Source organism: Anser anser, assembly GCF_964211835.1.
Source record: "Anser anser genome assembly, chromosome: 1".
NCBI classification, from domain to species: domain Eukaryota; kingdom Metazoa; phylum Chordata; class Aves; order Anseriformes; family Anatidae; genus Anser; species Anser anser.
In genome coordinates this window covers 81,281,611-81,343,573 of record NC_139720.1, presented here as the reverse complement: position 1 = coordinate 81,343,573, position 61,963 = coordinate 81,281,611, and the positions used below count along the sequence as shown (strand labels likewise).

At 39.3% G+C, this 61,963-nt stretch overlaps 1 protein-coding gene across 1 annotated transcript; it reads right to left on the bottom strand.

Annotated features, from left to right (window-relative positions):
• Positions 1–25,060: 25,060 nt before the first annotated feature.
• Positions 25,061–61,286, bottom strand: LOC310899719 (SAM domain-containing protein SAMSN-1-like). Its single transcript, XM_083836508.1, has 8 exons — positions 60,750–61,286; positions 42,849–42,920; positions 42,091–42,246; positions 39,884–40,004; positions 38,299–38,450; positions 35,779–35,985; positions 34,616–34,766; positions 25,061–26,312 (listed from the first exon to the last, which is right to left on the bottom strand). Exons 1-8 carry the CDS (start codon positions 60,804–60,806, stop codon positions 26,107–26,109), a joined length of 1,122 nt encoding a protein of 373 aa, XP_083692634.1. The 5' UTR covers positions 60,807–61,286; the 3' UTR covers positions 25,061–26,106.
• Positions 61,287–61,963: the final 677 nt, after the last annotated feature.

Genomic DNA, 61,963 nt, shown 5'->3' with positions numbered 1-61,963 from the left:
CCCTTTTATTTAAGGGACAAGAAAGGTTTGGCTGGCTAACTACGAGCTTCTCTTTTTGCTTCACCACAGTGCTGTTCAGGGCCGACATTGCAAGGCCACCAGCTGAATGACTGCCGTGAGATCGGCTGTGCAGTCCCCAGCCATCAGCAGCCTGGTTTAGGGGGCCTGAATCTTGGCGTGGATTCATATTGAGGTCTGGAGCACATCATTCAGCTTCTGCTCAGCTCAGGTATCCTGTGCAGAAGCAGGGATGGCCATACCGTAGCGAATCCCAGGGTGACAGGAAAATGGATCGCTTGTACAACAGTTTGGTGGAAGCGAAGTGCTGCAAAGTACAACCTGGAGCAGAAGAAGGAGGATGTGACCAGGAGTCTCATAATCTGCATGAATCATGGTGGTGATAATGATAATGAACAAGAGTCTCAGCAGTCTCCCAGGAGGCCGTTTTCTCATTCACATTGTTGCTGTGTATATGAAATCCATACAGATGTCAGTCAGACTTGTCAATTTTTTCTATTAGGAATGACAACAAAAGGATAAGCAGAGGAATGCACTCAAATACAGACACTTTAACTGAGCTCCCCAGGCCAAGGAAAAGAGCTTTTGCAATATGTTTGGAGAAAGAAAGTCTGTTGTTCTTTTTGTGGGGTACTGATGCTAAGGATGCAAAATACTAATTTTATGGTGATTCTGTTCTTTGCTTGAAGGCATCACCTGGAGTAATTCAGTGGGCTTGTACACTGGCTAAGAACTTTTGAGCCTTCCTGGTGAATCAGTGACACAGATGATCACTTTCAATTATCTCTTACAAATAGTGTTATGGTACTCTAGGAGCAACCATGTCATGCCATGCCTATTTTCATGGAAGAGTTAGTCCCTGGCCTAAATTATTTCTAATCCAAGTATACAAGAGAAATAACAGTTAAAAGAATAGATTGTTCTTCTTTGCACAGTGTGAAGTGGAGGAACACAGCAATTAAATGACTCAATGACTCAGCAACAGACAACGAGCCTGGAGGCCAAGTACAGTTTGGAGCAAGATGTATCAAGCACCACTCCAGAGAGCCCACTACAAAAATCATCCTTCTTCCATTCTCTTAAGAAAAGGGATTCGTATCAAGGATGGCCAGCAAAGTCCTAATGGGAAAGAAATGTCCTCGTTTATACATTGCTCTTTGAGCAAAGTGGTAATGGCATTTCCTAATTGCCTTTATAGTACGTCTGTCCTGCAGAAACCAGAGTTGGCATTATTGTATGAATGTCCAGCATACTTCAGTGTAATCGATACGTAGTTCAAATAGGACTAAGATGTGAGCAAGCTCATCTAGCATTATACAAACTCAGCTTGGTTTTATTTCCAAGTGCAATGTGTGAAACCAATAGCACTTGACAGCATATCCCACAATGCCTCTTATCTACTCTAGCCCATCTGAAATGGGGAAAGAAATTCTGAGAACACAGAGAAAGAAAACTCAGGCTCATCAGCCTAAGTCAAGGTCCTTGGTGTTGCTTCATACCTTCCCAGCACCTCTGGTCAATTGGCGTCTGCTTTGCATGAGTCTTTGCCTGTGCCAAGGCTTGCAACATACCTGCAGGGTTCCTAAACCTATTTCTGACAATGCTGATAGAATCATTCCGACATTAGTCAGATTACTCTTACAAGACAAGCAAAGATGTTAGCCACAGCATGTCTTCTTTTCTCAGTGTCATTCCCACCACACTGTCATGTGAGTAGCAAGTGTCTGTTTCGCCTGGAGAAAAGTTTGTTGAAAGCAGATACTGTAAAGTTAGAGCCATTCTGGAAAAAGACTGCTTTGCTGCTGAAAATGATCCATCCACCAAAGCAGAAATGAGCCTTTCTGTGCAATCACAATAAAATAAAAGCCCTATGCCAGCTCTCTCTCTCTTTCTTGAATGATTGTGCTGTGTATAGGTCTGCTGGACTGCATCAATACCTTCGTACAGCCAATAATTCATCCCCATGCTTTTGGCTCTGTCCTGCTGCTCAGATATGCGAGTGCATGCTTTTGCCCATTTGAAAAATCAGCTACTGCATATGCAGACACCATCACAGTAGTAGACTTTAAAAGATATGTGAAATCTGCATGCCAGCATATTTGTGGGCACTGAGCCCTTAAGCTTCAGAATATTTTTGCAGAATACAAAATACTGTTAAAAATGCAGCAGTATGTTTATGTTGTGGTACTAAGAAATGTTTTTGACTATGTGCAAACAGTCTGATTGGGCAGGGGCTGCCTTATTTTTATTTTTGCTCTTTTAGCACAGCACAAAAGGGACTGTGGCTGTCAGTATGCCTAGGTGCTCCCACAGTACCAACAATAAGAATTAAACAGTAGAGTGAGGGAAGGGAGGGATTTTGCAGTCTCAGAAGGATATAATAGAACTATATTAATTTCCACTGAACTGTTGGGCCAGAGAACGTATCTCTTCGTATGTTTTGGACAAGCCCCAGATATATCTGGTCTCAGTATAACAGCTCTTTTCTTGCTGTCAGTCAGTCCCAAAGTAAACAGAGCTGACAGATGTCGATTCTTTCAGATTTTCCCTTTCCTAAGGACCTTGACAGTTTCAGATGCAGGAACAACAAACTTATTTCATTTTTTGCCTTACCTGTTTACTCCCACTACAGCTCTCTCCTCTCTCTCACGAGGAGATGTAGATTCAGTTTGTATCAAGCAACACCAATGCTTTATCCTCACTTCACTGAGAAAGATCCAAGGAACAATACAACGTGCTACCTGTCCTTATGTCTCTGCTGTTTGCTACAGCAACCAACTTCGGGCTTTCATTTCAGAAACACATTGGTATGACAGGAAAACTGTAGGGTAGATATAGATATAAAACAATACACTGCTCAAAAAGAATGTAGTTAGGTGGCAGATATGTGTCTATAATACCTGCAGCATGTATATCAGCAAAATAAAACAAAAGCAAATGGTGAAGAAAGGTTTTCTAATTTCAGTGGTAATAAATAATCTGAACTGAAAGATCTGTGCCTGAATCCTTATTGCTATTAAATTCATTGAAAGCAAAACGGGAGTTTTATATCATGCAGGGTATGCACACAGAACTTTTTGAAGCTGTATTACAAATTCTTGCTGAATCTAGGGGAAATATGGCATGTCCAGATAGTTCCAAAAGGAATGTGACTAGGAGCCAAATAGTAAAACCTCTTTGGTAATTTGATTTCCTACAGTAGATCTTCCATAAAATAACATTGAAGTGACTGTTACCTGCAGTCACTGACGGCTTGTAATTCACTGCCATTCCATTTCTTCCTTCTGACTTCTGTTTGTGAGTAGGGATATTATGGATTAGCCTGCTTCTCTGTGACTTGTGTATATATTTTAGTTTTGAATTGTGGAGCCCTAAAACCTAATCAAGACAAGCAAAGCACAATTATTATTATTTATTTTATTTTATTTATTTATTTTCTTCTGGAAAGTTATTTAGGCAAAAGCTTCACTAGCTTAAACCTTTCCCGGTTCTCAGAACTCTTTTTTTAGTTATTTTATTATTTTTTTTGTGTGTGTGTGTGTGTGTAGATTGATAGATTTTAGCTCAAATGTATGATAAACTGTTAGGAGCAGAGCTCTTCCTGTAGAAGGCTGTCCTGAGAAAAATGCTGTTTAGTTTACGGCCTATGATAATCTTAATGAGATAGTTCATGGAGGGTGTGTCAGGAAAATCAGCTTACCATCTCTAATGCCATTTTTAAACAACATATATATCATATACTATATATCTTCTTTTTATTCTCTTTTGACAGAATTATGATGCTTTCTTTGTCCTATACTGAAGGATAGCAGAGGCAACAGAGAAAAAAAAGGTTTTATTTTTATGCACAAACATTTTAAAAAACTTTGGAGAAGTGATTGCTGCTGGGAAACTGATCCACATCTCTGCTTCTCCTGTCCACCTTCTCCATCCATCTTGGCCCTCTACAGTCCCCCTTGCACCCAAGCTCTGTGCCACAGACAGCTTTGCAGATGAAATGCACTGACTCACCCACCTGCCCCTCTGAAGGATCACACAGTCCAGTAACAGCATCTTCCCGTCTCATTTGGGAGTCCATTATTACTCAGCAGTTAACCAGTCCTTTGCAAACCCATCTATGCAAGGATATTTAGAGCTAGATGAAATTCAAAAAAACAGTTTTAGGAAAAAAGCTGTTCACGGTGAAGGAAAAATGCTGTATTTGTTGGATAGTGCTTTAACCACTGGCTGTTCAGCCTGCTCTAACCACCGCCGTGCCTTTCCACATCTATTTTCCAACTCTTATTTTTTTAAATATAGAATAAATGGTCCCAGTCTGCCATTACATTTAAGTTACTCTACGTGACTAAAATATTCTGCTTTTCTATCTGAGCAGGCACTCTTCCATACGAAGAGCAAAATGGATAGAGGATCGCGGTCGTTAGAGAAGGAGAAGCCGTATTCGACTGGAGTCCATCATCCTGTAAGGGTATGCTATAATACCGTGACAGAGGCTGTATCAGGTATTAAATCAATATCAATACAGAATTACCTGAAACTATAACAAGAGACAGCAGCCCATGTGTGGATTTCCCACTGGCGTGATAGCTGGGGGCTGCCAGGAGCAAGAGGCCCTGCACAGGCGCCGGCGCCACTCAGGCCTCGCTGGTGTCAGCCCCTGAGCCTAGCCCCACCAGACCCAGTGCCATGCCCTGCTCCGACTAGGAATGGACAGATTTCATCCGTAGGGCTTGATCCAAAGTCCGTCAGAGGCGAGGGGAGTGTTACCTTTGATTTCTGTGGAAATGGCAGCCTGTCACCCTGCCCCTCGGCAGCTCAGCCTCTGGCCCTGCAGCCTTGTGGAAGGCACTGGGTGCCTGGAGGTGGCAGATCCTGCGTAGGCTCTAAAGGCAACTCTGATGTCTTGCTGGGAGAATGAAAAATCACACGGCACGTTTGCAGAGAAAGGGATATAAACCTTTTGGCACCCTGACTGGATCCAAAATGACATGGATGTTTACTACTTAATTCAAATTTCTCCTGCATTTTAATCGATGCAGCTTTAACTGATGTCATGCTTCCCCCAGACTGAAGAAGGCTTTGACACAGCCCTTCAACTGTCTGTTCCCTTACTTCCTCCTCCCCCCAAGTGTCAGGTGAAACATAGCATTTAACAGTGTGTGTTAAATTTGTACTGCACATTCTACAGTAGTGGAAACTGGCACTGTAGAAATATCCTCTTTCATAACTATTTTCTGTAGATGTTTTTCATCAGAATATGAAACCATGGAAAAGAAATGCTTTTACACTCTACTGATGGAGATATAATTATGAGACAAGGAATATCTTTAGTGAAGTGCTTCAAACTCTCACAACATTTTTTTCTGTCAAAACGCTTGCAACAAAAATACATTATGCCAGGTGCCCTGGTTTCATTTCTGCATGCGCTCTTCTCAGAGGTTTCACGTAGCTCAGAAATGGAAAGTCAAGCTACAAAGCATACATTTGCTGCTGATGGGCACAAATTCAGGGGTAGACTAATAAAAATACCACATTTCTTCTCAATACAGTATACATTTCCAGTGCTGAGTAAATACTAAACACAATGGCTGAGATACCCTGTTACTAAGGCAACCAACTCCCATGTTATCTTTAAATATATATATATATGCTCCCTATGCTATTCAATAAAAATAAATGAATAAATAAATAAATAAAAGTTCCTGTCAAGATCTAGTGAACTGAATTCTTGATGAGATCTGTCTTATAAAAGACTAAATGTTGTGGATGCCTCAGACTGGACTTTCAGGTTTAGAATAAGAGTAAGCACAGAAGCAAGTACAAGGACTAAGGACTTCTGAGTTGCAGAGTATTGCCCCAGTTGTACAGAGTAGGTGTCAGGACTAAACTTTTCTAGGGTTTATGCATGCCGTTACTGCTTTCACAGAATTTGTGTTATAACATTTCATAGCATCTCCTTCTGAGACAGCTCTTTTTGCTCACTATATTCGAGAGACCAGCGTATGTCTCAACTGTGGTAATTCTTGTTACTAATAAGCCAAAGCAAGGAAATTTCCAGCTGCATGGAGTATAATATGTAGTCTCTTAAATCTTGCTGTTATTTTCTGTTTCCATATACATATTTTCAATAGTTGAATACAACATATAATAAGCAAGTGTGTACTCTGAGAGTAATTAAGGCACTACTTGTATAGTAGTTCTTGTGCTCACTCTTGCTCCCTCTCTTTAACCCCAACAGAAAAGTCTGTCTCTTCTCTCACATCATGCAGCAATGCCAGAAGGTCCTTATCCGTGTCCCTCAGTAGCTTGCTCTCTCTCCGTGGCTTGAGTCCAAGTAGTTTCATCTTTTTTCTAACATCTTAGAGGTGACACCATTCTGTCCCCATTTTTAGAAAACACCAGTGATACATCAAGACTGAGAAGAATCCTTGCTCCTAAAGAAGCTGTTCCAGAAGAATCTCTTCTTGAAACCTCATTTCTTTCCCAGCCTTTTGAGATGTTTCCTGTGTCGTTGTAATGTCAGTGCTTTGAATTAGGGAAACCCTAAATTCCAAGCACAATTGATGCATTTCTTTGGCCAGTTAGCCCCCAACAGGGATAATAGTATTTTATCAGCCTTAAATCCAAAAGTTAAATGCGATGCCATCCTGCACAACATGTTCTAGGTGATCCTGCTTGGCAGGGGGGTTGGATCTTCAGGGGTCCCTTCCAACCTCAGCCATTCTGTGATTCTGTGATTTAACCAAAGTGCTCAAACCCAATACATAACAGCAATGTAAATGAGGTCTGTCCCATACAGTCCTTTCCTTGCTCACCAGCAGATGCTGGAGGAGTGTGCCCTCCCCTTTGAGGCCTCTGTCCATCCAGAGTTTCTAAACAGCCCTTAGGCTGCACTTCTTCCTTTCAACAACAATAGTCTTCTTGCTCTCAAAACCTTCAGGGAATGTGGATTACACTTGCATGGAAATGGGATTTTTAGTAACAAGTGGCCAAATCCTGAGACGTCTCCTCTAAAGATATTTGTGCTTCTAGTGAGGAGGAAAAAAAAAAAAAGCCTGATTCCAGTAAGGAATCTATTTCTAAATTAATAATAATTTTAAAAGCCCCTCAAGTCTGACATACTTTAAAATACAAGGTGATATTTGAATGCATACTTTGGGTCAGACTCTGGTGCTCTAAGGCACGTTGAGTACTGTTTTACTTGCAAGCAGTTCCATTAATTTCAGTGACCCAGTTATGGAGTAAGACACCACTCAGCAAGAGAAAAGAAGTTAAAAATCTGCCCGCAGTATTTGATGGTAATTTGATTTCTGTACTGTCTCCCAGACCCAGTCACCCCATTCCGCTTTCACCACAGTGCAGCGTCTCTTTCATAGATGCTGACATCTCTAGACGGCTGTCAGCCAGTGTGATTAAGAATATTAGAATAACACTGTATCTGTGTCAATAAAGCCCATACGCATCCATTCGTGAGGAGGGTATTCTTACAGCTATTCTCCCAAAATTCCTTGGCTTTTTTCAGTTTGATATTCAGGTTTCTGTGACTATGGTAACTTCCGTACATTTGCATATTGTAGGCTGTGCAGCCACAAAACTGCATTGGAGATAATTGATTTTCTCCCCGAAGTAATTTGGTGCTCTTCACTTCAGAGATCATCCTTTGGATTATCGACTCCTTATTATCAGTCATTTGCAAAATTATTGCCATGGCTGTGAGGTTCATAGCCCTATTCCACTTTTGGCTTCTATTTCTCACAGTTTGCTTCTTGACCTGGAAGGTTTTAATCCTCTTATACTTGTTAAAAAAAAAAAAAAAGCTAGTTCTGCTGGCACTATCTCCTGTAAGGCTGATATTTCAAATCAGTTCTTTACCAACACATGCTTCTTGCTTGCCGTTATGAGAGCTTCAAAAAATGCTACAAAGAGCTTGGTCAGTGATGATAACCTCTGTACTCTGCGGAGTACTGACCCACTGCGAGGAGAGGAGTGTTTCCAAATGAGAACAGCGTATTAGCGAATAAGTTTGTGCTTGCACTTGACTACACTATCACTATTTTCGGTGTTTCACAGTTGGACTAACACTTTGTTTATAATAGCTCCACCCATTTTTTGTTGTTTCAAATTAATTTATAACATCAGCATAAAACCTCACTCTAGGCTAAATAGTACATACACTGCCTGCCTGCAACTAATTGAAATATTTAGTCCAAAATTTTCAAATAATCGGATTAACCTTCAAAGATCCAGTGGGATTTTTTTATTTTTTATTTTTTGGTGGGGGGAGGATTGGATGATCTTTTAATGACAAAAGGTGAAATTCTTTTTTTTTTTTTTTTAATATTTTACCCATCATCTTGATAGCTGTTTACCTCTTAAAGCACATTGGTTTTTTACGTTGATTTTCAAAGCATTTAGGTCTTCACAGAAGTGGTAGTGATAATGCAAATGTAAGAGAATATTTGAGTTTAAGGTACTGCTATTTCTCTGTGTTTTCATGCTATTTTCATAGCAAGAAAGTGCTGTTTATCAGTGCAGATGCTACAGTGTTCAAACACTGCAGGTAGCAGTAGTAGTGACTCAGTGCTTCCATTAGCATCTGTGGTTTCCCCTTTGGGGCCTTTGATGGTTTCTGGCTTACAGTTAAGGTAATCATTGAGTGGAAAGGATCTGGTTTAGTTGTGCTGTGGTATCTGACCTAGGCAGAGGGGTGAAAATGATGAAACTACTGCGATAGCTCCCATGGCAGTAGTCTGTTAACTTCCATGTTGCATGTTATTTTGTTTCCAAATCCAGCTCCATCAGCTCCCTGCTGAGCTCATCATCCTGTGGGAAAATGACAGCAGAACTGGGACCTAAAAATGTAGGTACAATTTTAATAATGTCCCTGTCATGGTTTCCATAGCACTGGGGAAAGAAAGACTGATATGGAAGCACGGTGTTTTGGGACAAAACAATAAGGGATGTGACTACCAAGAACTTTTCTTTCCCCATAAAGTGTTAATTTCAGCAATATTCATGCACATACTCACGCATATGTTTATACACAAGCCTCTCATTTTTCTCTGAATGGTTTTCTGTTTATGGTGCCTCTGCCCCATCTGTATATGAGGGACTCCAGAAGACCCCTATGTGCTGGAGAAGGATTCTGAACTTCATTGGTTTAAGCTAGCCCTGACAGATGAGTGTCTAGTTTCAGCCACATATTTCTCAGGTAGTGGCAATTCTGCAGTCTTCTCAGTAAACTTGTTCCGTTGCCTAACTTTTCAAATAGTTATAATGTTTTTCTAATATTAAATCTAAATTCCCCCTTGCTGCATCTTAAACCTATTACTTCTTGTTCTGTCCTTGTTCTCTAATGAGAATAATTGGTCTACGTCCTTTCTACAACAACCCTTTACATATTTGTAGACAGTAATGCTTCCCCTCAGTCCTTTTTCCTCTAGACTGAACAGGCCCTGTTCTCTCAACCTTTTCTCAGAGGTCTTATTTACTAACTCTTTAATCATTTTTGTTGCTCTCACATGAACTCTCTCCAATTTCTCTGTCTGTTTTAAAATGTGGTGCCCCAAAATGAATGCCGTTTTCCAAATGAGGCCTAGCAAATGCTAAGTAGAGCAGAATAATTATCTTGCTTGTTAAACATGAAGTATTCCTGAACATGGCTCTCACCTCTTCCCTGAGACCTTGGTGATCTTGACTCACGTCCCATTTATTATCCTTTATAACCCCACAGAAAACAGGAGCTCTTTAATAAAACATTTAGAGCAAAGAAAAACAAATTAACTTCCAGCTTCTGAATTATCCCCATTTCCAAAGGAGAGGCTTTACCCTGCCCACCAGCTTACACTGCCAACAAGCACGAAGAGGTCTCAGAGGCTTTGAGGTCCCCCACCCCACGGTGCCGGTGCTCCTCACCACAAGACATCATGTTACTGCCTTGCGCCCCTCCTTCCCACACTTGAGCGGGGCTATGGCCTCCCACTCCTTCCCCTCATGGTCCCCCGAGGCCTCTCTTTGCCACCACCGTGTGCTGCTGGTGGCAAGCCCCGTGGTGGGGACATGTTCCCCACATGCTGCTGATGGAGACCAACGTTCCCCTGAAATGCTGCAGCAGCCTGGGACAGTAACAGCTGCCAGCCCTCAGCAGGCTTTGCTTAGCATGGAGGTTTCAGCTTGGATTTTATTCTCATGCAGGTGCGCAGCTGGCAATTTCACCACTGTTTCCCCATATCACAGCACTGCTAACCATTACTGCTCAAGTGCAATCACATGTTGAGGCCAGGATGGCTGCTAAAAGCCCAGGTCACAGGGTGGTGCATAGGCAGTGCTGCTAAGGGCTCACCTGCAGCTTCAGCCACCCACCCAACAATTTTAGTGAGGATTCACCATTGCTGTTGGGCTGCTTTGTACCCCACTGGGCATGCACAGCTATCATAAATCCACGAAATACGAATGAATCGGGACTTGTGTGTTTGAAAGAAAAAACAAACAAACAACAACGACAAAAATCCCCAAACAGAACAAAAACAAAACCCAACACATTCATTAAAAAGTAAAAGAACGTAGCCACAATAATGCAGAGTTGCTTGCCTCTTTTTCAGATTGAAAAATGAGTTTGCACATTGTTGTATACTAAATTACACCTCCTCGTGCTCCTAATTCTGTCATGTTGTGATTACTACCGTGCTGCATATAGAGTGCAGGCTTTTAGCTGGGAAGCACAAGGCATGTGTCTCATGCCACTGCTGGCTTTATTTTTGTTTGTTTGTTTGTTTGCTTTCTTCTGGATCATCTTGAGGTTTGATTTTTAAGAGTTCCCGTTTAGCTGCTTGGGGCTGTGCAAGCCCTCCCTTCTGGCCTGCCAGAAGTCAAGCCTTGTGTCTTGCCCATCTGTCTTCCTAAGTCCGCTGCAGCTCTGGAAACCTACAATGAGCAGATGAGAAGTAGAGGCCTGGGGAGGGCTGGAGAGCTGCGACCAGCACGCTAGTGACAGAAATAGTAATTGGAGGATTGGAGGAGGAAGAAAATGCTAGTTTTTTGAGTCACACCCAGGATGCATTTATCTTAATTCAGAAACGGTTACTAAGGGCAAGGTTTTTATTTTTTTTTATCTGTGCCCTGTGTGCTTGAGCATCACTCCTGACGCTTGTTTGGGCACTTAGTAGAAAAGGATTTTCAGGAACTGCTCTGGACATTGTGGCACTGCAGTGGGTGGGTGCCTTGCGATGGTAGGCACCTTTTCCAGGCTCTCTTGCAGGCAGGAGCTAAAAAACCCAGATCCTGCCCCAGCTTTTCCCTGGTGAGGGCTGGCGTGCTGATGCCATCAGAAGGAAGCCTGGAGTCTCACTTTAATGCCAGCTGCCACCATTTAGCTTTGGAGCCTTTACCAAAACATTATCTCTTTCCCTTACAACGTACACATGATGCAGGGACAGCAATGCTTTCCAGGAGAGCCGTGTTACGTGCATACTGAAATGTCTAACAGATTTGGGGCTGGACCCAACCCTCACACCCCACCCTTCAGACATCCCCTTTGCTTTTGCTGAGCTTGGACTCAGCCCTTGAGATCCCCCGACTGACGGCACTGCTGAAGATCACTTTTTTCAGAGACCAAGACCCTATCTGCTGACACACCAATTTGCCCACAAAGAATTAAAAATGAGTGAATTCTGCAGAAATGTTCCACTTCCAGGCTTCGAGGGAGAGTGCAAGCAGCACAAATCCACCCACCTCCCCATCCCCACAGTCAGCAAGGGCACTGGGCCAGAGCCTCTGCTTTGCTGAGTCTGTGTTTGCCAAAGCAGGATGAGGCACTGCCTATGGCTTCCCCTCTCTTTGCCTGGCTCCCAGCCCAAATTGCAGACTCCAGGGACCCGCTCCAGCATGTAGCATTTAGCAGCAACTCCCAGGCCATGGCCGCAATGAACACAGGCCGACAGTGGTGTGAACCATGTTTCCCTGTGCCCTTCTTTCTCCTCCTTATCTCTGCCTCCCCTGCCCTTTAGAGCAAAAGGGGCAAAGGAGCAGTGGAGCACCTGGAGGCACGCGTTGGTGCTGGTGATCAATCATGCGTGCATGCAGGTAACACAGCTCTCTGTTACCTCAGCACCTCTTAAGTGATGCAGAGAATATGCCCACTATTTATGAGGCTCGTGCTGAGTGTAGCCGGCATCATTGACTGCTACATTTTTCCAGATCGGTGCACCAGTATGCTGTTTAATAGACCTCTAGCGTAATGTGCAGCAGTAGAGCTCCATACCTTGGAGCTAAAGCTGAGGAGACAGGAAGAGATGAACAACACAGTTGTTTTTCATACTGCACACAGTGAAATTACACAGGAAGTAAGTCACCTCCTGAAGAGACCAGATACCAGAGTTATCTTTCTCAGTTAAATTCAAATGAGTGATTAAATGCCAGATAGTTAGATCATGTACAGCAGATACTCCGCAAGTGCTTTTCTTGCTAGGGAACTGACCACATAAGTTATCTTTTGATTTGAAATATCTGAGAAAGTGGAGTTATAAAAATCGCTACTGCCAATTTATTTTCTGACAGGAGTAGAAGAAACCAGCTTTAGTTACTACATAATGTATTAAAATACCGTGGCTTGTAAATAGCGCATGAACACGTGAGGACATGGTGTCTGCATTGCTCCATGCTTGACTGATGAACTTGCATGGCCCTAACAAAAACCTCATGCACTGAGCAAGGAACCGCGACACACAAACCCAGCTGACCACAGTCTGCTCTGTCTTTTGGCTTTGCAATGAACTGCCATGATGTGGGACACTGGATGCACATAACCCGACTGAAGGCAGGAGCAAGGCATCCTCAAAATTCTGCTCAAATCCAGCATTTCTGTGGCATTTTTTGTTAGTGAGGGTCAATATAGCTGTCAGAGGAAATCCTTCTCCTGGGGCATTCTCTTGCCATCCAAACACTGACCCTGTTCTGTATCAATTTCAACAGCTAAGCTAGACAAGAGTGGTCCCTTATTGCTACATAACAAATATCTCTAAATCAGATCTTGTACACAATGCTTTTATTTTTTTTTTTTGCCTTTCTGATTTTGTCCCCCTCATTTGTCACCAGATAGGAAGTAGCATATTTCTCATATTTAAAGGATAAATTCAATTAATTTTAAAGGCCATCCCACTCTGTATCAAAACCTTTACATTAATCTGAGCAGATGTTGGCAACTTGCAATCCTAACTACCAAGGGCAGCCATATGGAGAGAAGGACTCATGCTATACATATTTGTCCCATTTCTAAACTCTGATTATGGAGTTCAGCAATTTCCTCTTTGCAAAGATTTGCCTCCTCCAAAAAGTACATGCCTGAATATTGCAATGGTATGGGGCTTAACTGGAACTGATCACCTGCACAAAGCCTCTCTCCACAACCCTAGTTTCTTCATAAACAGGAAAAAATGAGTGTATCATAGCAGAGTAAAGTTGTCTGCACAGAGACCTGGTGCAGTATTACTGCCCCACATGGACTACTTCATGAAGTCAAGCCTTATATAAGGCCCTGACACCTACAGGCTTCCCACTCAGTGGGAAGTTTGGGGGAATTTCTTCATGGGCTCCTGCTCTTTCAGACTCCCAGTATTAGCACAGTTCAAATTCTCTGACTCAGTGGAATAGAAGTTAAAAATAGAGGGGGCTGTGATTGCCTCTGCCTAGTGTTCTGGGCCAGGAGAGAAGCAGAAAAGCTGTGTTCAAATCAGCAGCATACTAATGTGGTTCTTCACTTTTCGTCCTTGGTTACTTCTCTGGTTGCTGTCTGAATGCAATAAAGGAATGAGAAACACCACTGCCTACTGTTTAGAGTTCACATCAAAAGTAAACCAAGCCAACCTGGCCTGTTTCTCCCCAACCTTATAAATGATAGAGATAACTTTTGTAGGATAGGAAGGGATCAAATAATTGTTTTGATACCATGTTCCTTTGAAATTCAGTTGGCCATGTCTACTTTGATACTCAGTTCTTAACAACTTGATAGGCTATCCATAACCTTTTCTAAAAAAATCTTTGAAGTATGAGTGGGACAGGAAGCCTCTTAATCGTTTAGAGACCAAACCCAAAAGCAAATTTCATCTAAATCCACCTATTCCTGTTAGTAGGACTTGGCACAGCCACTGTGTCTACTCTCCCAGACCTCAAAAGATAATTTATAACAGAACTTTGAATGTTTCCTGGCTCAATGCATTTTTTAATATACTGGATCATTTGCATCAGTGTCTCTGTTCACCCTATATTTCATGAGCAAGTAAATTGTGGAAGGTTAACCTTTTCTGTTAAAAAAAATAGGACTTTATGTGGAAGTCAATATTGGCACAGTCTGTGAAAGAACTGTGTCTCAGCTGTCTGGGTGAATGTTTTGTCTGGCCTTCCTTGCAATTCATTGGGTTGTATTCAGTATCTTTTTTCCTTTCTTTTTATTCTTAAAACTGAAAAAAAAAAAAAAAAGAAGTTTCACAAACTAATATTAGTATCAAATTTTCTAAATTGTCAAGTCATGCTCTGGCTAGGTTTTTCCCCTCAATAGTGCTTCATGCCATGGTGAACATTTATGCTTACAGCACCTCCCTCCTGGGTAATTTATAGTATTTAAAAGCTCAGATGATCTTGTGGACTTCTTGGTTCCTCAGTGCTTAAGTGGACTCTTGGCTCCATAACAGTGATTCCCGATCTAGCAGGCATTTGTGTGCTGCTGCTGTGCTTGATTGCTCCCATACTCATCCAAGGACATAACTAGCAGTATGAAAGATTTCTTCCAAGACCGATGCTCGCAATTAACTGAATTACCTCAACAGGGTGTAGATAGGATAGATTTAAAGTGGAACCTGTTACTGTGCCAGTGGCTGGATGACGATCCTGCTGTGCCAGTCGAAGGAGAAGAAAATCCTTCTCTGCCAGTTCTCAATGAAGGAATTCTTGCTGTGACAGCAGATCTAGCTCACATGCTTGATTTAATGCCCTCAATTACCATATCTTTGTAATTATCGTCCATGTCTGATAAGTCTTGTGGAAACTATCAGGTCTTGAGTAGAGGATTGAGGAGTATTGTAAGAATATAATGTCTTGAATTGATCCTTCTGTTTAATGTTTCATCACTCTGCTACCAATTGATCATTCTTTGAATAAAATGATAGCATAGCTGTATGCCAACACTTGTGATTCATTTTCACTTAGCTAATCAAAACGTTGTTTCACAAGACTCTGATGATGTTCAGGATGCCTTTTAGGAGGTATTACCTTACTCCAAGCTGGCTGATTCAGATTCTGTTTCTTATAAGTCTACCAGGCTAAACACCATGATTTACAAGGCAGATTTTCCTCTTGCAAAGAGTTCTGATGGAGATACAAAACTGTTTAACTGCAAAGTTTTTCAGCCAGTGAGAAATTGTAATAAATATATATATATATATTTCCTGTTGAAGGAACTGCAGCATCTCAGCATATCCTGGATCAATAACTGTACATTTTCTCTTTTTACAATAAATTTAAGGATGAGGAACAGATTTCTAGCCTGGTCCATACAGATCAACCATTCATCTTTAGCTAACCCTTACATGCATCTGTTTCTCTCTGTCATGCTGAAACCATAATGCTAAGATTCAAACACTGACTTTCATTGAGGAAGGCTTCTTTTAGCACTGTCAACAAAGTAAAAGTAAGTTTTTGACTCCTTTAGCAGTCATGAACAATGTTCATATTTGTAGCTGAACTTTGAAAGCACATACCCATCAGCCAAGTATGTGACTCTTTCTTGTGAAGATTAGTTGCTCTTTTGACTGATTTAGTGCTAGTAAGTCCGAGTAGTGTAATGGAGTTTGATGCTTGCTATATCAACAAAATGGCAACTAAAGATCACCTTTAGGAAGGTTTGAGCTCTGAAGCAGGAAGGGGCAGTGAGTCCGGATACTGTAATGTAGTTAAGAGACATTGTAGTTCTGAGTTTTGCAATAATAAGCAAGTGTTTCATAGGCCTTAGGGACACACTTGAATTTTACCCAGAAAAAAAAGCATTTTCCTACAGTTTTATGTCTGGTATAATTATGTTCTCAAGTTTTAGCATAGTTTTTGATATTTCATGAGCCTCAGCAGCAGTAGCATCAGGAAAATTGCACTGTAACACTGAATGCTGTCTGCCTACAGCAAAGACAGAGTTTATAAAGGACACAGAAGGCACAGAGCCCCTGCTAATCTTTTGTGAATATATATATATATATATATTTATTTTTTTTAGTACACTCCAAGAAAGTAATCTTTTTCCCCCTAGGTGTTTTTACAATCTTGGATGTTTTCTTTTCTAAAGAGAGAAGACACCACTGTAATTTTGTAAGTACCATCAGCATCAAAAAGACTCTAAAAGCATTTGTTAGGGCCAGAATTGTGATTCATGATGTCAGACACCTCCTTTCACATTAACAGCCTCTCAAACCCAGGCAGGTTGGATATCAGCCTGACTCAGTGGCTGGTGTGGACAGGCTGATTGTTGTGACTCAGTGGTTGTGGCTAGAATGGCCACCAGATGAGGTCATGTAAAATGATCAATAATCGATACTGGGTTTTGTTTTTGTTTTTGATGATCAGTGTAATTATTTACATCTGATAAAACAAGCATTCCTCTAAGTCTAATGTATTTTGGGCTGTATTTCCATGAGTGCAATTACAAATTGCACTCACTGGAAGTTGCACGTGTCTGCCTCTTTCAGAGACTGGTATGTTGGACTTCTCACCAATTGCCTTTGCTTTCTACAACATTAATGGTTCTTTGAATTAGTGATGCTTGAATAATTCCAGATGAGAGCTTCCAGTACCCACATGGTAACATTTCTTCCTGATTAAGCAGAACAAGTGAGCACCTGATTGACTTTTACCATAAATGCTGACATTCTGCAGCCAAAGGGGAGAGGGAAAAAAAGAAAAAGAAAAACACTGATAGTGTTTAAAGCATACAGGCCATTTTCAGCACGGATTTCCATTTCAAGGGATTTGTTAGTGTAGTCTTGGATTAGCGTATATATTGAAAGCTTTACTTAGGAAGATTTTCATCCTCTGAGGCACAGACATACCACAGCTCTTTGTTGTTCTGAATCCATATGATTATATGCTGAATAATGAATATTTTTAAAAGCTTTGTGCAGCCACTCTGTGACACCTTACCAATTTCATCCATTCTGACATTCTCGCTCTAATTTATGTTGTCATTTCCTAAAATAAAACTTTCAGCAAAGACTTGTAACTATTTAGAAGTTCTTCCATCCCAGGCAACTGAAGTGCTGAGATGCTGATTAAAAAAAAAAAAAAAAGGAAAAAGAAAAAGCAAACGGTATCATATGCTGATTTTGTTTTAGAACAAGCTGACTAGCTGCAACTGAGGTTAATTGACCTTTATAATGGATACACAGGACAGTACTAAAGCTATATACATAAACTGCAAGTTTATTTGAAAGCAAATTGTGTTAATTGACATTCATTGTGCTTTCTGTTGTTTATTGCTAGTTACTTATGTGAATAGTTTGTTGATATTATAGATAGGACAAACATTTGTTTCAGATAAATAGGATTTTCAGTTGAATAGGTTTTAATTAAATGATCTCCTGTACTCAATTTTGAAACTGTGAATTACTGTACAGTATGTAGTTAATCCTGTTATCTAGGATCTTAAATTGTTGAATCACATCTCACACAAATTTGTTTATTTTTGGCAAATAATGTCTAACATCTCTGACAGTTGTGCAAGACTTAGGTCCTTCTCCAGAGTAAAACATGAAATTATGGTGCTGTAGGAACTGAGTTTATGCAAGAATTATAGGTGGCTTGTCCATCTCACAGGACAAACCAGAGCTGTAGTAAACACGTACTCACTGTTATATTAAAAGCATAAGTCAGAGTATAAACATCTGCTCTCATACATGGGTCCTATTCTGTAGATGCTCAGCTGTTGTCCTTCCTCTCACAGACCTCACTAACCACCTGTAGGGCCTCATCAATATAATTGTAGACTTAGAGACTACTTATGTAGACTCCTAACATAGAGTATTTTATGATTCCTTAACTAAGTCCCACGTATGTATGTCCACAAATTCTATACAAACCAGTTGATTTTCCCATTTTAGTTCCTAATGAAGGGAAACCATAGCTGACAAACCACACAACCACTTCCATTAGCGATAGCTTTCCCTTCATTTTGAAAACAAAATGGAAAAGTACCCTCTCCGAAGCCCCAGATAGAACCCTTTTCTAGGGTAAAAAGTACGTTTTGCTTAACAGAGTGAGCAAAGATTGTTAATACATTTTATCTAAAAATAAAAAATAAAACCAAACTAAGAAGGAAAGTAGATGTCCTGCGGGAATGCTCATAGTATTCATTCACTGGTACCAAGCTATCAGTTACACTAAAAATCTTCAAGGTCCTTCTGATCCTACCTCACTGTCTTTAAATAGCCACATAGCTAGGCATAGTGAAGAAAATAAAATAAGTATTTGCTGTATATTTTTTCTCCACAAAAGTATTTAAAGGGAGATAACTGCTATTCTGGTAAGTTACATTTTATTTTAATATGCCAGTCTAAAAAGTGATGCTAGTCATTCACCTCGAATTAGAGATGAGACCAAACCTAGGAGGAGATAAAATATTTAGGTAATATATAGAGAGATTTCTCTAAAAGCATGCAAGTTCCTCAGTTTTGTTGTATTCATTTTTCTCTAAAGCATATTTTTCCCACACGAGTGGCTCTCTCTTACTGTTTCTTTTACATTTGTTCTCTGTAAAGTGTAAGGTTATTGCTGATAGTATTTTAAGAGGTGCTTTCCCTAGAGGATTTTTTTTTTTTGATAGCCGGCAAGGGACTGCTCTCAAATATGATGGTGAACATTTCAGAGAGATTTGTGATATAATGTATGTCACAGACACAACTTACAAGTACCTTGTTTCTTTTCATAGTGAAGTGGTAAAAGGCTGGGGCATCCAAGCAAAACAGGTCAGCAGCATCGAGCTGAAGGTGCCTAGAAAACTGAGACAGTAGAAGCAGCACAGGCTGGCTGTCATGACGACTGAATACATTTTGCTGTATTACTTGGGTCTCTAGTCCAAACGTGATCCTACCTCATCAGCTAACTCTTAATGCTTGTATGTTAGTTTGCATTTAGGGTAACTGTGGTTTGTACAGTTTGGCTCCTTCTGCAGAAAAGCTAAGAGCTGGGAATGATTCATGTCGAAGTCCTTCTGCTTTCTCCCTCAGCGATGTGGACATGACTGGTAGCCAAATAGTGCCAAACAGCTTGCCCACAGTCTGGCAAAACTGCCCCATGGCCTTGCATGTTCTTGACCTTGCACAGTGGTTCTACACCCTTGACGTTCCACCCAAAAGACATGCATGGCACATGACAAGAGAGCCATTTGTGAGAGCCATATGTGGAGATCTCCAGAAACCATTGACTGAGGAATGGGGACAGGTATTCTGGAAAATTTGTGTTCTCCAGCTTCTCCAAAGGGAAACTAATGGGATAGTAGTAAGGATACAACTAATCCTAACTCACTGCAAACACAGAGGACCCATGGAGAATCAAACTTTGAAATTTGAAATCTCTGAATGTGGATCATTTGAGGAAAAACAGGGTGTCCCACAGCCCTGGGTCAGAGCACCAGTGAGTGGGAGCATTAATGTAGTTGGTTGGCATGGGGCATGGGCCTGAGGAAGTGAGGACACATGGCTCTGCCCAGTGAACAGATGAACTGTGGGACACCAGCCAAGTTCAAATTGAGCAGCCAAGGTATGTGGACTGGTAAGGCACACCACTTCCTCTCCAGCCCTTTAGCCCCTCATTTATGCATGACTTCTGTCACAGGCAGATTTTCTGTGCTCTTGCTCTCACCAGACAGATCTCATGCCTACCATGAAATCAAACCAACATCAGACCAAACTCTGCCCAACCAAAGAAAATGAAATGACCTTCTAGCCTATCATGGACCTCCTCCCACCTACTTCCTTCTTCTAGAGAATACGTATTTCCCAAGAGATTCAGGTTCATTATAATGACTGCTGTTTCTTATGTGTAAATGATGTAACTGCATATTTACCAGTTGTATTTCCTTCAATATATTACTATCTCCCATTCCCCTTAGCTATGTGCTTGGAGAGGCACTTCTTGGCCTTTCCCAGACAGGAGGAAATAAAAGATTTTACACTGCTTTTTTTGGTGTTCCAATGAATAGAAAAGCCCTTTCTCTAGGGCCAGGTAAAATACAGAGGTTGACAGAATCACTGGCTGATTGTCAATCTGCAGCAAGGATGCTAGCTAGGGAATGATCTGCTCATTACCAACAAGGCACCAAAGATCAGGGATGCAAGTGAACATGTCATGCAGTAGAAACTCTTAGAACAAAAGAAGACGCTTATACCCATCATAAGTAACATTCCCGGAACTGACCAAAAACCATCATCGCACAAACCAGTTATACAACAACTACGTAGCCAGCAGGCATCAGAGAGTGATGCAAATAACCTCTTCAGTGGCTAATGTAACTCAAAACCTCAACTTTGAGCTGTGAAAAGGAGGCAGAGGTTTTGTCGTGCTGTCACTAGACATGATGGAACCACTTCCCTCTAATAGTAGAGAAGGTGCAGCCATTCATCATGATGTATGAATCAGTTGGGAAACTGCCATCGAGACTATTAGGTTTGCTTACAAGGCACCAAAAAGGTCTGTTTCTTCCATTATATGTTTATATCACAGATCTGGGAGGAGGAAGGGGCAGGGAGGAAAGGAGTGTGTGTGTGTCCGTGGACTGAAAGAGCTATACTGACCTTGACCTGATGGAACAACCAGTTCCCAGGGAAAGGGTCAGGTTGTACTCATCCCGTGAACCTAGTGACATCCAGAAACTAGCCTGCCTGGTCCACAGCAGCTGAGGTATCCTTTTTTTTTTTTTTTTCTTTTTTTCTTTCTTTCTTTCAGTATTGTCTTGGGCTCTCAGCAAAAACGAACAAACAAACAAAAAATCTGGCATGTGTTGCCTAGAAAGGCTGTGTGATTTCCAGTCCTTTAATAATTTGCGACTGCTGGACATGATTCTGAGCAAACAGATCCAGCTAGACTTGCTTTGAGCAGGGGGTTGGACTAGAAATTTCTAGAGGTAACTTCCTGCCCTCATTGTGCAATGATTCTGTGACCTGAGAAAAAGTATAGGCAACCTTTGTATAGAGAATCATTTGTGGCAATCTTTGATACCAGAGGTACATTGGAGATCAAAAGGTGACTTCAACCTCCCCTGCAAATAATTTTTTGTTGTTGTGGACCTTGTATAGCTCCATAATAGCAGGAACAAGCAATGTGCACTTGGATAGTGAGAAACTGTATGAAGGGCCACTTGCACAGGTAGCTCTGAAGGACCACAGGACAAGTGAAGTGTGGAGTTGAGTGCAAGTAAGTACACAATCCAGTTTGTTTGTAGCTTATTTTGTTTTGTGTGTTGCTAGTAGTACTTGAAAAAGTGTAAAGGAAAATAGTCTCCTTCAGAATTTCCACTAGTATACCCACATCCATGTATTCATTTACAACTTTGCAAAATTAATGCAAAACCCTCCTTGTTTCTAATGTCACACAGGTGCATTTATGGCTGCTCACCTTCAGAAGTTTGGTGGCAAAACCTGTAGAATCATAGAATGGCTTGGGTTGGAAGGGACCTTAAAGATCATCTAACTCCAACATCCCTGCCATAGGCAGGGATGCCACCCACTACATCAGGTTGGCCAAGGCCCTATCCAGCCTAGCTTTGACCACATCCAGGGAGGGGGCATCCACAATTTCTCTTGGCAACCTGTTCCAGTGCCTCACTACCCTTACAGTGAAGAATTTCCCCCTAGCGTCTAATTCTAAATCTATCCTCTTTCAGTTTAAGACCATTCCCCCTTGTCCTATCATTATTTACCTGAGTAAAAAGTCCTTCTCCATCTTTTTTATCTCCCCTTTAAGTACTGAATGGCTGCAATGAGGTCTCCCCAGAGCTTTCTCTTATTCAGGGTGAACAGCCCCAGTTCTCAGCCTTTCTTCACAGGAGAGGTGCTCCAGCCCTCTGATCATCTTTGTGGCCCTCCTCTGGACCCGCTCTAACAGCCCCACATCTTTCTTGTGCTGGGAGCCCCAGACCTGGATGCAGGATTCCAGGTGGGGCCTCACGAGGGCAGAGTAGAGGGGGACAGTCACCTCCCTCAACCTGCTGGTCACACCTCTTGATGCAGCCCAGGATGCAGTTGGCCTTCTGGGCTGCAAGCACACACTGCTGGCTCGTGTTGAGCCTTTCATCCACTAAAACCCCAAAGTCTCTCTGCAGAGCTGCTCTCAATGAGTTCTTCTCCCAGCCTGTCCTGTCTGGGATTGTCCCAACCCAGGTGCAGCACCTTGCACTTGGACTTGTAAAACCTCATGCAGTTCACATGGGCCCACTTCTCCAGCCTGTCCATGTCCCTTTGGATAGCATCTCTTCCTTCTGTTGTATCAACTGCAACACTCAGCTTGGTGTCATCTGCAAACTTGCTGAGGGTACACTCAATCCCATTGTCTGTGTCACTGATGAAGATATTGAAAAGCACCAGTCCCAAGACAGACCCCTGAGGGACACTGCTCATCACTGGTCTCCACCGGGACATAGAACAATTGACCACTACTCTCTGGGTCTGGCCATCGAGCCAATTCCTTATCCACCGGATGACCCACCCTTCAAAACCATATCTTTCTAATTTAGAGATTAGGATGTCATGTGGGACCGTGTCAAAAGTTTTAGATAGAATAGGATGTTGATTCCCTATCTTCAGGCTAGTCTGCCTGGGTTGCAGGATCATGGTCCAGTGTGCTGCTACCAATTCTGGCAACAGAGCAGGCCTCCTTTAAAGTTCTGCCAGCTGGGAACAGCAGTCAAATGGAGCTGAACATGAAGCAATGATGCAAAAAGCCACGCTAACCTTGACCAGAGGTGGTTTTTCCCTGGGGGCAAGGGGGCTTGTCACCACCTCAACTTTTCTGCAGCTCCCTTTGGCCTTTCTGAGTCACTGGCTGACTGAGGGTGAGTGGCAGCACACGTGCCAGCAGCAAGCCTGGCACAGCAACCCTATGGGGAAGTCCTCTGCACCTGCACCATGGCCCTCTGCAGCAGGGGAAATCCCCACCAGCTGAAGACTAGCAGGGCCACTTCTGGCTTCAGTGAGATTCACCTTGTTGGCTTGGTTTCTTCTGTTACTGGATGTTTTTGCATCTTTTTGTATGCTTTATAATCACTGGGAAGAGTGGACTCTCAGTTATTTCCAAATAAGAGGCTTAAAGACCTTATAGTCCTCCTTCATCACAGAGGAAAGTTAAAAAATGAACAGAGACTTGACAGCTGTGAGCAAGTGACAGAGAGGAACAAAACCCCTGCTTGCTTCTCGTCCCTGTCTCTGGTACATTTTAAAGACTCCTCAAAAGCATCTCAGTTCTCCATCAGACTAAAAGATCCTAGAATAGGTACAGCTTTAAAAAGAAACATATATTATGTATATATTATTATTAAGGTTAGCCAGCATAAAAGACAGCTAGAGGACTGTTTATGCTTAGATAGTTTAATCCACGATCACTGTGATTAACAAGACCACTGAGAGATGAAAGAAGGTTGGGTATGCTTCTTATAGGAAATACGCATTTTTTTCCTTTGTGGTATGATATTTCCTCATTCTTTTTCTCGGAATAGCTTGAGAGAACGGAAGTTTCTCAGCTTGCGATCTAATCTTCTCTGCCTTCACAGGAAGTTACAAATATGTTGAACAAGCTTTCAGTTGACACATTTTTTCTCAACGAGAAGCCCTTTGGACAGTCTTGCTGATTAGAGGCAGAAGTGGTTCAACCACAGCTCATGCTCATAGTTACCGACTAGTTAACCTTAGATGTTAGTTAACCTCTTGCCATCAGCCTAAATTTATGCAGGGTTTGATTATCGTAAAATAATAAGAATAGTTGGGTATTTTGCTCTGTTGATGAGTTGCTTGTCTCGCTGTAACTAATTAAGGAGACCTATTTTCATTTGCAAACTAATGCAAATAAACATTCCTCAGAGTATATCATGGCACATCTCTGGTCTCTCAGGTTGTTAGTCCTTGACCCAGCTAGCTTAGCTGTTTCTTGACAGTCATAATACCTGTCATAATCCATAAAGCTCCGGTTAGAAGAAGTCAAGCAGACTTCAGTCCTTCCCTAGAATGAGGAGATGGTAGAAGCTAATTCAACAATATTTTTTCAGAAAAAGTTATCAAAATCATATTAAGTACCACCCGTGATGACACACTAATGGTTAGAAATGCGTTAAGAAAAAAATATAGCTATTTGATACAAGCTGACATGTACTTCATCCCTTCATAGGCTTGTGCATCCCCAAGCACACCTGGAAATATGAGGTCATTGCTGCTAAATGATAACTATCATTGCCAGCCAAAGCATAAAAGGTAATTTAAAACCAGAAACAAGTCAAGCATCTCCCATGCTTCTTTACTTTACTAAACTAAGTTTATTTACTTCAAGTCTTGAAATGTAATATATGTAGTTTTCTAAAATTGCTGTTTTGATACTATAACCTTCAAAGCAGATCTGTGTATTAGGAATCTGACAGCAGGAGCCATATGAGGGAACTACAACTACAGGAAGCATTTCCATTAGGGAAGAAAAAGAAAGGGGGGGGGGGGGGGGGGGTAGGGGGGGAAGAGTTTTCCGTTTGTTTACAAATTCTTCAGAAATACTATTTTGAGGGTGGAACTTTCCGTGTTTCATCTCTTCTGAAAATGATTTAAGTTGTCATCAATCTGTGGAGACTATTTAACATGAATGCAAAATGCCTTAAATTATGAAAATTGTGTGACTAATTGGTGAGCATGAAGTTTCTGTATTGATTTGATACCCAGGTGATTACGCATGATAAAAATATTAAGTGGATTTGCCATTTACTGTGTTAGTGTTAGAATGGAGCCATCTTTGCAATGTAATGACTGCATTAAAAATCAAGTAGTTTATAAAGGGCTCAAACATATGATTTTTTTTTATTTTTTAAGGAAGTACTCTAAAAGAAGACAGGCAGATATAATGTGTATTCCAGTGCAAAATATACTGGGAAATGACAATTAAATCTCATATAAAAGACAATAATGCACAATAAGCATATTAGCTTCTGAGCTCTGTATGAACAAATAATTAACAAAATTTACACCACACACAAAAGGCAAGAGTTTCACAGAAGACATTCATAAAAGCATAGTATTGATACAATTTTTTGTTTGTTTGTTTCAAGCTTTCATTGTCTTTATAATGCTTGGAAGGAATGAGAACAGTTGTGAAATAACAATATACAAATTGCCAGTGCATAAAGAATTCAGATGGCTATGCTCTCTAAAAGATGATGAACACAAAAAGCTTGATTCAGATTCATACTACAGTTCTTCTGTACCTCCAGGATAAAGTGTAAGAAATAGTCTACTTTAGAGACCATTTTAGAGAAGAATGGCCTGAAATAGTTTTAATATTAATGAGAATTAGGTTGGTACTTTTTGAAGTAGAATGTGAATGTATCAATTTTTTATTGTGATATTATGTCAATGCAAACATTTTCTGTACAAATCTCAGCAAAACAATCTGAAAAAAAGAGACACTGTGATTAATCCATATCTTTTAAAAATAAATATATACAATATTTACATTTGGGACAGTTCCAGAAATTAACATCCAGGTTATGTACCACTACATGAAACAATTATCTATTATCATAAAAAAATGCATTTGCTGTACAAATATATATATAAATATGTATGTATAAACTTTTTCAGTGAAATGTCTGTGGATTCATTGAAAAGAAAAGCATGAGATATTCATATTATCAGCTAAGATTTAGCTCTCAGGTGTCCACACATGTAGCAGTCTAGAGCATTATACATCAGACAGAAGTAGATTTTCAGTGTTGAGAGTATTTTGTGTTCTGCTTCTGTGCCACCATACCAGCAAATCAACTTCACTTATCTGTTTGCCTTTTCTGAGCATCTGCAGAAATACAGCTTAACAGAATCAGTTTGACTCAGTGATTGTTATTGACTGCACCATGTCAGACAGGGTTTCTGGGTCTACTTCTTCTTTACCATTATCTGAATTTTCTGATGAGATGTAACAGCCGGAATCTCTTGGGCAGTCATTTAACTGTGATTTGTCAAAACTGGGCTGAGGGCTTAAGCTTCGCATCTCCTGACCACCCTCACTTGTCTGCTGTTGTTCAACTAGAGAGAACAAAATAAGAAAAAAATGTCAAAATAAGTACCCTGTGAAAGAGTTTGAGACAGCAGTGTAGCTGATCTTGAGAAACTGTAGAAAAAGAGTAGGTAATATAAACATGGCTTGATCAATATCTTCTGTCTATCAGAATCACAAACCTCAGCATCAAAGAACTAAAAATATGATGACATGAGCATCTAAGTTGCTGTTGAGGTTGGCATTGATCCCGTACTATGTTGCTCAGAGATGAATGCCTGAGACTTTGGCCTCATCCTTCAGACTGTACACAGGTGCACCAGTGACCATGCATGGTCACCATGCCCACAATAGAGTAAGCAGCCTTTCCCCTCCCACACACATGCATTCCCGATCCTGCTCATGCAACATCCTAGTTAACCATGCAGCATACTGTGCCTTGTTTATAATACATGAATGACAGGTGCTGTGTCTTTTGAATGTAATTCCCACCATTTCACCTACTCTGTGTATTGCATGGCAAGATATAATTGGCTGGTCTTTAGAAGTGCTCAGCCTAAAGATATGGCAATCAGATTTCCTAAAGCATTTGATTTTTCAGTGGGAGTTGCTGGCTGATGGAAACTTCCTAAACTCAGCTTGGTAGCCAGAAGGATATTTTCCAAAACACAAAGGCCTCAGAGAAAGCTTAGATGCTTAATTCTTGCTATGTTTTTTGAACACCGTTTCAAAACTAAGTAGAAACAGAAAATCTTGCAAATAATGTGTCCTTGTTTAGCTTGCTGCATGACTAATCTGTTCAAACTCAAAAATCTGCAGCCCAGGAAGAGTATCGGCAGACCTCTCAACAGAGCTCAACAAGCTGGTGTGTTGCAGACAAGATATACCTGTATATCATGAATCTAATGTATCCTGTGGTTAAAGTTCATGTTTGTATCTTCTGGCTGTATAATACATGATGTTTACTCACGGTAAATTTCTTCAGAAAACAAGGTTTAAATTTAAAATCTCTTTCTGTCATTCTCTTTCTTTTCCTATTGCTCTCCAGTAACTGTGTTTTTACTTTAAACTGTGGCTTACTTTCCAAAGTATGAGGAACAGATCTTACAGGAATAAAAGGTTTTACCTCAGATTTTAATCCACTGAAAAATGGTACCTTTTTGCTTTTGCAAAGAAAGTTCCCTTATTTCACCTGACTTGTTGCTCCATGGCTAAATAGTTCGCTTTGACTCTTTGGTCAGATTTAAGTTGTCTCAGTCCAAATACAGGCAGTATGGAAGTCCTAGTTCATGAAGGATTTCATCCTTCTTGGAAATCTAAATCTAATTTAGTTCCAGGGTAGCAGCATGGAATTATAAATTTTCCAGAAGGAAAATTTCTACAGACATTTGTTTCAGCTATTAGACATTATAAACTTTTCCAACATGAGAAAGATTTTTCACTTTTTTTATTTTCTTTTGCATGACAGAGGGCACCTTTCAGAGGATTTAATTGATACCTGTAACCATTTGATCTCCTCTCACCTTACAGAATGTAGTTTGCTATGTCAAATGTTATCTCTGTAGGGAAAATATTTGATCGGGTAGGGTCCAATTGATTTCTGATTTAAGTCAGTAAGGAATTACAAAAGGAATTACAGCAAAGAAGGTATTACTGCTGCTATTAGTAGCAACAGAAGTAGTTTAGCCCAAACAACGGCAGATGCCCCAGTAAAACCCTGTCTAAACTGTGTCATTAGCTCCTCGCACCCATCCCACCAGTGCCAAGAGGACCCAGGTGACCCTTGGTCGCTGTGGGCTGACAGAGCCCAGCTGGCGGCTGCATGCAGACCTCCTAGGCGGCTGCAGGCAGGGCTCCCCTTCCCTCTGCTGTAATCCCCGACCAGCCCTAATGCCACTCGCTGGGACTTTTATCAGCTTCTGGGGCATCAACTGCTGCCAGGGCAAGCAGTGACCTGAAAAGTGTTAATCCTGTTTACATTTTCAAGGTCAAAGAGGACTCTCTATCCACTTTGTTTGTTCTACAGTGGGAAAGAAGACCAAGTAACTAGTGGATTAAAAAAAAAGAAAAAAACTGCTTCAGTTAGTATTACAGTAGTGCTCTGTTAATGGTTGTGGTAGCTTAAGCAAGTTGTGAAAAACATCTCATACTATTTTGTAGCAGTGTCTTTCCTTTGTGTGTTCCAGGGACAGAGACACAAGCAAGCATGGAACTCTGAGATTTTTATTTTTTTTTTTAATCTGAATTTAGATCAGTTTTAGAAAAATAACAAATTTCTATTCAGGAAACAGAAATGTAAAACTTCTGTCTCCTCACTAGGAGATTTTGTTGTTGTTGTTGTTGTTGTTACATTGAAAACTGAAAAACAATAATGCTTAGGTGTTTGGGAAAGTGAACATATATTTTCTATTTTTTGTTCAAAACAGAAAAAGTTGAAGAAAAAAATCATATTTAAGAAGAAAATACTGAAATCAATCAAGTTATTTTTCTCTTTTTTATGAGCAACTTAAATATTATGCCGTATCTACTAAATCACTTAAACAGGATATTGAGTATTATAAATAAGCATAGCATACAGCTTTAGATGTTCTAAAAAAAACAACTACTTTTTTGTTTGTTTGTTTTTTAAAATTTCTTTTAGCTTTTGGTTTTCGCATTCAGTTCTACTTAGTTCCTTCTTCTAACAAATACATGTTCAATTTCCCCATTAGTAAAGGTAAGTTTACTGTGTTAATCTTTTGGACATCAGATGAAAGATACAATGCACAGGAAACATGAAATGATAAAAATTAAACTGCCATTAAATGTTGCAGAATCATCGGAAACTACTATCTTATCAACAAATGGAAGTTCTATTATTTTTCTACAGCAAAGCAGTTTCATATAAGATATATAGCTTTCAGTCACTGTTGTCTATGATATGGCCAGAGGGTCCAAAATATGGATCATTTTGACAGATATTCTAATACTACTTTAGACTGTAGTATTATATGCAGATGACTGAATAAAATGTTAGGCTTTTAGACTTGATAATGGATGTGTGATGCATATGTATCTTCCTCACAATTTAGATCTTGGAAGTGAACATTTTTTATTCAATGACATAAATGTTCATAACACAGGCAGAGATAGATCTTTGTTTCCTTTCACTAGCTTTCCCCCTCTTTTTAATCAAAGTCCTGATTAGGAAAGCACTTTAAGCTTAGGTTTAAGGCAATTCCACTCAAGAATGTATTGAGGTCACACTGACTCCAGTGTCATTATGTTCAGATGACTGGTTGAAGCTTAGATTTGTCTTATGAAAGAAAAAAAAAAAAAAAAAAAAGGTCAACCCAGCAGCAACCCGTACTTCATGAGCATGCCCTCAAGTCTGCCTTCATGAGATTTGCCCAGGAGGTGAAATGGGCTAGGAGCGTGATGCTTTAGGCTGAGTCACTTGTGTGCTTTCCTGGAAGGTGATGCAGTGCAGCACAACTGAACAAGTAACTAGAATGATGTGTATCTTCAAAACTGATGTTAGACCTCCTAGCCAGGTGTGAAGGAGGTCAACCTATCAACCTGGAGTGCCTGTACCCATTAGACCACTTAACTGTTAAGATGAAACAAAAACTCATAGTGCAACAAACCAGAAAGGATCATTGTAAAGCAGTAAATAGTGATACTTCTTGAAAAAGAAAGACCCGAAGTGGGTCTGTATACCTGCAATACTTCAGAGCATCAAAGGAGTAAATCTTTAGTGGATATTTACAGACACATAAGGTGAAAAATAGCACTTGCTGAGTCAATGACATAGCTTCTGCTTTCAATAGCAGAGGTTGCATTGACATCAATTGGGCCTTCTCTTCCCACTGGCAATGATTCTCCAGCACTCAGAGTAAAATACAAGTGGGAGAGATACTGAACAGGTATGAGAGAAGAGTTTATGCTGAAAACAGAAGTAAGCTTATTTTTCGCTAAAATCAGGAAGCAAACAGATGTGTCTGAAAAAAGTGAAAAATACGAATATTCATGCAAGGGAGAGCTTCCTGGAATATGGGAATATTACATACAGGTCAAAGGGTTGCAGCTACCACAGTGAAGGAGGGGAGAGCATCTTTCTGCACCATTTGACCTTTACATGATATTGTGTAATTCCACGGATGTAAAGGGACAGCCCTGTGTAAGTAGAACTCTTGATGCTAGGTCTTCATGTAAGGAATACAACTAAGAACTGAAAATTGTATCATCAGCTATTTTGCTGTCCAAATAAATAAGAAACAAACCTTATGTGATACTGGCAGTGGGATTTAGAGTATGATCTGGCACTTAGATACAAAGAACATGCTAAGGAAGTGGATTTGGGGAGATAAGGGTAAGATAATTATCCCCAAGATTGCACATATGTACCTTTTTTTTTTTTTTTTCCTATACATGAACTTTACGCACATATTCAAAGAAGTCTAATTCTTCTTTCACTCTAAATAGTTTCAGACTAATATAACCTACTGGACTTCAGGAATGAACCTCTTGATTTCCATCATCTAAATGAGAAGACAATCAAGCCTATTTCACACACCCACAAATGTGTGTCCTGGGAAGCAGTCATGAAAGAAGTTCCAAACTTCATTACTTTATTCATTAACCATTCAGCAACTGCTTCACTTTAAAAATAGCATCCTACAAAAGCACAGACATCCATCTCCTGTCTAGAAGCCATGTGGGAGAAGAATGGAAAGCTATTAAGAAATGCTTTATGAAAATGGGCTTTTTTTTTTTTTTTTTTTCCCTCCGTAGACATGAATTCATGGAAACCAATCATTTTTTTCCCCAAATATATAGGTCTGATCAACTTACAGTAAATCTAAAAAGATATTTGTGGAGGGTGGAGAAGGTCATGAAGTGCTTCAAAGACCTTGCAGTTTTAGAATAGTATTGCTACGTGCAGCACTTGAAGATGGTGAATTTGGGCCTTGACTCACAGGAAAGGTAGAAAGAATATAGCACAGTACAGTGAAGGAAAAAATTTTAAAAAACAAAATAAAACAAAACAAAACACTATTCAGTAGCATTTCCTAAATAAAACTCAGTTTTTAATTCCTGATGTGAGATGCGTAAAATCTTTGCTCTTAAATTCATTGAGGTCTAAATCAAATGTAAGATGAAAATATTCTTACTGCCAAAAATCATACATTTTGGGTGGCTTTAAGAAGTATATAATGTGGAAACTATTGCTGTGAGTCCTTTTGTTACAAAATTCAATAGCTGTTTGCTTATTCTGCAACATGAATTATATAGTCTCAGGTATGTGGCATGAAGAAACCACCTAGTGTAACGTAAAATAGATGTCAGGAAAAAAAAAAAAAAGGAAGAAGAAATGAGAAGCCCTCGAAAAACATCTGGACATTTAGCAATATCAGGTATTGCATTAAAGAAATATAAAATCATGTTTTATCATTACATTTATAGTAGAATCAAGTAAAATGAGGCTACATTCCAGGATACTTGGCTTTTATGAATAGTATTAGAGTCACAAACACTCAGAAACCCTTGCATTTCAGCTCTGGAGCATATCTTCATGGATGAGATTCCATTCATTAATCAAACACATGCTTTGTGGAAACATGGATCTAATGCAAAGACACAGAACTATTCCAATCTGTGTGAGAAAGATGGGATTAGAATAGTAAATGTGATCTATGGGTCTATTATTATTATTTTCTCTCATGAAGCCTATAAAGAGAATGAACTTTTACCTGGTAGAATGCTGAACTTCTATCTAGAACACTTTTGGCCAGTAAACAGATTACCTTGTAACTGTGGGTAATTATGCTGCTCACTTCTAAACAATGCAGAAAATCAATTTTAATTAAGAAATCATTTATGTTGGACTCAGTCATGCTCATTTAGGAAAAAAAAATATTGACCTAGGAAAGTTCAGTTCAGATGCAGAATTCACTTTCACAATAGCACTCAGCTCTTTCAACCCAATTTTCCAATTGGGTTGACAGAATCACAAAGAGGTCAAATGATTTGGACAAGGTCAGACACATGCTGAGCTTATGCCCAAACTTGACCCTCCATCTTTCATTATAGTTACTTAACAGATGACGTCTATCAATTTTAGTCTTTAATATCTTCATTTTTAGAGCAGGTTGTTAAATTTTGTTCTGTGACTACTGGTCATGTGATAAGCACCATCAAACTTTGACAACCAGATGAGGGAAGGATTTGATTCAGTCCTTATTCAAGAGAGCATGCTTATTTATATAACCAAGACCTTATTTATTTGTGTTTTACCTTAAAATATACAGGAGTCTTATGACACCCAGACTGAAATGAATGCTTATAACTGGGATGGCATCTAAAGATGTCTTAGTTTTGGTCCCTGTGAATATTCATAATTTCTGGTAAAATTATTTTATTGAATTTGAATACTCTAAAGATTGTTTATACCTATCTCAAGTGAATGTGAAACAAACATTCATTTCATCTCTTGATCAAAAATCATCACTGATTTTGAAGCATGGGCCACTCTATAAGATTTAATGTAATTTTCTCCAGAACCATTATAAGAATTTAAAGTGTTAAACTACCATACACACATAATCAGGGTTACCGTTTTACCTGGAGAAAAGTGACTTAATCCCATGCTGCTAAGCGGGAAGAACCCTCTTTAGGTACTTAAAGTGAATTTTCTAATATTCAGTGTATGGGACATGTCCTTGTCAGATTTGCTTCTTGCAAAGGTTTATGTAGAAGATAAAGTTATTAACACATCTTCAGAAAAAGAAAACCTTGTTGTTATCTTCTAAAAATATTACGTGTCTTCTTGCTATGCTTTTTGCTATACAAGAAGTATAAATAGTAAACCATATCCTCACTGTCCCAGAATAGTTTGACACTTGCATAGCCTGATGAAAACCATTATGTTTTGGTTTTGTTTTTCACCCTGTTGCAGAACTCTGTAAAACTACAATCTGTCATTTTTCATTAATGTTTTTTTCTTGTTAAATATTGGTATAGAAAAACATATGCAATAAAAGGTGCAGAACGTGTGGCAAGGCTAATTACCTGGAAATATACACAAAGATACATGTACTCAATTCATGGGAAAACTAAGGAAATTAATGCATTTTCATATGATTTCTAGCTGGATACCTGCAACACAATTCTTGGAAAATGTAACCTTTTCTTTCCCAGATTCATTCTTTCAAACACTACCTCTATATAGACAGCACTTCAAGAGTCCTTTTCTAGCCCCTCATCTCAAAAAGTACTGATAAGAAAGAAGTACTGGTCCTGCTGGGCAAAGAAGACCTTTTAAATGTTTCTCCAATGTGTTTGCAAGAAACTTGCATTTCTGTGATGCTGACTAAGAGAACAGGAAACACTGTACATTGAAATGGGTTTCAGGAAAAAACAAATGTAGAGTGAAATACAAGGAAACAAAAGGGTGGATTAGAGAACATCTGCAGGGAAAGTTGAATGGATGAGACATTCTCAGAAACTCATGTACAGAATTCATGTACAGAAAGATTAGGATATATGTGTGCCTGCAGGTATGTGCATATGTATGTACATATGCTGGAGTGACAAATGGAGAGCCACCTATGCTGAGGAGAGAAAAATTGGACAGCTGACAAGACCTGATATTAAAATAAAACAGGAAGGCAGGGATACCTGTTCTTCCAGGTATCCTTTTTTTTTTCTCTTTCAGATGCTTCTCAATTGAGAATACACATCTGATGAAGTAACTGGTCAGGATAGGGGTGAATTTGCACAAATATTAGTGGAGAAGAAAACATCTTTTTTTTTTTTCTTTTTTTTTTCTTTTTTTTTTTTTTTCTGAGTATCTAATTAAGTAGATGCTTAGCTGAAGTTTCTCAGAACTTGACCTAAATTCTTGTTGTAGCTCTCATTGTAGCTCTATTTTTTTTAGTACTTGACTACTTTTTTTAGCTTTATTTTTTTAAGTACTAGCCCAGAGTTTGGGAGGTTTAATTTTCTGCTCTTGCACAGACCTTGTGACTTTTTGCAAGTCATTTAACCTCTCTTGGAGTTGGTTTTACAATCATAAAAAGGGTTGCTCTCAAGCAATAGTTGCTATCAATGTCTAGTTTATGACCTATCAACAGGAAATCTTAAATCATTCATGTGTTACAAATATAGTAATCATGTACGTGTCTAGAAGAGATGTACAGTTAGCCGTCTGGACAAATTAAGAAACCACCAAACTCAATGTTTCATGTTTAAAAGAAAAATCATTAAACAGATCAATGTGGGGATCACTATTTCTTTAAATGTTTTTCTTCAGTTAAAATGTTCACATGACTGTCAGAGCTTAAACACTTACTGTCATAGTCCTGTAGATTTTCAATTGCTGATAACAATCTTGTCCTGTCTTCTGGGTTTGAAATATTCAATTCAATCAGGTGGCTCTCCTGTAGATCCTTTAAGTCCTCTAGAGTTTCATAGCCATTTAGCAAGAGCGTTGAGGCATATTCCTATGAAAAGAAATTTGCAAATCTCTCATGTAAACAAGCACTATTTTTTAGTAGAGGAATACGAACCATTTCTCCTTTACTTTTTCATCAGGTTGAATGGACTCCACTTTTCAGTCTGATGAACCTGCCTTTTGTACAAAACTAGAGACTGAGAGTGAGAGAGGTAGAGATATCTTGAGGTCATCTTGGCCAGCCCAGCACCTGTGGCTGAGTTGCCTGCCAGAGCTTGGCAACAAATTGGGTCAGGATAGAGGTCTGTCAAAAATGATTTAATCTACTGACCTTCTGGACTTTCACGGGTCACCCAATAGAGTGCCTTCCAGTCCAGGAAAGCCTCTGATGTAGGGCGTGCTCTGCCTTGGCACAGAAAGAGCCCTCAGATAAAAATGTGAGTGTGAGAAGCTGAGGGAACCCTCAGCCATGCTGTGTAACACATGGTCCCCCTTCAGCTCTGTGTCAACACAATATGAAACTCTACATCTACTCCAGGATAAGGAGTGCTTGCATCAGTACAAAAAGCAAAAACAGCTAATAAAAATATTACATGTAAATCACGACCTAAGTATGCTTTTAAACTCAGTCGGGAACTAGGGATCCAGAGAGGGAGAAGCACAACATGAGCATAGGGCAAAAAGAATACTGCTCCCAAAAATCATGCAAAATTAGAAACCTAAATTCTGAATGTTGGCACTTGGGTCACATTGCAGTCCTGTCCCTGAGATTTCCACATACTCACACACCTCCTGCCCAAAGGCACACAATTACAGGCAAGTTACTTGACAAGTCATCACTGTGCCTCTGTGCATGGAGCCTTTTGGCCTAACCAAATCTTGTGGTAAAATGCAGTTATATAAACCACTGACATCAGATAAGAAACAGACATTAAACTTATTTGTGTTGCTGACTTCAAAACTGCTGAAACCTGCCGTTCTACAACTGCCTGTAAATTACATCAAAACCCAAGTGCACTGAAATTAGAGATTTCAAACACAACAGGAAAACGTTTTCTGACCTGCAGATGGACACATTCCAAGAGTTCTTGCAGCGTTTTAGGCTTGGTCCTTTTGCTTCCTCTGTGAGTCTTTATCTTTTTGGGTGCAGCTTCTTCTTCCAAAATAATATCCACATAAATGAACTTGAAGTTTCCTACTTTGTTGTTCAGCATGCCTGTCCATATGCCCATGGGGGTTTTACAGATGATATCTATAATATCTCCTTTCTAGAAAATAAATAATAAAAAAAAAGCATAATACTGCTTACACATCTGGTTTGTGATATGTGAATTTTCCTCTATGCACCAAAACCAGCACAGAATCTTAACCGGTCAGTGTGAAGTAACTTTAAAATGACCTAGATTTAGTTCCTTTGCTTTTATAAAATCCCAGAAAAATGCAGTCACAGAAAATGGAGCTAGACCTTATCTCCAAAGCTCTGTGAAGGAGAGGTGAGCATAAGCAGCACCTTTCAACTTCTAGTGCTCCACTTGGACCCTGAAAGGGCATAGGGTTTCACCCTGCTAGCAACTTTTGCAATGGATACTGGGCATAGCTTTGGCAAAAAGCAAGAGAGCACTGTGAAGTTATTTTCCAAATACATGCTTTACACAGCTTCTCACCTGGTTCCTTCACTTTAAGCCACTTACACAATAATCTTATTACCCATCATCCCAAAGGTCTTCAAAAACTAATAGCTGAGCTAGATGAAAGGTGAACTCTTACCCATTTTACAGTAAGAAACACTGGCTACACTTCTCAAAGGCAATAAAGAACATTTAACTCCCTTAATATCTTCCTGTCAGTCCTTCCCAAAGGACTGTCAAATTCTCCCATTATTATTAACCCAATTGACTGGGAAAATAGTAGAAACACCTTAGCAGACCGAACTAAAAGCTTCAGTTCTCCACACTTGTGTGTGTACTCACAAAGGCAAGTGCAAAAAAAAAAAACCAACAAGAGTGACAACACAGCAACTTCAAGGAGGCTTGTTGATAACGGTGCTCTCACCAAGCTGTGGGAACTGACATCTCAGCTCAACACAACAGTCATTCTGAGTAATTCTGGTAGCAAAAAAGTCATACCTTCTATGCAACTTGCTCCCATGACAGTAAAATTGAGTCCTCTGTTCTGGTGAGATACTATAGAACTTACAAAACCACTGGAAGTCTTTAAAGAGTTATACTACAAATCGCTACATACACACTTAATTTGTCATTCTGCTACAAAACAGAAAAATTAAACTCAGTTTGTTAAAATATCTTATAACAACTCTGAGATCTTTAAATGTTTTCTGATCTGGTCAAGAAAATGCAAGTAAAGCTGTCACCCTAGTTTGGTTAAAACCCAAGTATGAAATTCACTGTGTTTAAATGACCTGATTTCATTAGAATATGAAGCTTAGAGCTATGAGCATGTTTGAAATGGGAACTAAACAAACATTTGTTTAAAGCTCTATAAGCATATATATTATTCACACTTATGGAGGGCTCAGGAACTTTAGATATGGATGCACATCAGGATTAGGTAGCTCTAAGGCAAGCTGCAGTTTTAATTCAGATTCAGGACACTGAAATTTATTGTGGTATTCTTAGGGGTTTTCAAACCTAAGTATTAGTTTTTAATTGTAAAATACACCACCTTAGCAACTTTAAAAGTAACCTAGGTGCACCAGCAGAAATTTGCCATTTCATTACCTGATAAACTGTTTTGAAAGAAATACCCTAGGTGTGTGTAGAAGTGGAGGGCAAGTGTTGAAAACAGCAAATACTTGCAAGCGATTGCTGTAATACAGGCCTGAGAGGAAAGGAAGGAGACTGCAGTGAGATACATATGAGGATTTTGACAAGAAGAGGCTGTGAAAAAGATAAAAAGATGAGGCATGGATACAGTCTGGATAGGAAAGTGTTTACAGAGAGGGAAAAGGAAGATTTTCTTTTAGAGAAGAAATAACAGATAACAGATGCAAGTAGTCTGAAGAATGATGATATTGATTGTATCTGTGCATGAATGGAGAAGAAAAGGGCTGGACCTTTTTAGTAATGTTGAACTGGTGCCATGTCTGGAGCTTCTTTTTCTCACTCCCACAGCATGGACACCCCTGCCATGATGCCAGAGCCAGAGAAAATTCATAGTTCAAAAGTGTGAGTAAATAAAGGCTTAATGGAAAAGTGAGCTGTTTCCATTAAAGACAATGAGTGCCACCAAGATTTTGACACAACCTAGCTGGGGAGGGAACTTCATGCCCCATGAGACTCTAGATTTTCTTACTTCAGATCTCCTAGGGAAGCAACATGCATTTTACTGTGAGGAAATATTGTACTGTACTCCACACTGATGAGGTACCTCCCTGGAGGCCTATGCCTTAAAAAGCCTTTAGCAGCAGCTGACTTAGCAGCATTGTCTGAACTAAGTCATTACAGAAACACTGCAAAAACAGATCTGTATTGCTTTTAGAGCGATGCATGTGCTTAACAGTTAAAAATATTGTAGCAAGTACATTCTTCACATCTAAAACATGCCTCCAGTGGTTTTCTTACCTTAATTTTCAGAGAGTCAGTGTCATAAGGACTTGGTGTGAAGTCGGTGTGCACTTTGGCTCGACCACAGAATGGCCCACTGTAAGGGACTTCATCATCAAACCGGAGGCTATCCCTGTTGCTCGTTCCATCAGAGCAGCTGGTCACCCCACCTTAAAGAGATTCAAGTGGAAGCTGAGATCTCCTGCACCTAGGGCCCAGACATTCAATTCTGCACAGCAGCAGAGAGGAAGGCGTTCAAAAGCACAGAATTAAGAAAGAGCATACCCCACATGGTTTTGACACATTCCAGGAAAAATACATTCAATAAAAAGCATACTACAAGAGACTGAAGAAAATAGGTTGGAAATCTTTCATTAACATCTTCCCTACAATAATCTTTTTCTGGTGATGATACTAATAGACTACACATTTTACTTACAGACTTTTTTGAAATATTACCTCTGCAGATTAATAACATGTACTCTGAAAGTGCAATTTAGAGAATTAATTTTGCTGAACTTCTCCTGTTTATTCAGAGAAATGAAAACAAGTACTGTAGAAGTTATTTTATTTCATTACAGAGCTAGCTAAAACATCAAAAGAACCTGCATTGCAGAGTAAAATTTTAATCTTATCAACATTTCTGCCTGTCATTTTATCCAAGTTGAGCAATAAAATATCGGCAGAGTAATTCAAGCAAATTTGAGCAAGCTCTGCAATATCGCATCCAAATATGTTTTTAGATAAGAGCAGCAGTGTGTTGGAAGTAAACTCCCGTATATAATTTTCACAAATCACATCACAGAAAATGATTTTTTTTTTTTTGAGGTGATTGCTTAAGTGCTCAGCTCCATCTCAGTGCCAGATAAACAACTAAGTGAAAACAGCCAGGACTGCAGTTCAAACCCCCACTTATGGCTCACGTAACGTCAGCAGTGATGGCACAGCAATATCATCATGGACAGCTGTGACCTGCTGCCCAGGGACTGTCCACAGCAGAGCAATTGAAGATATGTTGAGGCAAACTCCACCTCTCATCAGAGATTCGTTCATCCTCCAATTGAGAATACTCCGTTGGGTGTGGGGGTTCAGTGGGATTTCAGAGAAGTAGACTGTGTCTCTGCATCATGATCTGAAGCTGCCAGGTCAGGTTCCCGTCACCTGTCATCTCAGACAGACATCTCACATTGTCTGTCTCGCATCCACAGAGTGAAAAATGAACTCACAGCCACTATCCGCAGAGAGGATGCTTGTGTGGTTGCACCCAGGAACTGCAACTCTGTGGGTGCAAGCACCCCAGCAGTGCTACCCTCCCAGAAACATTCATGGTGTATGTACCAACATCACTCACTGTAATCCATGTTGTTGTTGTTGTTAGTGTTATTATATTTTTACTTCTTTTAATATCTCCACTCTTAAAAACACTCAGCTTATTTCAGGCATACCTTAGCTGCCACCCATTTGATCAGATTATATTTTTGTCTGCCAGACTGAAGAGCTGTCTACTACCACATTTTTGATCACCAGCTCTGATACCTCAGTCTTAAGCAATAACAACATTGAACCAGGGACTGAATAAGAAGTATGGATATCTTGTACTTACTAGATGAGCTCTGACCACTGTTCAGACTGTAGAGACTTTCCATAGAGTCACTGGCTTTTATGGAGCCCTTCTCAGTGTGTATTCCACTACCAGGGTCACTATCATCTTTTTCTTCTTCATTCTTTAAAAGAAAAATCAGATGTTAACTACCCTAAGATTTATTTTAGTCAAACTTTTTTTTTTATTTTTCATTTTCAGTCATCATTGCACTTGGAGATTTATTCATAACTACATTTTATTAAGAACCACTCCAAGAGAGAAAGCATTTTAGGAGTTGATGACTAGTACTAAGGATACCCAATCCCAACACCATGATCTTGGGGAAATCACTTATCTCCTCTCTGCCCCACTCACTTAATTTCACTTCTTCTCAAGTGATTCTCCATCTCAGAAGACTGCAATATATTACAACAGAACAAAGGCTTATAATGAGAAATTTGTAGGTAGCCAAATAAGATGTTTTTTTTCTGATTTTCTGAGGAAGAAATATAAACTTTAATTCTGAAAGCTCATGGTGAAGGCCTTGCTGACACACCTATGTTCTGTACTGAGCCTCTGAAAATCATGGGCACTTAGAGGTATGCTGGCACACAAGCAAGGGCATTCCAGAGACGGCTTGCACACATGTACAGCATCAATATGTTTTAGCACCATACTCACTACCTTGCTTAACCTACACATTGGCCTCAGAATCCCATGCATTGCAGAATTAACAGATGCATTTTTCTCTCACAAAATCTAATGGTGTACAAAATCTGTTCCTGGATTTAATTTATGACATTAAATCACACCTCAGAAATCACAGCTTACACACTTAACAAATTCAAAACAAGAAGGCCTGTATTTCAGTCACCGATAAGTTAGGGATGATGTAACAACTAAGTAAAATAATGTTGAGCTCTCAAAAGAAGGAATTTCTTCAGCAGATTGCATCACATTTTCAATGTGCCTACTACCCTCTTGTACTTAGGATGTTACATCACATTTGCGGAAATGTTAATCATCCATCAGGTGACTGATGAAGTCAAGTGAATATGACACTGTATGTACGGAGACCCATACAGGTACATACAAGGCATAACACTGAAATGAAAGACTATATTGGTTTTCAGCAAGGACAGAGCTTGTTACACCAATCATCGGTATAAGCCATAGATTAATCAGTGGACCAATATCATTGGTCATCATCTACTGCAGGTATGAAGATCACACTATATGTGAGTCCAGCCAGGTAATTCATTGAATTTCTGTCATGTGAATAGTTTCTGTAAATGTGCAGAAGGTAAATGTTGAAATGAGTTTTCTTTCTCATAGTATAAAATTCATGGATTGCAACTTGCTGAATTTTAGCGAAAAATAGAAATTAAGGTAACAAATTAGGAATTCTTGTCTTTGACCTCCAAAACTGTTAAACTTTTTATTTTATTTTATTTTATTTTATTTTATTTTATTTTATTTTATTTTATTTTATTTTATTTATTTTATTTTATTTTTTCTAGTTGGGAAGTTTCATGTTTATTTTTCCTAGTTATTTGGTGTTGATACATGTATGAGATAAGATGCAGACCAGCTAGATTTTTTAGGGATCCTTTTTCCTTATGTGTTTTAAAATTTGGAACTCAGTGACACAAAATAATGAGGAAACAGGGTTTACAGTGGGTAAAACAGATTATATGTTTTTTATATTTAATAAAGATAGCTTCACATAGTAGATAAGAGAAAAGCAGATAAAGCATATGAGTTGTCATGCTGTAGGATGCTGGCTGACCTCTACAAAATGGACTTTGGAAAAAAATCTTGTATTCAAAGACAAATTCTCCAAATGAAGCGTTTTGTACGGGCTGAGTATCAGACTGATGACTGGGTTCATCCAATACTCCCCTGTGTTCACATCAGGAGATGTTTTGTGATACTTATACAAATTCTCCTTGATGACAAAGTAAAATTTGATGACGTAAAACTCCTAGGTCTAACTTGAGCCCTTACTGTGTGATGCTGTACTTGTTTATGTGCATGTGTGTGTACATTAGCATGCACAGGAAAGAAAGCATACATAGTATAAGTTGTTTTAATTCAGTACTTTTAACCATGTTTTCATAGAATCTAATAACTGATAGATGCTTGAAACAAGAACAGGAAAAAATGTACATAACATTGTTACTTCATATGCATTATCACAAAATACAAGATTCTTAAGCCGTGTTTACCATCTCCTCAGAGAGTGCCTTGATGTACTTTTTGCCCATCTTTTTCTTCATGGTAAGGGAAATGGCTCTCATCTTCTTACCCAGGCTTCTTCCATTACTTGCTGCTTTGGTTTGTACTGCATCTCCAACACCACTTACAGTCTCCAGTTCAGAAACCTGATTTGAAATAAAAATGTAAGAAACAACTCAACAAGAAAATATAATTTGGTACAGAGGAATGAGAATTACAGAATAATATTAAGGACACCAATGCAGTTAGGATGACAAAAGTTAGTCACAGCCATTTTCCTGGGGAATAATATACCTAAAGAGGTTTGCAGCACACCCCTGCACTGCAAATGACAGAAAAAAAAATATAAAATATATATCTTTCTGGAATTGTTGTTTCCCTCTGTTAATTGTCTTTAATCCAAACAAGAATTGAGGGGATTTATACAGGTTGCTTGAAAACAAAAATGACACATCTGTAGTCTGCATACATGTGTTGGTTACTTCGGGAACACACCAAAACAAAGTGCACTTTTGTCTTTTTTGAAAACTTGCTTCTAATCTTCACACCAAAGTAAGAAAGTTTAAGTGTGATTCTGTTGTTCATTTTGGCAAGAACTCAATCATCCAGACAGATCCAGATACATAAGACTACATAAGATACATAAGTTCGCACCGGTGTAGAATTTATACAATAGTTACCCAATGTTTTTTGCACAACTGTTATGGGAAAGAGATCTGAAGAAAGTAAAAATTTGTGTGATACAAACCTCAGCTGAATCATCTGTCTTTGATACTGAGTGATGTCTGAAACGGTCAAAGCTTCCAAAACTACTTGTGCGCTGTAAAGAAAGAGAAGACAAACCTGGAATCACTGATGGTGGTTTTATTTATTTATTTATTTATTTATTTATTTATTTTCTGTTTTGAAGACTTAAATACAGCTGTCAAGTCACTGATTTATGTTAAAAATTCCTTTCAAGTCATTGGACTGAGAACTGCTACACCCAGTGGAAACAAACGAGGAGGTGACTATATGGAAAATAAGTATTACTGTACTGCTGGAAACAGAAAAATCAATAAGAGAAACAATACTGCTTCAAATAAAAATTAGATAAAGGGTATGATTCGAGTTCTTTTCATGAGTTTCACATAAATATACACAGATATCTGTGAGTTACTTCTGGGTTAGATTGCTGTCTGTGAGCTTAGAAATAAAAAGCTATTTCCATAAGTATTATGTGAGCCATAGAGCTGGTTATGGTCATGGAAACTTTTCAATTTTTATAGTTTACTTTCATGGCTGTGGATACTGTCCATGATTCTTTACCAACAGGAATAGTCAAGGGCCACTGTGTAGTGTGAATGCATTTTGTCCAAAATGTGTATGTTGTGGAGGAGTAACAGAATAATCAGGCAGGCCCCACAGTTTTGTTGATGACAAGTCAGAGACGCCTTTAAGTTTGCTCCTAGTATCAGCCAGAGTTTGGACATTTATCAACTATACAGAGTCCTTAAGGTCTTGTTTTTACATCTGCACCAGTACTCAATGCTAAGTCTGGAATGAATTTTTTTTTTTTTTTAAACTCTTTACCCTTACATACAAAACGAATGTATTTTAATGCAGTGTCAGATTTCTTGAGTAGGGCTTACTATTATACACAATGCAATATCATCTCAGTTTATTTCTAAGTGTTCAAAATTCCTCCTGGAGGAAAAGAAAAATCAACATTGAACTAAATAGCAAACCACAAACTGTTTGCACATCTTGAATGATTTAACAAGTGATTTCAGACTACCTGGTTACAGACTGTTCTGGATTTATTCATCCATTTACTTTGCCTACATGATTTCAACCAAACTGATTCCTTGCTCCATTGCTTACATTCCCCCCAGCCACACGAGCCCTCTTTTTCTCTTCCCCTGGTTTCTAACACGCCTGTCGTGCCCTCTTCCCCTGGCATCGCCAGCTACCTCTTTTCACTGTTATCCAGGAAACCTGCAAGCTTGAAAAGGACCTGCTAGCTCCTTGCATTGCTCTACCATTTCAACTTTCACATCTTCTCTACCAGGTAAGGTAGCTTGAAAGGATACTGAGGTGGATCATCCATTGGGCAAGAAAAGAGGAGGAGAAAAGGATTTGTTTAATAGCTGATCCAATTGCCTGCTTTTGTGTTGCAGACATGCTTAATGCTGGTATAAACCTGCTTCCAGTGAAGCTAAGGGGAAATCTCTCCACAAATGTAAAAGGAGCAGAAAGACACAAACACTGAGTGCTTTAGGAAATGCTGCCCTTATTTTGCCTGCTCTCCAGGTCCCTATCCAGATGACTGGGTTAGTAATGCTGTTGAAGTGACGTGCTCTGAAATGCTGGAAGACCACAGACCATTTTGAGCTGACACCTAAGTAAAAATTTCAGCTTCTGGGGACTTGTTGAGTGCTGATACAGTACTGTGCCTGCTCTGCCCCTCTGCCCACAGTCACCAAGATGCTGTTCACTGCTCTGTCTCCTTACACTCTCCTTTCCTGGCAGTAGTTAGTCCTGTGAGAGACTCAGCAGTAATGCTGCCATACTCCTGACGCAGTACAGGGTGACAAGTTGACATTCAGTCTTCACAGCTGTGGTCTGGTCTTAAGGAAGGAGTTTATCGAAACAATACCAGCTATGATGAGCACACACACCCCTCCCCTGAGTATTTCCATCCGGGAAGGACCCCATCTTATTCTGTCCCTGCTCATAAATCACAAGGTTACTACACGTATTAGCTTCTTTCTCTCTTACACACAGTCACTTTTAAACTACAAATAGTTTGCAGAGGGGAAAAAAATAAGACAAAGAAAAGCAACTAGAAGCCACGTGAAAATACTTTGTCTTAAGTCTCTATTTCTGAAGAAGAAAATTTGCCTCTCCTGGAACAGAACTGAAAACAAAAACTCCCCACTGTTTCATTTCCCTGTTTTTCCAACCACACTTATTTATTAACAACCCCCCGCATCCCCGGATAAATAAAAAAATAATTTGGACATAGCAGTGGGAGAGGCCTGAATACAACCAGATAGGAGAAGAAAGTGTGCCCACATTTTGGGTCAGTGTTTTAACCATTGCAGCTTGAGAGGAGAAGAAATAACACCTTTTTTTTTTTTTTTTTTTTCCCACTAACATTTCTAGGCCTATGTAACCTGAAAAATATTTCCAGCCAAAGGTTATTTGAAGAAGCTGACCCAGATTTGTGAATATTTTTGGACAAGTAAAATGACATTTACTATTCACTGAGGTGAAAAAAAAAAAAAGGAAAAAAAAAAAGAAAAACCGCACATCTCTGCTCTTAATTGATTGTAATCTCACAGAAAATCTCTGTTGGGTAAACATTGTGGTTTATTTGTTTGTTTTTACCCTGTGAAGTTGAAAAGGACCATTTAGACTGTCCACTTTAATTTTATCTAAAATTCCCGTATATAAATTTGCTATTAACTAGATGGACAATATCCTGTGACAAGAGGTTAGCTCAATAGTATGATATAAAAACACAGCCCTAAGGATTATGGTTCTATTAGACAGGATTAACACCTTTCACTGGCTTGTCAACCCAGCCAAATGTGCCCTGAAGCGTGGAGCGAGAGGCTGGGAATCACAGCAATATTGGGAAGGTATAAAATAGTCTCACACAGTGATCTCTAAACATACACTGACCTTTCTGTTGCATTCAATCACTTGAAGATGTCTAGTAGGAATAACTGTATATTAAAGTGCAGATGTGCTGCAAATACTTTAAAAGGAACAAGAGGAAAAACATTGTTTATTGTTGGTCTTACCTATAAACAGCTTGAGCACAGGGAAATCAGTTATTCTTTTTTGACCCCTGAAACAACCTTATATCCTACGTGGGCAGAAGCCTTGGGCTATTTTGTAGTATATTTCAGTGTTGTTTCATCCCTATTAAATATTAATAAGGGTTAGAGAATGATTTCCACTCTTCTAGATAATGGTCTTGTTGCACTGGAGAGTACTAAATAGGGCTGCTTCAGCACTTCTCTATACTAACTTTTTCCATTAAGTAATCAATAGCTACCACCTTTTAAAAATGTATTCAACCCCATTATACTGATAACAAAAGGCAGATTTAGGAGCTACGGGCTGCAGGGGAGCAGGACGATGACTTTCAGTAGTTTCAGTCACTGTATTAGTGTCAGGGAACACCTACCCTGTGAAGATAAGGCCAGGCCTTTTTTTTTTTTCCAGCTGAGGGGAAGCTTTTAAAGTAAATGCAAAGCTGCTAGGAGAATATACGCTATTGACTTTTGATACCAGTGTTCAGCATCCTATAAGATTAAGTGATTTTGCTGGCTGGATTCATGGAAGAGATACCAATGGATACGTTAAGCAAATATTAATTTGCTCAATAAAATCTAATGGAGGCATGGGCAGGGACCTGGGGAGAACACTTATTTTTCCACATAATGACCGATCAAATAATTTCTACAAGTCAATGCACTAATTTTTATCCTTTCCCCTCTGGTATACCTAATTAGCATAATGGAAAATGTCACAGACATTTCAATATTTTAAATCCTTCTTCAATCTTTTTCTTATCTTCAGTTCCCTGAAATTTGGGAACTTTATTTAATCATTTTTGAGGGGTAAACAGCATCTAATCACTGTTTATTTTAATTTGGACAGTCTGCAGTTTGTGATCTGGTTTGTCTGCAAATAGACTATCATTTTCCCCTGAAAAGGGTATGGTATACAAATAGAAAAACAACAGCAAAAAGAGATGTTGCAAAACATGTCTTTCTGTTATAAAACACCCTTCCATTGTAGAGGATATCATCAGGAAAGTCAGGCAGCTCTTATGATAAACTAGTCAGAGCTTCTCCGTGTCTAAGGATAAACTTTGAGCCAAAACTAACAGCAGTCATCCTGCTAAATAATCTTTCTGGGTGCTATTCATCTCATGTCTTCCTTCGGACAATTTAGACTGCTCACAGATCTCTATCCCTGCTGTGAGAAATTCTGGCTCATTACATTTTACTTCAAGTCCTATTCAAAATAGAATTTCAGTCCAGCATGATGCAATGGCTTTGTGCTGACCCTTTTGCTCAAGTAAATCTCTTCAAATTCCCCCATGCATTTTCATTTTTAGCTTCCATTCAACCTTAGACTACCCAGACCATGTAAGCTGTGCAAGGGCAAATGCAGTCACTGAGTAACAAAAAGGGAGCTCAGTGTGTTGCCCAATTTCCTCTCCTGCCTTATACACCTGTATTCTTCCCTCTCTGCTCAGAAGAAGCCACAGCAGCTCCCAAGAGGACAGTGCTCTGATCAATGGTGATAAGTGGAGCCCAGGATCTGATTCATTTCACCTGTTCTCAGCTGGTCCCAGTCCCTTCAGAATCAGGATACTCTACTGGGAATGAAATAACAAACTACCAAAGTGGGGATGAATATAACCACTCTTCTAGCTTATCTTACTTCTTGCACAGATAGTCAAAGAAAATTCTCTCCTACATTCCCAGAAGGCAAGATAGTAAATTTTAGCTTTTGGGATTTTCTGTGTAGAACAACAACAAAAAAAACCCCTCTCACTTCTGTATAAAGAATGAGTATTTGCATACATGATTCAGTAACTCTTAAAAGTGTAACAAAGAAGTAAAAAAAAAAAGAAAGGACATCACAACCTCCCTACCTCAGGGATTTTTCCTATTTACACATTATTTACACATATAGAACATCTGACCACTAACCAAGCTATTAATATAACTTTATAGCCCACCGAAACATGGCCTAAACCTTGTACTTCGCCAGTCAAAAGCAATAAAAAAGATACAGCTTGTTCTTGCTAACTCAAATAGGGCAATCTACTGAAATGGCATTTTTAACTGGCTTAAAAATGACTCTATAAAAGACTCCGGTTGTTAGCATGGCCTGCTATTCGTGGTCTGCATGGAGGTAGGGAGCGAGGAGAGCAGGGTGGGCTTTGAGCAAGGCTCCTCCCTTGAAGGTTCAGAGCAAGCACCCTAATTTTAACAGCAAAAAATAACTAGAAACTTAAAGCTGTGTAAAATAATGAGTCAGTCGTACTTAACACTTCCCCAGGTCAACAAACTTCACTCGTGGAAGTAAATTCCGAGCAGCCCTGTTATAAATGCCCCTGGCTGGCACCAACCTCAGCCTCTACAGCCCAAGCCGACGGTGACACACAGCAGGCAGTGCGGCCAGGGACCTGACCCAAGGACACCCAGTGCAGGGCAGAGAGCCAGGGGCCACTGCCATTACAGCAGGGTGCAGGGCTCCACAGGGTGGGGGCCCATTTCTGCAAGCCATCCTTGGGAAGAGGCAGGCCACATAGGAAGTCTGAGCAAAAAAAAAAGGTGATTTCACCTGGCAAAAATAAAAGTGCATCATGCTGGTGAAGCAAGTTTGTGAGGAAAGAAGTAAGAAGGCAATTTAAGAAAGGTTGTTAGTAGCACTAACAATATCTTTTCTGCAGCCGAGTTTTGCAAAATGTACAAGGGGGGACAGGAGGGGTTACAACTCCTCTTTCTTTGAATTCTCGTTTACCACTGCAGAACTTGGATCCTTGCAATCAGTGTTTGGAGCCGGTGACTGGGGATATAGATTTTTTTATAGCCCTTTTTCTTAACTTGGAAAAGGAGATAAAACAACCAACTGCTCAAGTGTTCCTGCTCAGGTCAGTGAGTGACAGCATCCAGCACCCTGTGTGGTGGGAACTTTTACTGGAGATAAAGAAAATGTACATTTTAAACAGCACCATTGCTGCCCAGTTGCTGCAGAGCACTCTCACCCCCAGTGAGAAAAAGCTCCAAGTGCTCTTCTGGCAACCTGGCCAAGTCTGGGAGCATGCATACAGGTATTGGCAATAATTATGTAATTAAGACTTTATTATTTATATGACATTTAATTAAAAGTGACTTTCAGTGGCACACAAAACCATGAAAAGAAAATGACTTTAAAAGAAGGTTAAGGATGTGTGACAAACTCAGAGGAGCTATGAAAATGACAGCTAAGGACTTGGCGTGATGTGCACCTCTACTGCACTGTTATCCTTTTTTATCCTTCACTTACACATGGGCAGAAACGCTGAGGGACAAGCTTGGAAATCCACCCTCCACAAAACAGTGACCACAATGAAGGGGAGTGTTATGTGAGCAAAGACTGGCTAAACACTGCATAAGCACTGCAGGCTTTGGTCTTTAATCCCTTAAATAATAACATCTTTTCTCTCCTGAACCTTCCTCCTCCTGAACCACAGCAATTTGCATACAAATTCTGGTGTTTTAAAAATGAATTGCCTTGTTTCAATTAAAGTCCTTTCTGTACTTCCTTATACAGCATGCTATTATTAATGCTGGGTGTTATCCTGGCCCTGACCTTGCAGGGCTCAGTTGGATTTCTCTTGCGAGAGAAATCACTCACGTGTTGGTCTGCGGGATGGGCTTTAAGAGAAGATGAAAATACGTGTGCCAAAAGGTGAGCCAAGAAGAATGAAGTGCCCGAGGAGTCAGTTTTGCAGGGAGACCTGAGCATCCTGCACACATGGAGTGGAACAGGCTGCTTGGCTAGCGTCCCCTCCCAGAAGAGGCAGGGGTCTCCTCTGTGTGGCTATCAGGGGTATTCCCCCATTAGCAGAGAAGCAGCAGCAAGGACCCCCACCGCCTCATCATACTGTACAAAGACCACAGGTGGAACAGCGCAGGGAGCCACAGCATGTCCGACGGCCTTGCTGTCCTCTTCTGCACAGCTGAGAAGCGGCTGCAGCTGCCGATGGCCAGCCCTGCAGTGCAATGGGAAGGACGACACTTTGGTCAGAGCCTCTGTGACTTGGCTGTCGTACCACAGCCATACGAGATCCCTTGCAAGGGTCATTACGGTGGCATCAAGAGACTCCTTGCCTATCTTGCACTTCATTCAGGCACAATGTGGGAGCTGGTCCTGCTCCCATGGGAGTCACCGTGAATGAAATGCAGCTGCTGCTTTCCTTGCTAAGGAGAGGCACATTTTGAGCGGAAGATATTCCCTCAGATGACCTTCCAAAGGGAAACAGGTTTAAAAAGTAACCTCTAAGTCACGGTTAAATCTGACCGTCTCAAAAGCTCGTTTGGTTTTTTGAAGAGTAAGCAAACTTTAGAAAACCCTTGTACAAGTTTTACTGCAGTCCTGCAGCCTTATCCTTGACAACAGGTAATGACCAACAATAAGCTAATTCTAAGAAACTTGGGGGGGAGGGAGGGAGGAGAGGAAGTTAGTTTTTATTACTTTTAAATGAGTGTTTGATACATCATGTTGGTTCCTCTGATTAATGTTCACAGCAAACTCAGCCATTGGAGTTGTAATGTTTCTGCAAGCTTCCCTATAGCAAAGCTTAGCCATTAATTCAGTGGCATATGTCAGCTCAGCAGAGCAAGGTCACTCTTCTCTTTCAAGGGGAACCTTTTTAGAAATAATAAAACTGACAGAAAGTTCTTTTTTGCATGCTTTATGTCACCTGAGGTTGAGTGCTGCAGTTAATATCACAGAGCTTATAAACATTCCCATCTTCAGCAGTCTCCAACCCCACTGGGCTCTTGGAACCTAAACTTTTTTTTTTTTTTTTAAAGTAATATAGTGACAGCTTTATGTGGGGCAGATATACTGTATGTAATCCTAAATGAGTAAAAAATGAGTAAAAAATGAACAAATCTTTTCTTAGGCTCTTTAGAGGAGAAATTTTGGAAGTCACTAAGAGACTGCTGATACTGCAGTATGGATTTAGGATGTTAGTGCTTAGAGGAAAAAAATTAAAGACTTTGATAATTTGTCTCCATGGATTCTTGTACCTTTGGCTAAGGGGGGGGGGGGGGGGGTGGATTTTAAATGTTACTGGTCCACCTTATTCCCATTTCACTGTTAACTAATACTGCAGGCTGGAAATCTGTGTAGACATGTAATGTAAAGGAGAACACAAAGTTAACTGATGTATTTATGGAATCATTTTGAACTTGCAAGTAAATAGAAATGTGTTAGTCATCTGTTATTACAACTAATTGCAACTGGAACATATTTATCGGGATACAAATATTACAAAGCATGATAAACAAACTAACTACTGGAGAATAAGATCCAAACAATAGGTCAATTTCCCCCCCTCATTATCTTCCTTCAGACATCCTGACTGCACTTGATTAATGAATCCATAGTGAGATTAGCTGAAATTGCCTTAATGGAGATGCACTGCAGTGGAGAAGCAAAATTCAGTGTGGTATCTATCATCAGTCATTGTGAATTTTAGTGTTTCATCAAATCTATATGTCCATTTATTTACATTATTTTTATCTTGGAGAACAATAAAAATCAAACAAAAGACTATACTCATTACAGTGCGTTAACTTTTGACTCCTTTAAAATGATGACCAGTGTCACCATGCTTTTTTTCCTTCATATATCCTCCCTTGTCAGAAAGCTGAGCTCCAATGTTGGCTTATTGCCATCAACTGGCCAAAGTTATCTTCATCGTCCAGTTGAAGAAAACATATTTTGCATTTCATTGCAGCCTTGTAAACTTCAAAACCCAGACATGCTTGCTTGCAAAAAATATGCATGGGAATCCTAAATGTTTGTTAGAAATTTGAGTATAAATAAATAAATAAAATGAGCTTCTTGTTTTGGACCAGTACATCAGCTGAAATAAGGTTTCTAATTCAGAGTTTTCTATTGATTTAGAACTGTCTAAGAATACCTCTTAGTGTACACGATATGGTATGTGAGATTCTGGGCTTTCTTTGTAGCATAAGTCCTACCACTGCAATCCTGGGGTGACGGGGTGGGGAGAGAATAAATATAGTTCCCTGAAGGCAAGATAGCATCCTGATTCTGTTCAGGTCATTTTTATATCAGAAAGGAACAAATAACAATCAACAGCTCAGTGGGGGTACTGGATATGGCAAATGGTACCCATCTAGTATCATCAATTCCCCTTTCTCTGATTATCTCTGTGGCAGTGGGGTTACTGTGACCACAACTCAGTAGAAGACTGAGATTTCATTACATGAAAAACAAATTCACTAGACATTTGGGTTGTGTTTTCTTTCAGATGCCTGACAAAATTGAGGCTAAGCTCTTGCAACCTCCATGAAAATCGTGCATAACTGAGAGACACAAATGAGATGATGCTTTCAAGGAACAGGTAGCCATGAAAGCTTTGAGGAGTTATATGAAGCCTCAAAACAAGGCCATACTCCAAATCCTTCTCAAATCTGGCCTATGGCTGCAAAGGAGATTGCATTATCTACAAGGTTTTAAACTTTTATGAATAGCAGGAACATGTCTACTTCTCCCATTCCTTCAGATACTATCCAAAATCCCAAACACACAGTTTTCAAGCATTTTTTTCCAGGTTGACACAATGACCCAGAGACTCTCACTAATCAAACAAATATAAGCTCTATTAGAGAGACAGGAAGAAAATCATGGAAGTACCCCAACAGGCTATATCAGAAGAGCTTTGCTATGTACTTGTGGTTAGAGCTGGATGACTGCTGTACCATCATCATCATCTATTACATGCGCTCACTACACAAGCTTTGAGCTTTTCATCCATCAGTGAACCATGTCCCCTTTTCAGTTCTGTGAAGCACTTTGTAGACTTAACATAGGATCTTTAAAAGGAGGCAGACAGAAAGAGGAATGAGAGAAATACAGTTCAGCTGTGGAGAATGAAAGCAATTAATGAGTGGTAATGCTCAACATCAACTTTGCTCAGGTGAAGGCAGCAGAGAGTCAAGCTTTGTAAACTCATTCAGCTGCCTCGGTTACTTTGTCATCTGTTCTTTACACATCTGCATTTGGCTGTGCTGTTGCTAAGTGAAGCTGATTTCTTTATCTTGTTACTGCAGGCTGACTGACAAAGCTCCATCTTGATCTTAAACGTAATGGCAGAGGGAAAACATGAAATTACAGCATAGCTTTTCCATGCTTTCTAGTTGAATGGCAGTCCTACAGAGCTTCTGTTTTTCCTGAAGAAGCCACCAGAAACCCTGCAGAAAATCTTAAACCCAAGTACTCAAGTATTTCACTAGCCCCAAGTATCGCTTACCTTTCAACATGCCTGAAAGGACAGCAAACTTACCACACATTCTGAATGAGGTCAACATGACCAAGAAGAGGAACTCACTACTTCCTACAATTCTCAGTAAAAAACAAGGACAGATATGTCAGGTTACTTGGTTGTTCTTGTGAAGATGATAAAAGAGATGAAGGCATAAAAGGTATAAGAAAAGAACTAAAACTCCATCCATGAGACATAATGGCACAAAACATTAGATGGATCACAAAATCTTTGTCCCAGAGAAGGGTTTTCTTTTTGGCCTAAATGCTGGATGATGGCTAGGAATGACAGACCCTTTGCAGCTGATGTTCAGCATACCAGAAAGATGCCAGTAGATGTTAGGACTGGCAACTAAGAAGCCTAAAGTCTGTGTACAAGTGAAATCACCATCCAGCTTTCTGTGTATCCTTGGAATAAACATACAAAGATATACTGGAAAAAAAGTGGCAGTACGATGCATAATACATCCAGTCAAAGAAGCAGCTTTATGGAAGTAGTTCAACTTCTCCAGATTTCTCTTAGGGCTGGAATTTCAGCCTCAAGTTTGGAAAGAAGAAAAAAAGTAAGATGATGCTCTTCCGCTATGTAAATGAAATAAGATATAAACACCTAGAAAGGTAAGAGCATGCAAATACAGGAAAGATTTCCCTTGGGAAAAAGATAGGTGGTCATTCGTCATCCTCTGGAATATTAACACACATGCACACAGACTCCTTCATCTGATGTATGAAACAAAGTTTTCCATTACAATGGATTAAAGGACTTGCTAAATATTCAGAGCATATATAATCTGTAGCCTGTTGCCAAGCAGAAAAATGTCTAGAGCAAAACCACAGACATTGCTAATTTGTAGAAATGAGTGAAACTGCTTCTAACAACTGAAGTAATTCTGCTGTCTCTGTTACAAGCTTTCAGAAGATAAAGCTTACAGGATATTGCGACTACAGAGGCCCAGAAGACTTCTCTTCGTTTCCTGGTGTGGGTTTTGCCAGGGATTTCAGCCCAACAAAGCAAGAGGTTCATTCTTCTGGCTAAAGTGTTTGTAGCCACCCATAAATTGCTTATACCTGTCAGCGACAGCTTTATAAATTCAGTCTGGATTTATATAATAATACAGGTTACTAGAAGGATATTGAAACCTCCAAAGAACTTTAGGCCACATCCTCTGTCCTGCCCCTACACAGTTACTGTTTTTTACAAACAACGACCTGGCCAGTGTTTGATTTAAGAGTATTTTGTGTTTTCTGGAAACACAGTATTGAAGTAAGTTGAATGCTTTATAAAGCTAGTTAAAGAATTAGAAGGCAACTAATGCTGATTTATATCACCTTGGTATTTGTGCTACAGTACTTATCAGAGAGTACAGTTATAACTGTTGTGGTTGCTAATCAGATTTCCAGAAATGGCTGGAGAATGTAGTTCAGACATGTTTCTTGAAATGTCATTCCTTGCTTAGAAAAACAAAGAAAGAATTGCACTGGTTTTGTTTGTTTGTTTGTTTTTAAGAAAAATTCACATTAGTGTAAAAATATTCCCTTCAGGAAATTTGCTCTCACTTGTTTTAGAATATCTTGTTATCTAAGGGCTTAAGCCTGGGTAGAGAAGGTAAATCAAGTGAGGGAATAAATAAGAAATGGCCTGAATTTTGAACATTTTATCTTATTTTATCTTATTTTATTTTATTTTATTTTTTATTTTTTTTGCATGCAAGCTAGTCAAGAGTTGTGTGAGTCCTTAATGATCCTTTGTATTGATCTGAGAATCAGAATGTGGAGTCTGGATATCCTACTCAGCCTCGTGGCAAAGGGGAGGAGAAAGATAGTTGTTCCTTCAAAACAAAGACCCTGGACCTTTACTTACTCTCTGGTGAGAAAACAAAATTCCAGAAATTTCAAAATCTTATTTTGAAAGAGGTATGCTACCATGTAAGTTAGGAAACAGTCTGAAACAAACAAACAAACAAACAAAAATCTCTATGGGCCTGCTGTAAACCAAAGGAAAAAGAAAATTTTGGATGATAATCAATATTTAGAAACAAGATGTTGATATGAAAAAGGAAGAAAAATAACAGAGGTAAGAGGAGCAGTAATATCACTGCAGAACTTTCCACTCACACAAGAAAAATACCCCAGGGTTAACTCTAACCTTGTTCCAATTTTTTACAAAGTCTGAGGGAGACAGGAAACACCTTCTGATGTGTAACCTGCAACCCCTTTTTTCCCCATCTGCACATACATGGTTATTACTAGTATAATTTTTTCTTTCTCTGAACCCTTCCTTGATAAAGGCCCACAGGTATTTCCACTACGATCCAGATTCTCAAAACTACTTCCCAGATGTCATCTGTTTCTGCTTATTTAACAGAGTTCAAATGGATTTTGACAAACAGTGTTTCTTCAAGAGGCAATGGAGTAAAGACCTTTAATGACAGAACTATGTGTCATCTTTGCCTACAAGCATAAATTTGCACAGCGGGCAGTATGGTGAAAATAGCTTATCATCAACTCATCACCTCTCATCATTGTTAGAATTAAATGCAAATGGAAATGAACATCACTTCAGTCATGGCTGTGAAAATTAGCATTTGTGACATTAGCAGTGGCTCATTTATTATACACTCAAAATTTCAGGGAGAAAGAAAGAATTTAAAACTCGCTATTTTCAGAACTCTACCAGTCTTTACCTTTGAAATAAAATTAAACCCCTCAGCTTTCCCCACTCAAGGATAAATCCTAGTTAATATTCATTAGCATTGCACAATCTCTTCACTGCAGATCTTGTCCCACAGATGATCTAATTGTCTTGAATTATTTTTGGTATTTAGGTTTGCTGTACTTATTTTCTATTTTATTTTCTCCAGTAAATATTCCGCATTAGCGAATACTGCACAAGCCACTGTCTAAGAAAACTGCAGCACCGAAAAACTTGCTTGTAGTATCTGTCTGCACTACAGGCTTCAAACACAGGCAAGTGATAAACTTTACACAGATGACAAATCCCACAGAAATCAATAGGATCACAGCTAATTTGTTCAATTATATGTTTTTCAGGATAAGTATCAGGCCTTCTGTGAAGAATATATACAGAAGAGAAATCCCGGACTCATTACATCTATGGTAAAAACGTGCATTGATTTCTGTGCAGGCAGGGTTTCAAATAATGCTTATAAAAAGGAAAATTAATGATATAAAATACTACTAGGGGACAAAGTTGTGCATTAAAATATTTCCCTCCACTGGATTTGCCACTATTTTATTATAGCCCTGAAAATAAATAATAGTTTATCACCTTAGTAAGTGAATATTGATTTAATTAGAAGCTTGGACATATTTTTGCCTAAACAAAATACACAGGCATTGACCCTGAATTGTCTTACACCAGAAGTAAGCCAGGTTCCACACATAGAGTATGTTTCGAATGAGAAAAAGGAAACAAAAATGTCTCAAACCTTTAGCATAAACATAGATCATCTGTCATGTAAAATAATGACACAAGACTTTCCAGAAAGTAAAGCCAGGAAAAAATGGCACAAAGTCGTGTTTGCTTCAGCTTGAAGTAAAGCCAAGAATCATCAGGCTGTTCTCAAGTTTGCTATGTCTGTAGGAATTTGAGAGAAAAATAAGAATAGCTTCCGCACAGCACATTACATTGTATGAAGTGAGCAGCACAGTGCAGGGACATTTTACTGATTAGTTTGCAACTTCCATTGTCATTTACACCTGGTCAAAACTGTAAAACACCAAAAAGTGGAAAGAGGAGTAGCTGAAAAAATGCTGTAATAGTGTTTTGTTTTTATTTTATTTTATTTTATTTTTTGTATGGTACTGCATGAAGCACATAAAAGAGGAGACTAGAGCCTGTATAATTTCTCCAAATGATTTTCTTACCATTTTTAAAATCTACTTTGTGCCACTCCCCAGATACACAGAGATCTGTAACGCCTCCATAAGGGCCAAAGAGGATAAAATCCAGGCGATTTCAGGGGTCTTTGGTTTATCCTCTAAGTCAACTGCTCTCCTCCTCCCAGCTCTCCAAGCGGTGGTGGGACAGAGTACACCACCTCATGGCTGAAGCACATCTGGTAAAAGCATTCACTCCTGCTCCTTGCTACAACACTCTGCTGCTCTGCACCTGCCCCTCCAGCAATGCAGGGGACCCGCTCTGGCTGCAGCGAGCTGCCGGGGCCAAGGCGGACTCCGGTGATCAGTGCCACAAACATGATCATGCTATGTGCAAGTCCTAGTTTGTTTGACCTCACCTGCCCACAAATAATACTGAGCTGTGGATCAGAACAGCTGCACCACATAAACCGAATCACGTCCAGGCTGACAGAAAAGTGAAGGGGACAGGTGAGTTCTGAAAGGATGCGCTGAGAGTGCTCTTCATGGGAAGTGCTCATGCTGTACTGTGATAGAAAGTCATTTAAGGACCTGGACAGACAGACAGGTTGGATTAGAAAGAGGACAGGCTTGAAATAGAGAGCTTAACCCCTCAATAAGTTTGAATTTCTTCAATATTAGGCAGTGTATTTTTATGCCTTAGGACTGTTCCTTTACAATTCAACTGCCTAGGTTCTCAGCTGCTGTACAAGGAGTAAACATATAAATCCACAGCAGTATGTGCAGCTACAATGATAAACATTAGCAAATGATCAGAATCCTTTCATTATCTCTTTTGAAAATATTTATCTCCCCATTTTCTCTGGGATAACACCAGGTTTAGATTTTTTTTTTTTTTTTGCTCAAAAATGAATGTTTATTACATTCATTATTTACTTTACATACAAATCATATAGTAGTTACATACATATCCACACATATACAAAAGCTGCCAGATATGCAATAAAGTTATTAAGCATGTCTGCAGTGCTATAGTAATCCTTGCTGTATAAGGAAAAACTGCAACACTAGTATTTCATGGCAATGGACAAATATCAACCTTTGGATTGGAGACACTGAGAGCTGCAAGATGATATTTCTTATCTATGTAGCACCTAGCACATTTGCAGAATTCTCTAAAATGCCACAACAATAAAGTAAATATATTACAAACAGAGAATTGGCAGTTAGATAAGTGAAAATCTGTATTAGTCCTCCACTGGCCACTGACCTGCCCACCGCTACTAGTGGCTCTATAGAGGGACAGTGAATTGCCAGGGGAAAGGTTTTAACACCAACTGTGCATGGCATTCTTTATCAAAATGCATAACCACATACTCTTCATGGACATTGGGTAATTTCACATTAGAATGTAATAAAAACAAAAGGATTAAAAACAAAATCAAGGTGAAACACTTGAATTGATGCACAAAAGTTCATACAAATATTATAAAGACAACTGGTCACAATGGGTAAGACTGAGTTGCCTAAACAGATGTTTTGGTTGTCCTGTTTGTGGGTCTAAGGTGGCAAACCACATTTTCACTTAACACTCCTATGGCTTTCCCATAAGTCTTGTGTCATATGTGTCAGCCCCATGTGTCTGCTCTGGAGACACTAGGACATCTGAGACAGCCACCTAAAGTTGAGGAAAGGTAGCCCAAGACCTCCACAGTGACAATTACATCCTTCCCTGTGAGTATAAGGTGACGTCAAATATTGCCTATGCAGAGCGGGGGTAGCCAGGAAGACATCTAGAGTAGTCACTTATGAAACTCTGTAACTTCTGTCGGGAGGTGAAGACCTGCATCCCATGTTACCCAATTCTGTATTGAGCAAGTTAGGTATTTGCATTGCTTACACAGTGCATGTTTCGAAACATGCTACATCAAACGAAAATTTCTATTCTGTGTGAAGGAGGTGGCGGAAGCTGTCTTCTCCCACAACCTTTTTGTGAATAGCATATTCAGCAAAAGATTCTCATAGTGGAAGGTTTACACAGTTCTTTGCAAAAGTGGGACTATAGTAGATGAACTGTTTCAAAGTATGCTATTAAGGCAGAAAGAGATCCTGAGCTACTTCACAAAGACTTTCCAATTTTTGTTAAACATTTAAAATAAGACTAAGTCAGCCCAGCAATGTCAGGAGGTTTGACAATCAGTCAAGTGTTTAGACTCTCTTTATCTCTGCTTTACACACACAGTGAATCCATATATATATATAATGTTCACAGACTTTCATGTGTATATATAAATATATATATATATTTGCAGATTCACATAGATTCAGAGATTTGAGAAGCCACAGTGACAGCATTTTAATAGCATGGAGTACATTCATGAATGAATAACCAACTTTGTGGAAAAAAAAATCAGACCATTTGTTAAGTAAAATATTATTCTGGAAGTAGAGAGTGACCAAAAGTGAATTTTGCAAATAATGATTGGACAGGGTCTCATGACCCTTTCTCACTTATAGTGTAATTCAATATTAACTATACTCCTTCCCTGCCTTTAAAAAACAGTATGATGATGGAACAGAAGCAAATAGATACCATATAAACAAATGAAATGCTTAAAAGATATACAAATCCATGGAAAAATGACTTCAAAATTGTTTAAAATCCATGGAATATAACATTAATTGTTAATGAATCAGAGACTAGACTAAAGCTGCAAATATGATATATAAAAGCCAATGCCATGTAAAACCAGAAGACGTTCCTTCTGAAAAAATGTCTTCAATAAGCTTTTGGGATACAGAAGTCACAATATGAGGTGTGTTCCCAAACAATGAGAAGATGGGTATGTAAACTAAGAGACACTGAGTTACTGAAATCAGACGTATACTAAAAGGGTTTTCTAGTCTCTTATTTAAATTTTAAGCACTGAAAAAATGATATGGAAGTGCTCACATCTAGCAGCATCCATTTCTCTTAAGGCTCACAACACAATTTGAAAGGTTATTCTACACAAAGTCCAGGGACTTAAAGCAAATTTGTAGGGCAGGACGTACCCTTATGCATCTTCCAAAACTCACACTTTCTTTCTTGCAATTCCAGATTGCAGAAAGTGTCCAGTGTAGCAACTTATCAATTTATTCAGAGTATTTTTTTCAAGCTGAAAGTATAATCATTCCCAGAAAAGTGAAGATGACAAACACTGATTGCCAAGTACCATCTCCTCCTCTAGTTATGGTAATGCAAAAGCAAATTTATTAAAACAAGGACCAAATATAGTTTTTCTAATCCCTCACTACTTCCCACACTCTTTCCTGGGACATCATCCGTTTATTACAAGTGCAAGGGAGAAAGGGAGCTTTTGTGAGAGTCTCTGATAAAAGCCTATTGCAGAACATACACAGATAGACAACATCCAGTACCATGACCCTTCAACACAGCTATAGCAGCTTCAGAATTATGATTTCTTGGATCAGATCATTACATTTATAAAGAGAGTACATAAAAATAAATTCTTGAAATTATACTACAGAGGGACTTGCTGAGGAAATCCTGAATTACTTCAGGTTTTGGTTTTCAGCTCCACATTTTCTGTAGAGGCTGCAAAATCTTAAGAGCTACTCCACAGAATTACAACCAGTCCTAGGCCTTTCAAGTACCTAAATATTCCTTTTAAAACTTGTTAAGAATTCCTGTCATAATTCATTGACAATAACAGTTAAACATTCTTACCTTTGGTTTTTGGCTTTTCTCCTTATCAGACACATTGGATGGTTTTCTCTTCAACATTTTAAATTCAGGTTTATCCAACTGATGTGCAACTGCTACTGGCTTGCAACTAAACTAAGCACAAAAAAGTGTATACCACACAAGGGCACATCAGTTAATGCAGTTCCTTATTCTGTCAGGATGTGACCACGCAGCTGCTTTGCAGAACGGGTGAGCAAGCTGAGATGGTAGTTTGGGGAGGGAGTGAGGAAGGAGGGAAGGAAGTGACAGGGGAGAGAGAAGTGCACTAGCGAGATGAGTTGAAAATGAGGACAGGGTGCAGAGTAAGAAATTCTTTAAAACTTCTGTGTTAACGTCAGGCCTCAGTAAGACATTGTACAACCTCAAGAAATCATTCTCTTTTCCTCTCTCATTTTTCCCACTCAACCTTGTGGCACTAACTGCACCTTTCATTTCAGCTTGTGCTGAGACTTGAATGTGAAGAAGGTGTGCTGCTCTTCTGAGCACCAAGAGATATTATTTCCCAGCAGATCTGCACTGCACTGTGGCACACGGTCAAGCTGCTCCCTAATGTCTCTCTTTCTCTCTTAGCTATACAGTCATGCAATAAATGGAAGAAGATTAACGGCTAGTGTTTGGGAGAGAAGGAAGGATTTCTAAAGCCATTTTCTTGTTTTGCACGGTAGAATATTTTTTTTGCCTTTCATCACAGAATTTGGACACCCTGAAATAGCACTCTTCAGTCTTCCACTGTTGTTGATTCGGTGGCAAAATAGAAGGGAGAACAACCAAGTCTAACAGAAGACTTACAACAAAGAGTCAGGGGAGAATGACAAATTAAAGTTCTTTTTACCCCCTTTAAAAACAACTCAGAGGCTAAATGAAAGTGGTGGTACCAAGATAGCTTAGAATTTCTGCTTATTTTTGTTTGATATAATTTGCCAAAGTGAAACACACACACAAATCTGGACTATCCTAAAAAAAAAAAAAAAAAAAAAAAACCTATTTGTTGTGAATCATAAAACACGAAACCTGAAACCATGAAAAAAAAAATCAGCTTTTTGCTGAAAGATGGATGAAAATTCTCAATTACAAACCTAAAATCTTCGGGCTACCCACAGAACTTCAATGAAATCTTACCATTAATACAAATGAATAAAGAAATCTATTTTTAAGTGAATTGCAGAACTGACAAAATGAAGAAAAAAACTTTGGTT

Excerpts from the sequence above, each read along its gene's own strand:
- LOC310899719 (XM_083836508.1), bottom strand. The coding sequence starts at position 60,806 with ATGTTGAAGAGAAAACCATCCAATGTGTCTGATAAGGAGAAAAGCCAA. Across the intron at positions 40,005-42,090 it reads AGGCACTCTCTGAGGAGATG|AATGAAGAAGAAAAAGATGA; the intron begins GTAAACACGGCT and ends TTTCTTTTAAAG. Across the intron at positions 26,313-34,615 it reads AAATCTACAGGACTATGACA|TTGAACAACAGCAGACAAGT; the intron begins GTAAGTGTTTAA and ends TGTTCTCTCTAG.